At 44.7% G+C, this 72,089-nt stretch overlaps 1 protein-coding gene across 5 annotated transcripts; it reads left to right on the top strand.

Annotated features, from left to right (window-relative positions):
• Positions 1-29,929: 29,929 nt before the first annotated feature.
• On the top strand, positions 29,930-69,453 carry LOC100705113 (tenascin). 5 transcript variants are annotated; one of them, XM_025902022.1, is made up of 20 exons: positions 30,055-30,227; positions 31,196-31,253; positions 31,380-31,598; positions 37,399-38,107; positions 38,201-38,952; positions 44,394-44,509; positions 55,917-56,070; positions 56,855-57,124; positions 58,679-61,672; positions 63,531-63,653; positions 64,014-64,157; positions 64,927-65,046; positions 65,225-65,374; positions 65,448-65,590; positions 66,494-66,626; positions 66,707-66,858; positions 67,140-67,236; positions 67,486-67,641; positions 68,181-68,344; positions 68,486-69,453. In XM_025902022.1, exons 1-20 carry the CDS (start codon positions 30,093-30,095, stop codon positions 68,582-68,584), a joined length of 6,888 nt encoding a protein of 2,295 aa, XP_025757807.1. In that variant the 5' UTR covers positions 30,055-30,092; the 3' UTR covers positions 68,585-69,453. The 5 variants fall into 5 exon arrangements, with proteins under 5 accessions (XP_019206015.1, XP_025757807.1, XP_025757808.1 ...); XM_025902023.1 differs by having other exon boundaries at positions 37,399-38,239; positions 38,333-38,952; XM_019350470.2 differs by having other exon boundaries at positions 29,930-30,227; positions 37,399-38,952.
• Positions 69,454-72,089: the final 2,636 nt, after the last annotated feature.

The raw sequence follows: 72,089 nt of genomic DNA, 5'->3' as shown, positions 1-72,089 counted from the left end.
ACTCGAAACGGCTGAAGGTTCAGAGCTCCGAGGAAACAGGAAGACACTCTGACCCCTCGCTCACTGACCTTTCACATCACAGACTCACACGGGACTTTTTTTTTTTTTTTTTAACCCTTTTGATTATTTTTTATATTTGGCTGATTGGGACCTGATTAATGTAGAAACAGAATTACCTGATTTTTGTTTCTGAGGAAAATGAGATCCACATATGAGGACATAGGAGGTTACGTTTAGTTTCATATGTCAGAGAAAGAAAAGTGTTAAGGATGAAAGAAAGCAGGGAGATGTTTGTCCATCCAGCAGAGGGCGCCAGAGCGCTGCAGACTGAGACCTGACTGAGAGTTGATGATGGAGGCTTTACCTGTGCAGGTGAAGAAGCTCAAACTGAGCACATGACCTGATTCACAGAAGTGTAAACTTGACTAATCTCCACTCTGGAAGTCTGACACTGTGCTTCAATTCAAAATGTGGCTAACAGCTGACTGCACATGGAGACGATTAGCTTTACATTACAGGACAAACGCAGTAAGTTCTGTGATGTGTGCCATCCTTTTTTAGATCATTTATTAAAGCAAAGTTCTCTTTGATCGATCACAAATAACTCAGTCTACCACCCAAGCGTTCTACTTCTGTTTATTGCCAGTGTTGAAGTTGTTTTTGCCTTATTTGTGTGTTTTTGCGCTTGCTGTTGTGTGTTTTACTTTCCCTTCATATCAAAAGGATCAGTGGACACGGAGCAGCGAGCGTTCTTATTTTGGACCTTGGAGCTCCCTGAGGTGGAGAACGTTCACGTGCAGCTACACTGAGCTCACCGCGGAGAGGAGGCGGAGTCTGTCACAGGGCGAGAAGCTCAGTGAAGAGAAGAGATGATCTTTTAGCTAACACGAGGACGTGGGTCTGAGATCCAGCTTCATTCATTTATATATTTTTTTTTTTTAATCCCTTTGAGGGCGGGGTCGTTTTTTTAAACACAGCGAGGGCCACACCCACATGCTCCACGGGTCAGCTCCAGCCTTTAAGACCCATTTTGTCCATGTGTGGCATGAACACACGTGTAGTGAAGGGCGGGGCCGCCTCACCTGAAACGTGTGAAGTGTGCCTGCTTACCTGCCTGCTTAGATTACAAAAACAATCAAACGGTTTGAGTCACCTGTCGTAAGAGACTTTTGTGACTGAAGCCAGCAGCATGAGGACATCACTCAGTAATATATGGAGATTCTGTTGTTTCTTTTTCTTTTTTTGGCCATTTTTCACATGACAGGGCCACTCAGTCACATGACCTGCTGTGACTTTAGTTAAGCTTCAGTTTCACAGATCATAATTTGTAATGATGTGTCAATTTGAGCTTCCATTCATGTAAAAAACTACAGATGGAAGAATCTGAGTCAGCTCAGCCAGCGAGACTCATCACTGAGGTGTGTGTGTGTGTGTGTGTGTGTGTGAGTGATGATGTCATGGCGTGCACTGCCCTGTCTGTATTAATGATGGGTTTTTTTCTCCTCGGAGACTCGACAGCCTTTAAATCCTCTGACAGCAGACGCTGCAGAGATGCGAGTCAGTGACGACGTCTAGCTCCACTTTTTATTGGCGGTCATTAAAATCAAATCTGTCAGGCCAGCGATTTATTTTTAAACTTATTCTGAAGTTCAGGCAGCAGATTTTTATCCATCGGAGGTGACACGCGAGTGTTGCCAACGGGTCTTATTCATATTTCAAACGCGTGACTGCCGTGCTCCTCTGGAACTTTTTCTTTTAGAGATCAAAAGCAACTAAAATCTAAAACTGTTTTGCAAATGTCCCACGAGTACACCAAGTGTCATTAACAATAAGTGAATACAGTAAAATGAGGTAATGCTGAATGAGGTACATTAAATGGATAAAATGCCAAATGATAGAATAAAATTACAATAATCAATAAGCTGTAATTAAATTGAAACTCGTGTCTGTTTAAGTAAGAATTAAAAGCCAAGACATCAAGATAAAATGGTTTATTTAGGCTTCCCTCCAAATTTAAGTCTAATACCTGTGGGCCTGTTTGAGCTCACTGTGGTTTACTTTACAGCTGAAGAGGAAGAAGTGACGAACACAGAGCCGTATTCTCCCTGCATATTTCCTCATGACGGTCGTTTCGTGCAGACTGATGACGGTCCGAGTCTGTGAAGTGGAATAGATGCTGAACACTTCAGCGTGCTGATACTTCAGGGTTAGCTGGCTCGCAGCCCCAGCGTGGATGTTTATTTGCTCGTTCAGTGAAACTCCCATCAACGCTGTGTTTATAATGGAAAATCCATCCACGTGCTGCGTTCGCATATACAGCTCCCTGTTATGAGTAATCGGGACAAACGAATTCTTTATTCTTTAAGACATTTCCTGAATGGCTGTTCGTAAACAGATAATACTCGTAATTACCAGCCTGTTAAAAAATAAACAGCAATTAAAGGAGTAAAAGGAGAATTTACTGGCTCAGTCAGGAGCCGGCCTCCTGTTTGCACGTAGTGTTTGTGTGGGAGAGTTATGTGACGGGGTAGTCGTACACAGCTGAAGGAGAATTGATCTGTTTTGGTGGAACTCGCTGCGTGAGGTCCCGGGTTTGGGCCGGCCGTCCACACGGCAACAGCTTCATGCAAACAGGTCTTCACAAAACATCATCCAATCCTGAGCGACGCTGGCATCAGTGGTCGCGCTGTGACTGAGCATAAAGCCAAAGCAAAGAATCAAACTCGCAGCAATCCGAGGAACAGCTGATGAACATCGAGCCATGAACCAAACATGTTTCAGTTCAGTCTCGTTTATATCCATATTTTCAAAGACGTGTTTCTACAAGACTGAGACTCAGCAAACTGAGTGAATGCTGTTGGTGATGTCGCAGAGCTCTGTGTGTGCGCTGCTGTTAAACAGCTGTTTAATGCCGTTTCTCACGTTTGGGGCGAGAGCTCGGTGAAGAACCGAAGCTTTAGCACCACGTTCACAACGCAAATAAACAACTACCAGAGCCACGGGCACAAAGTACGACTCGTTACACCAGCACAGCTGCTGCAACCTTCATGTAACAGCTTTCCTCTCCAAATGTCTGAGGGGGAAACGCCTGCATACACATCACGCACCTGTGGTCACATCTGTGGTCACACCTGTGGGGCAGCAGTTTATACGTTCGGCCTGAGTGCTGCCAGCTCTGGACTCGTGTTTCCGACCCTCAAACAGAAGCTGTCTGTAGCTGGGATGTGCTGGTGTGTGTAGACTGGGAGAAAGAGCAGTCTAAATTATATCAGGCTGCAAAAATCATTAAGGCCAAAAACACATTTAGACTGTAAAGTTTTGAAGATGAACACTAATCATTCAAAGTGCTCTTCCTTTGTGTTTTAGAGCAGAACGTTTATAAAAGCAGAAATCTGTGCACCAAATTTCATTCAGAGTCCGGATCCTCAGTCTGTCTCTGCGATCACGAGTCTACATCCCATCATAGATGCTGGCCTCAGACGGAGCAGGTTAACAGTCGCTCGTATAAACCGCAGAGCACAGTTTGTCTCTTCCTGAGTGAAAGTCTTTTATAGACGGAGCGAGGCCGGAGACGCGAGGACAGGCGTGTTTTTGTGTCAGCGTGAGTGACGTCTTTGTCCATCTCCGAGGCTTCAGATGAAAAACTCATCAGGCTTCCAGAAGCAAGACGACAGTTCGGTGTCCTGAGTTTCCGAGTCCATCCCAACTGTTTCCAACAAGTAATAATGTGAAGGTCAGCGAGAGGAACGAAGCAAGGAGGGAATGAAAACACACACGGCAGTTTGTTTTATGAGGGACTCCTGCAAACCTCAAGGACGTGCACACAGTGTCACGTGAATAATAATGTTGGATTTGTAAAAACTGAAATAAAGTGAGTCTTTTGTTTTTAGCCGTCCAGCTCAGAAACCCAAGGACCATCCCTGCTGCATCCCTCACACTAGGGCTGCCACAAACGATTATTTTGATAGTCGACTAATCAGATCATGCATCCATTGGACGTAAATTGTACAGCTTATTGCACCAGCAGCATCTGCTCTTATCTTACAGCTTTAAGTGTTTAAGGTGCTAACTAAAAATAAAGACAAGATGATAGTTTATTAAATTTAAATGAAATTTGCAGATTGTTTCGGTGGACTTTAATAAACTCAGCCGTCTGCTCCTTGCTATCTAAAATATAACAGCATACCGGAGTAAATTCTCGAGCATCTCCCACTTCTGATAATTAGTTGTCTGATTGACGTTTATTCAGCTGTGTAAAAAACTATAACTTTATTTCTCAGCCAAACCGATTTACTCAGGAACAAATAAAATACTAAAAAAAGCCAAACAATATCATTTTAAGTTATCTAAGTGACTTATATATGTTTAACCTGAGTAGTGAAAGACGGCGGTGGGTTTGAAAACGATTTGCCGGGAGTCCGGTGTTCTCACCGGCTCTAGCGAGCCTTGCCCCCGGCTAGCTATCGAGCTGGTGGGTAACAGACGTCTCCGAAAACGTCGGAGCGCTTTTGAAAATATGTGATGTCTTGATAAACTGAGCAGATATTTGAGGTTTACACAGCTACATTCTCACCTGAAAATATGTTAAACGTTTATTTTGTGACCCAGAAAGATTAATAAGAGTAATATTAAAACTAACTAGCTGCCGCCATTGTTGGAAACTGAGCAGGGCTATCAAGAGGGGCTATGCGCTTACCTGCTGCTCTGGCAGGTAGCTCCATGCCCTCCTGGGTTTTAAATGCACCTTAGAACACACATACATCAACACTACATATGAGCGGGTGGAGGGAGGTTTGGAGTCTTCACACACCCCCGTTCTCTGCGGCCTGCTGGAGCGGGGGGGCTAGGAGGAGGAGTTGGCCGTCTGACTGGGGTCTGGAATGTGGGGCCTCCCTGCTGCTGCGGAGTCGGGGCGGTCTGCTTCTCCCCACCGCAGGGAAAAGGGTAACATCACCTGGGTCTGGGTGCAGTTTCCCCCTCCAGGGGCAAGGGTACCCAGACCCGGTTCTTAGAGTACGCTTGGGGAGTGTGATTGTGTGTACAGTGTCTCTCTATGTTTGTCTCCATGTTGGGTGAGTGTTGAGAGCATGAGGGTGGGAATAGATGTTTGTATCTGTGTGTGCCTGTATGTCTGTGTCTATATGTCAGGTTGGGTATCAGACGCCACCTCTCTGGGGACATCTCAGGCCCTCCAAGGTTTGGAGGCCCATCTCCCCCCACCACTCCCCTGCCGGTGGCGGACACCCTCAGACATCGGTGCATTGGTGGTTCTTTGTGTCCGGGGATGGGGGTCCAGGTACACACCGGCTCACTCCTTGGTGGCTGCTTGTCGGGGCCTGGAGCCTGGGGCTCGCTCGGGCCCCTTCGGGGTGGGGTGCCCTCAGCCTCTCAGCCTGGGCTCGGTCACTCTGTCACAGCTGGCTGCCGGCGGAGCTCACGGGCACGTCACTGCAACCCCCCCTGGCTTCTGCTCCGCGGCTGCTGAGTGACCCCTCATCTGGGACTCTCCTCAGCTCTTTCTGGGATAGTGGCGCGGCTGCCCCTCTGTTGGTCTTCCTTGGTCTCTTGTGTTCTGGGGGCCTCTGGATGTCTGGAGTTTTGATCTCCTCCATACCTGCTTCATGCCCTGGAGGACGGGGCAGTGGCCCCCCCACACCCTCTAGCAGATCATTACATGAAGGAACCTTTTAAAAACAAGCGCGTCCATGCTCACAGGTGTACACACGGGAGATCACACACACAAACTACACCCTTTTTGGCTCCTACCTCAAAGCCCACTGTGCGCTGTCGATCTCACGTGCTGCACCATAATGTTTAATATGTAGTATTTACTGTCATATTCCCATAGATCATTGTGATGATGTTTATTCTATTGTTCTCATTTTCTTCTGCTTGTTTTCTTTTTTCTTTCTCAACAGGTGATCCAGGTGATTAATATATGGATTTTTTCTCTGCTTATTTTGTTGGTTTTTGTTTTTTGCCCTTTATCCCCGTCCCTCTTCCCCGCTGTTTTTCTTTCCCTCTTTCTTTCTCCCCTTTCTTTTCCTCCATGCTCACTGTCTCTGGCTGCTGTGGAATATCAGTGTCCCAGCATTAAAGGAGGGGAGGAAAGAGAAGTGCAGTGGAAACAAGGCAGCGAGTGTCGGGCAGCTGACGCGTGTAAATCGGTGCTAATCTGGTCCTGCAGCTTTAAAGAGGAAATGAAGTCGTATTTTCTTTTTTCCTGCCCTGCAGAACAAAATCGTCAGAGTTCGTCTGCAGGAGGCTGAATGTAACTGCACAGTAACCCAGACCAGACCTGGAAAAGTGTGCAGAAGCATCAGCATCGACACAAACACCAACCAATTCACATAAAACACCATCAGATTTTAATAATAATAATTTAGGATACGTGGGGAGTCTTTTAAAGTTTCATGGGCTTTGATGCTTCCTGCGTCATGTCATGGTTCAGTTATCATGTTTCTCTGAACCTCACAAAGTGCGTTTTGTTGCCTAAACCTTTATACAACCGCTGGGATCTCTGGAGTGTTTCTCCAGGTGGGGCCGGTTCTCCTCCCGTCGGGGTGCCGGGCACACCTGTGCTCCATCAGCTCACAATCAAAGCCAGTATTTAAGGAACAGCTGGAGCAGCCTCTCCTCACCAGACTGCCTGCTGCTTTCTGATGCTAACGTCTGTGCTCCGTGTTGTTATCTCAGTGTTTTGACTCTCCTGTGTTGACTTTGTTGTCTCCCTGTCTCCAGGTTACCTTTGCCTGGGCTCAGAATCCACTACGTTACCTGTTTCCCCCTCCCGTTCCTCGATGCCGTCTTTTTCCCTACGTCGTGGCTCGTGTCTGAACCTTACCTTCAGTCCTGCCCTCCTGGACTCTCAGAGCCTGGAAAGCGTCAAACTGGACTGATTCACTCCAAACATCTCCGCCTGGCATCCTTCCCTCTGACACGACCAGTGCTCCCCGTTCCCCAGTAAGTTATCACCTTTCACTCCCACTGATACACCTGCTCAAATTATCAGCCGACTCTCGTGCATCCACAGAGGTGACCGTGTTCTCCTCTCCCTGTGATTACCTGCTGCTCCACGTTTGTGTTCAGTAAAGTTTCGAGTCTGCGTCTGAGTCCAGGTTTCACTGTGGACCTCGATATTTTTAGCTGGTGGTCACGTCGGCCCACGCGTGCATCCATGTGGGCAAACGTCACCGATGATTTCACAGCTTCTGTTTCCTGCCAGCAGTGACGACACTATGAAATCATCCAGCTGTTGTTGTTTTCTTGGTAATCTGAAGTCTGGGCTGGAACTGGAAGCTCTGTCATTGTTTTGATCACTCGGTTTAATCAATGTGGAAGTAACTCGAGCTAATTTTCACCCACAGTGGACGTAAATCCAGATGTGGTTTGGTTTTCAGATGATGATGATGATGATGATGATGATGAAGGAGCAGCTCTGGCAGTTCGAGCTGCAGTGGAAAAATAAAAAAGGAGACGAGGATTTTATGTGGCTGTAATCTGCAGAGCCGCACGCTCATCGTTTGGAAACGTCCTCCCAATTCTGGTGGTGATGCGTGAGGCGGGAGGGCGCTGCTGGTGATTGGAGCGTTTAATACGAGCAGATGAAAAGACAGGAATCGTAACGGGATGGATTCAATTTAGCCCGGAGCCGGGCCCACGGGATGGAGGCGTTTATTCCAGCCTGAAATACGGCGTCATGATGGAAACGAGCAGCTTCTACACGATGACTCAGAGTGAAAGTCACAGTGAATCAGGGATTCTGGGAGAAGCTGGCAAGCATTTGTCCTAAAGTAGAGACATCTGAGACATACTGGGAATACAAAGAAGTCACTACTTTGTTTTCTTCAGTTCATAAATGAATCTGTGACATCAGCTTCCTCTCTGCGTTTCCCTGTTAGAGCCGACACGACACATAAAACATTGAATGATAAATTTGTTAACTTCAAGATTTCAATTTAAACACTAAACAGAACTGAATAATTCATTTCCCAGTCTGAATGTTTTCCTCCTCATACCAACACATCTCTGCTTAGGACCCTGACTCTGTGCGCACACTGTTCACTGTCATAGTCTGATCAGACTTCCCTTGTCTGTATATAATCTGCTCTTTGCACTTCTGATTGGATGCAAACTGTATCTGTATCTATACATGTGGAATAATGATACAGCTGAAAGTCTCCTCCCCTCAGTTTGTTGGCGTCAGCCTCCAAAGCTAAAACTAAACCAAGTCTCACACCTGGTGACTCGCTGGTCAGTGACAAACCTCACGGGAACGTCGGCACGTTTAGCTGAATAACTTTCACCTTGTGCATGCAGGGAGCAAAGCAATCCCAGCAGTCCCAGTGCTTCTTCCACTCAGGACGGCCTCACTGCATCCATCTCTTCACACAGGTTACAATAAGACTGCATGAGTTTATGTGCTGGTGACGGATCCACTGTGGGATCTGTAAGTATGCACATCTCTACATTCGTAGTTAATATGAATAATTAGACTGGGACTTAGTGTCTCAGTGTTACGGTAAACAGAGTCCAGATGCTGTCCCTTCAGTTAGACCGATACAAGATGGTGTGATGAGGCTGGTGGAGCCTGCGCCCGTGTGGGACTAGTTTGTGTTACCGCCCACTGTGGACCGAATGGTTCTTCGGGGTAAACCAACTGTGACAGGATTAAGTGTTAACATCTACGTGATGTGTGTGTGTGTGTGTGTGTGTGTGTGTGTGTGTGTGTGGGCTCTTTAATGATAACCGCGGCCTCGTGCGTCCGTCGCTGAATTCCCGCTGCTCGGCTTTGATCAGCGTCGATTCGAATCTCTCATCTGGCTCCAAATGTGCTCGCCAGCATCGTTTTAAAGATGAGCTCCAAATTTATAAAAACCGAGTTGTTTAAACTGTTTGTTCCACCGTAAAACATGCAGACAGAGTTTGAAACAGAGTTGGTAAATTATACAACATTTATTTTTCCACCTTTTTGCTGCTTTACCTGCTTCTCCACAGTCTCACCTGTACCTGTGTGTCATCTGGTGGTCACAGCTGTGCTGTGTTTTTAAGGGAACAGTGGGCTCTGATGGGCTCAGAGGAACCAGGGGAACCCTTCACCTGGGAACCGTTAACAGCTGTGTTTCCTGTGGAGGTGGCAGGGAGCTTTAGCTCAGCCAGATGTTTAGGTTGCACTGATGGCTTTTACAGCTGTGAGGGAAATATGCATAGCTAATGTAACCCAGCGTCCTGCTGACTGCTGCGTGTTTCTGACTCTTTAGTTTAACATAACTCTGCTTTTTTCCTGTCACACAACAGCGCAGCTCTTTTCTGTTTCATGCTCTCGAGCATCAAGTGAAGCTGTTTGAGTTTCTGTGTCTGTGAAATTCAAACTAGCCCCTCCAGCTGGAGGCTTGTTGGTTTATTTTTTCTTCTTTGTTTTTTTTTTATATAAATATACAAGAAATCTGAAGATTTGTGGAAGTTGGCGTTCCTTCATCATAGGCATGAATTTCACTGTAATTCCTGGTTCCAGTTCCCTCTGCTGCACCTGTGATTCCCCAGCTGTGTCCACTCCCACTAATCAGCCCTGTGTGTATTTATAGTGATGTCTTCACTGAGATGACTGTAGAGCATCTGTTTGTCTCGCTTACATTTGAGCCATGCTTCAGTTTGAAGACTCTTCATGTAGTTGTCTTTGGATTTTTGGACTTCAGGTCAGATTTGAGACTTTTCGCTGCCAAACGGGTCCACAGCATGACGCTGCCTCACTCCTCCAAACGTAGCTCTTCTCGTTGTGTCCAAACATCTAAATCTTTGTCTGACCATCAAACTCTCTAGAAGGCTTTTGGCTTGTTCATGTGGACAGCTTCAAAGTTCAGACGAGCTTGAAGGCGCCGATTTTGGAGCAGGGTTTGGGTTCTTGGTTGGCACCTCCTCGGTCCATGGTGATGTCAAACTGTGGACAGTGATCTGGTCTTCCACCAGAGCCGCGGTGGGTCCCTGCTTGGTTATCAGACTTTGACAAAGCTTTGAAATGGCTCACAGAGACCTTCCTAACTTGTGTTTTCTGGACTTTCCCATTACCCTGGTTATTGTTCAGTGAGTGCTGTCAATCAGAAACTCCCAGCTGTGGTCGATCATTGTCACTAACCAGGAGTTTAAAGGCTAATTAAAAGGTCTGAGTAAGTGTACGTGAGAATCTCCTAATAAGCTCAGGTTTGTGCACAGAGTTGTTGTTTCTGCTGCACAGTCGTTACACTCTGGAAACACTTCATAGAAACCATTAAAGCTCCAGATTACACTGACATTCATGCCCATGATGAGTGGATGTAAACATCTGACCACAGCTGTATCACGATGCATTTCATTAGTTTAACTAACATGAAGTCATCTAATAAAGCCAAACAGCTGCATGTTTTACTACAGACTAAAGCACCAACTTTATTATTTTAAGTAATTTCAGTAAACTGGCCGAACACCTTATCATTTACATCCTGGGTACTGGGTTAGACCCACTGTGGACTGGGATGTGGTGACCGTGGAGGTCGTTTGATTACAGTGATGGTTGTGATGTGGTGTGTGATCCTGTTGAGGGGCTGGGCGTGGTCAGTAACTGCGCTCAGGCTGTGGTGTTTAAACAATGCTCGGCTGGTGCTGATGATGCAAAGTGTGCCAACATAGCATCTCCACAGCACCAGCCTGCTGACACAAAGCTGGTGTGGTTTTGTCCCACCTGCTTCACAGTCGACCCGCTGCATGGTCAGACGTGTCCGTCTGCATACCTCGACGGTAACCGTGATTATCTGAGTTACTTTTACCTTCACAGCCTGAATTTTTCCCTGTCAGCATATTTGGCAGCATCATAATGCGCTGTTTCTATAACACGATTGAAAACCATTAAATGTTCTTCTTGCTGGATGTAAATATTTGATCTTAGCACAGAGCACAAGGTGCTCTCTCAGAGTCTTACCTGGGGATCTCGGTCAGCCGGAGAAAGCAGAGCGCCGTGCTCTGTTTGACTGGAAGCAGCAGAAGAATTTATCACATCATAAATCCATGTTTATGAAATTGTCCAGGCAGGATGGAGAGCCAGTTGGCCGGCAGTCAACGTGTCTCAGAGCAGGAAGCAGATTCAGGAGTTGCAGCTGCAGAGCTGGAGCTTTGATTTAGTTCCACTGGGTCGACCCTCCAAACCACACAACGGGGAAACCGAGTAAATACACAAAAACAAACAGCTATATGTGTTAATCTGTCCACAGTACATTGATCCAAAACAGCAGATTTCAGGTCCCACGTACAGTTTTTCTACTTGTAAACTCATGTAATATGATACCATCTGAGATTTTACATGAAATTACTGAGAGACAAAACATAAAGTCAAGTATTAACTGGACCATTTGTGTTTGTCAGCTACCAGAAGGAACGATGGGACATACGCAGCTCCCAGCACCTCTGACTGTTTAATATACTGACGATGTCAGAGGAATGATGCAGTCTGTATATAAGGTGGGAATACTCACTGTGATTCCATCCACTGTGATTCCACCCACTGTGATTCCACCCACTGTGATTCCACCCACTGATTCCGGACTCTGGAATTTTGTCTCTTTATTTAAAGCCAGATGTGAGGATATGAGGACAACAGAGTGGGTTTATATGCTAATGTTAGCATGCTGCATCAATAAACTGTATGGAAAAACCCACAGAGACACACATATGCTAACGCATGCTAACATACTCTCACTACATTGTTATAATCGTATTATTACCTCATGTGACTCTGTGGGTCCATGGATCTCTGGATCAGGGTATAACAGCTTAGCATGACCTCGCTTCACACAGCACGCATAAATGAGAAAAACTCCAGGCTGAAAATAATAAAATATTCTTGAAACAACAACAAAGCTTTTTTGAGCCTAAAGATCTTTTTAGTTTTGACTGCATGGAGCTGTTTCCTCCTCACAGGCTGTTTAATGTTGTCTGCAGGTTCTTCATCATTCTGTCCAACAGATGAAGTAAATATTAGTCATCAGGCTGTTTCCTTTTCAACATGTACTCAGCCTAAAGTTTGTTCCCCTTCAGAGTCAGCAGAGGTTCTGCTGTTTGCTGTCACCTTTGGATCAGGCTGCAGGTACAGCAGCACAGAGACTCACTGTGATGAATGAATGAAGCTGAGTTTGTCTAACGGCCACCTGAGACTGGCTCCTGAAACCAGATCCCACAGACTCCCATGTTAACCTGTGAAAGTAAGATGTTCACAGCCCGGAGCAGAAACGGGCTTCTCTATATGTGCAGATGCTGACAGGTGACAGGTGACTGACAGTTTATGGAAGCAGCGTCCTAAGTGAGCCAGACCGGGTTACCTGACAGCTCAGCGCTCCATCGTCTGACTCCAGCTCATCAACATGGAAGCAAACAGAGTGACAACGCTGAGGGTTCAGAAACAGCTGCTTCATGGTTCTGACTTAATGACGTTAAATACTTTTAAACACTCAACAACAAACAAACCAGAATCAGAGAAAAGGAAGGAAGGAAGGAAGGAAGGGCGTGACTTCCAGAGACATGAATACCTTCAAAGATGGGAACTGTTATCAGCTGATTGGTGATGGATCAGCGCCTGAGTCTTGTGGTCGCGTGTATATTTTAAAATAAGCAAATCTTTTGTGTCATCTTTGACAAATCTGAGGAAAGTTTACTTTGGTGTTTGATACACGAGTCCACAAACAGAAATGTGACTCCAGACGCTATAACTGAATTATTCCCATAACAAACATTAATATGAAACATCCTGTTTGGATTCAAACGAGTGGCTTCACTGTAAATGTGAAGTAAAGGGTGAGAGAGGAAGTGTGGAGCGAGGTGTCTCTGTTTAAACTGACAAGATGTTTACCTAACCGACAGAAAAGACTGACCCCAGAAAGAACGTGAGCTCCTCGACATTTTAGAAACCCCTGCAGTCTGGAGCTCATATGAAACCATATTTGTACTCTGAGATTAAATCGAACCACATGGACCTGCCGGGACTGAGACACGAAGCCAGAGACGTCAGGATCAGACGCTGAGTGTCGGGTTAATGATGTTTGCTTAGCTCGTGGCTGCTGTTTGTTTTGGGCACTGTGCGATGTGTTCGTGTGCATCATCCGACGGGTGGGGGTCAAATCTGATTCAGCACATACGTTGGTCTAAACACAAACAGGAAGTCCTTAGATCAGACAGGATTACTGTGAGTGCTCAGGTTCATCGGTCTGTTCTTGGGTTATGTTACAAATGAGACACTAATAACTAATTAAACGACTCTAACTGATCCTCTTTGACACAAAGTGGGGACATTTATAATAAAACTGGATATCAGAGCAGGACTCGTTACACTAATGACCCTCACAGGATGAAGCTCTGCTTTAGTTTCTTTCCATCATCATATTCGTTCCACCACAGGCTCAAACATGTATTCATGTATTTCCATCACCACACACAGCTGATAACATCCTGGAGAAAGAAAAGCTCGGCTCCAGATGGGATTTCGTTTACAGGTGTAATTATTACTGTGGAGGACATAAGCCTGTGAACGTGCCTGGGACTAGATTACAGTCACAGCGCCGGGCAGATGAAGTTCAAACTCCTCTGCTGTTCTTACACATTCGAACGCTGCTAAACAGGCCGAGAGGAGAGAAACCAGGAAATGCTTTTGCCAGAATGCAATCTTGAAACCATCGGCTGACATCTGCTGATGATTTAGCTCTTTATGACCTTCTTTTAAAATCTGCATCAGCAAACAGTAACCAGCAAACACTAAAGGATTAAAGTCGGCCTTGGCCTGGACGTCCCCTGACTCTGGCTAAAACCTGCTCGCTGTCCTCAGAGCCTAACTCAGCAGTGATTTGCTGAAACAAATGCAGCCTTTGGTGGACCCAACAGAGCAGAACAACTCCCCAAAGCACAGAAAGGCTAACATACAAGATGGTCCAGCTTCAGGTGGATCACCACTGTCAGCCTCCCAGTAAAGATCCAGGGTGTACTGGTGAGCAGAACACTGGACCAAATGTTCAGCACTGAGAGAGTCCTGGATGGTCTGTGAGCGTTTGGACCGTCTGCAGGTGCTCAGGGCGTCTCCAACTGTAGGGCAGATCATGGACCTCGGTCCATGCTGCAGACGATATGTTAGAATAGCTGTTAGTGAACTCTGATCTCTGCACAACGACATCAGCTCTTCATAATTTATATGGAATGAATGTTGAGAGTTTCTTTGATGATGCAGTCCTCTTTCCTTCATCGAACAGTGACTGAGGCTGGTTTACACCCAAACAGGAAGCAGCTAAAATGACATTAAACACCTGGAGGCCTGAACTCAGCTGGAACAGGGTGGAGCTTAAGTCTGACAGGTGAGTTGGTGCAGCATCTGTGGTGATGCTGATGCTGAAGCAGCTTGTAGGCTGAGCTGTCGATGCAGTTTCCTGCCTTCACCTCTGGTCACCAGCCGTGAGCAGTGACTGAGTGAATAAGATCACCAGTAAACCAAATGATGTCTGAGCTCTTCATTAAGCTACCAGCAGTGCAGCTGTGTGGGTCCACTGTGGAAGTATATAAAGGTGATGAAGATGGATGCACGTACAATCTTTGTCAGCTTTTTGTTTGTTTGTCACAGGTCACTGTTTTCTTGAGAAATGACGAAGAAGAAACGATGACATGGTGAGAAGCAGTTTCTACACATAAATGATGTTTGAACCATAACAAACATCTGCAGCAGACTGAACAGAGGGTCGGGTGTTTGTGGAGCAGCAAAGCGTTTATAGTGAACCATAAAATGAAGTTTTACTTTTCCAAACACAGAGCATCAGTGTTTCCATGCAGACGGAGAGTATGGTGCTACTTACTGCTCACTCCTTTATTAAAAGAGTGTGCAGTGTTTCAGGCTCACAGGCGCCTGCAGCACATCTGTATACTCCTGATGTTTGACCTCAAACAGGACCAGAGCAAACGTAAAGTGTCCCTGCAGGTTTCTGCACAGTATCCCACAGAGAGGAGCCGAGTCCTGGGTGATGGTGAGGATGATGAAGGTGCCGCTGGACCTGCATGACATCACTTCTCTCTACAGCGTCCCTCCAGTTAAATATTTAGTTACCGAATCCCCCGACGATAAACTAAACTCACATCACAGATGTGACTTGAGGAGCTGCTGATCTGGAGCTGCACCCGCCGGCTCGAGCAAACAGAAGCACCGTTGTGCTTTTAACGAGCGCTCCTCACATGACGGGCTGCGTTTCACGTTTGGATCTCACACTGGAAGCATTTGGGAAGTCCGGCATCACCCTCACATGTTTTTGTCCTTTTCCTTGCTGAGTCCGTCTCATAGTCAGAACGATTGAACCTTGTTTTGGACTCTAACTTGGTAACATCAGCTTCATAAATCAGGAACCGCCCACAGCGACGTTTTTCCATATCAGCGTGGAAAATTTTGATGTTCCTCACATAAATTTAGCAAAGCGTGAAAGATTGAAGTTTCGGTTTGCATGAACGTAGTGGTGCAAACGACTGCAGGCTTTTGTTGTTTGCATGTTGGAGCTAATTTTTATTTTCTTAACATAATTTTGAGTTTAGTTATTATTTTTATTATGTAGGTATTTCATTGTTCAGGTAAAATGTTTAATAATAAATATCAAATGTAAAAACTTCTTGATCACAGGAACACTGCACGCGTGTTCAAACATCCTGTTATCGTAATAAATCCCTCTCTACATGCAGCGTGCTGTCAAACAGAAACATGCTTTATAATAACTCCATATAATAGTATTTCACTTTGAGTGTAGGAGAGGTCAGAGGTCAAACATGCATATATAGGCTTTGATCAGTTTTCGACCGTTGACCTTGGCGAGCTCGGTGGAAGTGAGCCAGATATTATTGGATGGTTGCCATGACTCCTCGCTGCACCGCTGCCAAACACATAATGTTATTACAGATGATAAGAAGCTATGTTATTACTTTGTTATTACAAAGACGTGCGTGATGATGCGTTTGTCTCTGTCACTCCTCGCTGCTCGGATGTTTGCGACTCTCTGCATAATTCAGATTCTCCTTCTCATTTACGTCAGAATATTTGGGATTTCATGGAGGAAAGTCCTCCTCCACGCAGGCACAAAGGCTGCTTTCAGCTTCCATGGGAACACGGAGGACTCTGTCTCCGAGCCACTGACCCACTCCAGGACCTGACTTTTCATTTTTCCTGACAGTGACGTGTAAGGAACTTTTTTTACTAGTAATATTTAAATATGCAAACACTTTAAACACCAGATGAAACTTGTTTAGAGTCTAACGTCTGTCTTTGGATGCTCTTACATGTATTTGTGTTCATTTTGTGTCCTTTTTTGATGCTTCCAGCATTTAATGGTCGGGTTTGTCATGGTTTGCCTCGCTGTAGTCTTTTTGTGTCTGTGCTCATTTGATTGAGTTTTTATAGTGATGTGTTTAAACCCTGTTTAATGGAGGCGGGGGGCGGGCGGGGGGGGTCTGGTGCCTGTAGAGCTGTAGTCGCCTGGATCGAGGTGTGAGGAGAATCGAACACTGCGTCACTGGCTTCGGACCAGACGGGGGTGAAACGTGTTGATGCTGCAGACGGCTGACAGCGCTCTGTGTGTCTGTGACATATGAGCAAGCTCGCAGGCATCTGTGTCGGCCTACAGCGAGGCTTTTCCCACGGCGCTACTCGGCCCAAACAAACCACCGACGCTGGAGCGCGTCCAGCTCCACCATCTAACCTCATATTTCTGGGACACATTTAACCTTTCACAATGAAATATTTCCTCCACAGCAGGATGACAGGCGGGTGAAGGCAGACGGGAAACCCTGAGCCTTTGAAACACCCGCCTGTCTGCTTTTCAATTATTTTAAGATAACAGCAAAGATTTTTCATATAGACATGAATGAAACTGTGGTTTTAAATAGAGATGGACCGATCCGATATTACGTATCGGTATCGGTCTGATACTGACCTAAATTACTGGATCGGATATCGGCGAGAAATAAAAAATGTAATCGATCCATTAAATATCAAAAAAGCACCTCACAAAACTTGCAACACGGTGTAACTGGGCTCATAACCGTAGCACGTCGGAGCAGTGTGCGCGGCTGTGTGTATTTGTAGCCTCGCTACCAAACCAGCATTTCATCTCCGAGGAAGTTATCCCAGAGAGAAGTAAAGCAAGTGTGTAAGTTCATCTCTGAATGTTTGTAAAGCGTTCCCATGTTAAGCTTAACAACCGATATATGGAGCGACTGCCTCTCTCTCTCTCCCTCTCCTGCTGCTACTTCAATCATGAAACTGATCAATGATCAGCTGATCGGCTTTTCTGTCGCGAGTCCGTCTCTCTTCTTTGTTTTTGGCCCACTTTGCACCAGAAAGAGGAAACCAGCGGCGGAACAACAGCAGCACGTTTAAGCTTGATAAGCTGTTGTTAGAATTTATTTAATATTATTTTCTAGACCAGGATCCTTTTCTACGTAGCTGACTGCTGGTAACTGTGCAGGGGCGGATCTAGCAAAGTGTAGCCAGGGGGGCCGACAGGGCATGAACAGGGAAAAGGGGGGCACAAAGACATACTTTTCTTTCTTATTCTCATTTAAAATGTCGAGCTTTTAATAAATAATTATCTGAATCTTACACCCAAAGTTTTAATCTGATGTAAAATGTATAGAAGTCCATTACTGTTAAGTCTAATATACCCTAGTAAGCTATAGTACTTTTTCCTTTGGGAAGGTACCATCTGTGCAGTCTGCAATTCTGTTGAAGAAAGATGTTGAATCTATTTAATTATTCTTGAAAAATAATTTATTTCTGTGCATTTTTTTTTCACACTGCATCAAATTAAAGTTGATTACGTCGATTAAGCATCATGAGGTGGAGGGTGGGGGGTGGTTCCCTATTTTTTTTTGCTGGGAGTTTGCAACCCTATTAGTTAGGTTGCTTAATATTTCTGCTAAGTACTCTTTAAAATACCAGAATAGGAAGGATGGAGCAGGTTTAAGTTTATTAGATTGATCAGTGTTGCTGAACTATGAAATATTTTGGGTGCAGTGTATTTTTTACATACAGGTATAACAGAATAGCTTTAGTGTTGTTGTTTATTTAAACTTGAGTATGAACTTATACAAAATGCAGCAAGATATTAAAAAAACAGTTTTATTGATTAAAAAACACACTATATCGGATTCATATCGGTATCGGCAGATATTCAGATTTATGATATCGGTATCGGACATAAAAAAGTGGTATCGTGCCATCTCTAGTTTTAAAGCTCCATCTGTCTGTCAGAGGTGGAGGTTTCCTCCACGTCTCTGTCCTTCAGCCTTTTATGAGATGGGATGACCAGGAGCTGCACGTGCTGAAGGAAAGATGGAGGGGAACCCAGCCTGATGTTGGAGAAACAGAGCAAATGAGACAAAGGGAGGCAGAAGTTCTGGTCTTATAAAATCTGCCCCCACGCTCCCCTCTCCGCCTCTCAGAGGGGCGATCGCTGCGACGTGTCTTGATGTTCTTCCAGCATCGCTCTGAGATGGAGAAACCAGAGTTCGGTGGAGAACACACAGAGTAACAGCCCAACCGAAGAAAACACATCAACAAGCAGAAGAAAAGCCGAAAACTGATATTAGCGACGCCTCGTTGTGACCTGTGCTGCTGCATGTGTCGCACATGTGCACGCGTGTAGATCATTCTAAAGAACGCGCACATTACGATGGCTTCATGATAACCTGACCTGTCGTCACTCACTACCAAACTGAAGAAAGCTCACCTCAGACCTGCTTTGCTCACGTCATTTATTGTTCCTGCTAAGCTGCTCAGCACAAACCAAACGCAGCACAGAAGCTGTTCACAGCTGCAAATGAAGGATTTCAGTTCATGTCAGTATTTCAGAAGTGTTTGGAAGTATTTTGGATCACATGTGCAGATTTAATAAACCTCACTGGTTACAGGCTTAACCAATAAGACTTACTGGATCCTTCAGAAACACTTTGCAGGAAACAGAACCAAAGAGAAATACTTTGAAGGTGGTTCCTCTTTGAGTTTGCAATCCTGTCATGCAAGTTTTTCTAACCCTGGATCTTTGTGATGTCATAAAGATGGGCTAACCCTAATATGGTCGTCTTTACAAGACTCAGAAGAAATTTGTCTTCAGCAGCTTGGATGAACTGAGCAAGCAGCAGAGGTCCGCTCGTTCCCTCCGAGTCACCACAGCAGGTTGTTTTTGTTCTGGAGATTTTTGATTCATGTTTGGTTTTCTGTGCACCAGTTCTGTAACTAGTCTTGGATATTTTTGCATTGATTCTTTATTATTGGCCATCACTGCACATATTTATAAACTGGGCCTCCACATCTGCCCGGCTGACAGGCAGCTGATTGGTGGAGACGCTTCTCTGGGTTTGTGCGTGTGACTCGAGCTGAGGTGCTGAAGCTACTTCGAGTGGAAACTGTGAGTCAGCGCTCGCACCGGCACATGCGCCCGTCTTTTACCCGGCGTGTGTTGGCCTCCGTCACAGTCATGCACTGCACAGGCTGCGTTTCTGCTATGCTCATCTGCTGCGACGGGAGCTTGAAACCTGCAGCCTTTGAGGACTGGAGTCAAATACAAAGGATTGTCACATAAATCTTAAAGGAGCAAATTTAAAGCAAATTTAAACGTCCTGCTGTGTTTCTGTAAGTATAAGTGATATTATAGAACCCCTGTTGTTAAACGCTGCAGGACATCAAACATTAACTCATTAACAGTTCCTACATCAAAATGTTGAATCATCAGGACGTCTGATGAGTGGCGCTCTCTGAATTCACACCTTCCTCTTCTTTAAAGCAGAGCGTGTGCACACGCGTGTAACTGTGACCTCATTAAACTGTGAAGCAAACACGGATTACAAGACGAAGCGGGAACGTCGGGAAACACACAGGAACGTACCAACGATCAGCTGGAAGTCTGGAAAATTCAAACCTTCAGTTGGGATTCTTCAACCTTGAAGCTCCGAATAGTTTTTATTTTGAAGCTGTTAAATAAAAACCTCTCTCACTCTTTTTCATATCCAGTGTGTATGTGAGGTTGGGAGGCTTTAATACTTAAAGATATGTTCTTGTCTCAGGTTTAGCCCAACACCAGTCACTGAGGGGACCTGCAAAGATTATTGAGCCTAATTATTTGGCAGGCAGCACTTTGTTCCACATCAGCCACCACAGGGCAGCTCCGGGTTTTTAACCTCTGCACGCCTCCAGCTTGTGGGCAACATGTGTGAGACGGAGCTGCTGGTTTAAAGACTTCATTCATGTTAAACCGGCCGTGTTTATTTTGGGCAGATGTTTAAATGCATGACCCTTAAATGTGACACGAGTCTGCTCCCTCTGGTTGTCAAACTGACGGTTTTACAGCGAGGCGACGGTTAATGACCCGTCAATGCAGGGATCGCTTCCTTCCCGCGCTGCAGACCCGTGTCAGATAGAGAGGACGTGTTTGAGCTTCACACTCAACCGCCGCCCGTCCCAACATGCTGATTTTTCTTCAGCTCAACTTTGTGCTTCTTGTCCGTGTTTGTTTTGCAGAGCAGAATCAGAGTTGGCAGGTTTTACTTTCAGTTTCTCACAACTGCTGCTTTGTTTGCCAGAAGTTGTGCAGCTGTGTTGTAGTTCAGGACGTTTGTGCTTCAAAAATAATAAAACTGTGGTCAGAACACAGGTACCAGTGGCTACCATGAACATCCCTGATGACGTCTTGCTCTCTTACGCTCAGTCCTCGGGGTCAGGATGAACCCGGGTACGATCAACCATGCGTCAAAAACAAGCTGACTTCCTGGTCAGCTGACTGTCTGTGTTCAGGGGTTCCCCACAAAGTCCAAATGTATGTAAGACTAGTTATAACTCATCTGTGTGTGTGTGTGTGTGTGTGTGTGTGTGTGTGTGTGTGTGTGTGTGTGTGAGTGTGTCTCTGTTTCAGCTCTGTGAGGCACAGCTGAGAAAAGCTCCGGCACGATCAAAGCTACAAAAACCATCATGCAGCTGAGCCTCGGGCAAACCGAGCTCTTTACACCAAACTTCCAGAGAAACTCTTCAATAAAGCAAAGTCGAATCCAGGATAATGTCGAGATATTAACAAATAAATTAAATGAGTCCTCAGAGTCGCACAAGACGTACCTTCATACCTGCTGCTGTGAAACACCAGTAAAACCAGAGGCTCCGTGGGTGACGTGGGGCTCAGTGCCTGCTGGTGGCTGCAGCATGACATCAGCACGGGTCAGATTTTCATTGGCGTGCACGGCTCGCGTTCAAACAGGCCCATCAGGACCCGGCTGCTTCCTGCTCCGCTCGCCGTAACACGCAGAGGGAAAACCTGCACAAAGAAATACTCATAACTCATCCGTTTAACTCGCCAAGCGTCTCTTACCTAACGGAGCGCTGATCTACGCTGCGAGGGTCCCGCTCTGACGTTACAGGACACCAGGGGAAAGTCGCACAGCGAAACAACCAGGCGACAAATGCACTTTGGTTTTTGTTCAGCTAATTCAACCCAGGCGGACGATTTATGACATAAATTATGTTACAACTTTCAACAGACTGTTTATGGATGAAGGATTTCTCAAAGTGCCGTCTGGATGTGGCAGCATCATCATTCTTCTTGCTGCCCGCTGAGGCCGGATGATGGGAAACACCCACAGCTCCTGTGAACGATGTCTGCACGTCGGAGCAGGAAACACTGACGTCTGTTAGCTGCTCGGTCACAGTGCTGAAGCTCCTCACTCACCTGTACTGGGTTCTCACCAGTTTAGCACCAGTTTGAGAACTACAGGATAATCTCCCCTGTGGGTTTGTTGGTAGAGACTCATGCAGAACATGTGCAGCCGTGGGCGTCCTTGTTGCACCGCTGTGCCATGTTCGACACGTCGCCAAAATCATCTCCAGAGACGATTATTAGGCAAGCGAGCATCTTCATCATATCATCGCTCATCTGCATATGTTCCAACTCCAAGCTGTAAACACTTCAGTGCTTAAGTGTTTACTCTGATTTTGTGGAAACTCAGCTTTTCTCTGAAACACAAAGAAACTGAGTTTTGAAACAAAGTCACATCTGCCCGTCGCAGCTGCTCGCGTGTGGTTTCGTGGTGGAGGTGAGAGCAGGAAGTCATCAGAGCACAAACGGTTAGCACGGTGGAAGCTCCGAGTGAGGCAGGAAGTCAGTGATGAGGTGGACCGCAGAGCGGATTTTCACTTCCATATGAGTCAAGTTCAAAGCGCCGTCACGTTCTGTCTGACTCGGGTCTCTGTCATCGTCACACATCCAACAACAGAACGTCAGCCTGATGCTGAGCTGCAGACGTCTGTTAGGACGCCTCTTTCAGACCTGTCACATGATTATTGTGGTGATTCTCAGAGTTAAGAGGAAGTTCTGCACCGTAAAATGTTTGAGTCTTTCATTTCTCTTTTATCTTCTTGATTTATTTATTTATTTTTAATGGTTGAAACATTCAGAGTGATTCACTGTTAAGTTATTTTAAACTGACCCACTGAGCGAGGGCGAGGGCAGTTTCTGAAGGCGTCCAGTTTCAGACGCCGTACACGGGCCTCCATCAGTATCGATGGATTATTGATTATTTGTTTAGTCCTTTTAGATGAAGATGTGAAATGTGTTCCAAACTTGCACCAGTGCAGATGAAGAAAAGCTCGTTCCTCCTCGTTGTCGTCTCGTTATGTTCAGAAACTTTGGAGGAAACTGTATTTCCAGGCTGCTCCTTGTTTCCTCTATGAGCGTCTTCTTCCTGCTCCTCTTCCTCTTCCTTACTTTTGGTTTCTTGCTTGTTTCGTTCTCATAATCGTCGCCTCTGTGTCAGCCTGTGATGTCCTGGCTGTCAGACAGACTCTTTTCCCTGCTAATGAGCCTCTGCTGTCATTATGACTTCACCTCCTCTCAGACTTAAATGGCTTCTTTCCTCATTTCTTCCTGCGACTTTCCCCTGAGGGAGCGACCTGTTTCCACTAAACTCAAACTAAGTTAAACATCAGGAGCATCGAATCCGTCAATCAAAGAACAGGATATGAAACATATGCAGCAGCGGGAAAACCTCAGCGTCCGTCTGTTTCCTCACGTTAGGACTGAAGTGTGACAGCAGCAGCTCCCTGACAGCAGCAGCCTCCCTCTGAGGAGAGGACAGCCGTTAGCTCCGCTCACCACAGCGCTAACCTCTGTCTCCGCCCACTTTAACCACCGGCTGCTTCATCAGCATGAAGAGCCTCAGCTTCTGAGCAGCTGATCAACAGTTTTTAACTTCATTTGTCATAATTAATAACCTTCAGTTACTGTGGTTTGGACTTGGCTCACTGATAGATTCTCATGTTAAATATTAAGGTCAGACTGCTCTAACTACACTTTCATACATATGTATGATGTCACTGAATGGGTGTGGCATATGGGCATCTCCACCCCCACCTGCTGCTTGTAGGTGAAAGCCAGTTAGAAAAGGCTGAAGTAGGTGTTTTCACACAGGAAGGCCCAGGGTGGAGCTGGAGCAGGTCAGGCGGGTCACTGTGTTCAGCATCTTCACACATTTCTCCACATCGTCATGATTTGTCTTTGATGAGTGCTTGTTGGAAGTTTGCTCCGACAGTAAACAGGCCTTAGCTTTGCACTGCTGCTCACAGAGCCCAGCCCTGCACAACAGCTCACAGAAATGAACACAAGCAGCGGCGACGCCGTCATTCACGAGTGTGACAAACCGCCAGTAACACTGGCTGCGTCGTGCACGACGGCATGACTGCAATGTGTCTGTGAGGGAAGCTTCAGTGTGTTTAACCCCAGCAAAACACGGTGAGTGATCCTTTACTGGGGACTGGAGCTCTGTGAACACCCTGTTGTGTGAATGCTGCACATATCTGGATCCCTGCAGCCAAAGATTCTAACTCAGGAGGTGTTCACGCATCACTTCCTGTTTGGGCAACACATCTGGACACCGTCACAAAGAGCTGTAGTTTTTAGACTGAGCTGTGGTAGGACAGCAGCACTCAGAGCTCCACAGTCTCTGCAGGACTTTATTTCCACTTTTTTAATTTTCATGTGTATAAAATTCACCAATTACGTTCTAACAAATATGGATCAGGTGGACAGAAACTCTGGACTCCATCACAGTGAGGTCGATGCTCAGGCTGAGCTTTGACACAAACCAGAGTGGTTTTGGTCATTAGTGGGTCAGAAAGTGCCAGAAACCTCCATGGAAACCAAATAAATCAGCGACCCGCACCGACTGTTTCCTCAGACTCGATCTGTCACAGTTATTGACGGGACAATCAAGACGCGGGTGTCAGCTTCAATCGCTCGTCTCCCACTTTTACGAGCTCCAGCTCCGGTTGCTCGCTGGCAGCCTCCCACTCCCACAGCTCGGCTTGGCTCGGCCCGCCGCACATGTGGTACAATTAGCCTTCGCTTCATCGCACATGTGTTCCTGGTTTCTGTGGTATTTCAGTCATTTCTGAGCTCCCACGGGAACCGCAAAAGCCCCGCCGACGAGCCGCGGGGGCAAACCGAAGACTTCTGAGGTCTGCAGTTAAAGGTGGCAGTAAAGATGATGAGCTCTGTGAAGCACACACGAGGGAACACAACGGTGAATGGATGTGTGTTCACACTGACGCCCACCATCTTACACAAATATACATCCTTACATCCATAAACTGATGTGGAAGCAGCAGTGAGGAGATTATTACTCATGTAAGAGCTTTTCAGATGCTTTATTTACACAGAACAATCAAATATTAATACTCAGGTAAATAAACTGTTTTGGTTTGTTTGCTTTTTAGAATTAGGATCATTCATTTGTAATAATTATAATTATACAATAATGAGTTTGGTATTATGTCAGAGTGAGTTTCCTGAGATTCACTGAACTGTCATATTTACATCATTTCAGTGTGAAGCTGCATCAGCTGACTGATCTGCTTCTTCTGTAGCTTAAACTCAAGTTTAACTCGTCCCTGTTTGAGGGTGTATGAAGGTAAATATCTGCATGGTTTCATCAGAAGCCTGGAAGTATTGTCCCAAAAATAAAATCTTATTTTGAAGGACTCACTGAGAACTTACTGACTGATCTTAGCTGCAGTAAACTTGTGTCGGTAGAACTGTGAGGTTTTCAGACTCTTTATGATCTGAGCAGGATTTAAAATTCAGACGTTTTGTGTTTGGCTCAGTGAGAGTGAGGAGGTCGCAGCCCGAGCGCACCGTGCTGTGCAGGCTGCGCTGCTGCTCTCTTCATGCACAAAGTGCAAATATTGCAGCAAAATCCTCAAACAAAAGCACGCCAGAAAGTCACGGAGCAACATGGTGATACAAACCGGGGCTCGTGGTGAGAGGGTGGAGGTCAGTCGGAGGTTGGAGGTCATCGGGTCATGAAGCTGGTGATAAATTTAGACCATAAAGTCCTGAGCGTGCCTTCAGGCGTCGTCTCACACGTCTTTGAGCTGAACAGAAAAACTAAAGACAGTGTGTGTGTGTGTGTGTGTGTGTGTGTGTGTGTGTGTGTGTGTGTGTGTGTGTGTGTGTGTGTGTCACTGAGATGTGCAACATCACTAAGGTCTGAAGTGAGGAGTGTGGGCAGGTGGCTGCAGGTGTGCAGTCGGGGCCGAGCAGGTATCTACCAACAAGGCTTGCAAACGTCATCCAAACACATTCTCGCAGCAATAAAACAACACGAGGGACTAAAAATGTCTCCCAAACCCAGGAGTCCTCCCTCCATCTTTACTTTACAGCAGGGGTCCCCAATCTCAGTCCACGAGGGCCGGTGTCCCTGCAGGTTTTAGATCTCACCCTGTGTCAACACACCTGAATCACATGATTAGTTCATTACCAGGCCTCTGGAGAACTTCAAGACATGTTGAGGAGGTAATTTATCCATTTAAATCAGCTGTGATGGATCAAGGACACATCTAAAACCTGCAGGGACACCGGCCCTCGTGGACTGAGATTGGGGACCCCTGCTTTACAGTCTATGCTGTGAATCAGCTCTGGTTTCCTTCCTGAGCTGTTTAAATCAGCACACATGTAACTCTGTCCAAACCTGCAGTCACACATCAATGAAAAGCTTGTCACGCACTTATTTTACTCTCTCTCAGCACAAAAGAGCCCCGAGTGAGGTCAGCTGGAGCAGGTCAATCAGCGCCCGCTAACCAACAGAGCATCCTGCAGCGGGGGACCCAGACCCCTCTGAAACACATGAGAGCCCCTGCGTTCCCCTGAAAACATCTAAAAATCAGATGTTTTCCATCTCCAGCCCTCCGCCCAGCGGGGACCTGTAAAGCCCACAGAATTACATCAGAGGGAAACAGAGGAGGAAGAGAGGAGAGAGGGAGGAAAAATTCTTCAAGTATGAGAAAATTTTACTGCACTCCTCCTCCCCTCCCCTCCTCTTTCTCTCTCCGTCCATCACCCTCCTCGTCCTCCTCCTGCCGGTCAGTCAGTGAGAGAGCCGGACTGAGACCAGACTTCGGCACCGCCGAGAGAAACTCCTCACCTCTCTGAGCAGGTAGGATGCTGCTGCAGGAACAAACTCTGATGGTTTTACACCTGAGAGCGAGGTGATTCATGCACATTTAATATTAATGTAACGTAGAGGAGGAATGTAATTTGAAAATTCATCATCTAAACAGAAAAACTGTGCAGCCATGATTGTTGCTTTTCGTTATTCGAGGACGAGGGTGAAACGAGCAGCTGCTGTTTCACATTCAGTGCTGACGTCTTTCATGAAAATGTTCCAAAAGGTTTCAGCTTCATGTCTCGTTTATTTTAAAATACAAGGATATTTATTTCTTTATTTTTCATGAGCTTTGCAAAAATACGTTTCATATGAATTTTTATGACTTTTACAAATAAACTGAAAACATTTGATGTTTTTTATTTGTTGGTTGATAAAAAACAAACAGATTTAATTGTTGGACTTTTGAACGTTTGTCTGTTTTCTGTCAGTTTAACAACCAAATTAATTTGATCTTATCAGCTGTAGCTTCACACGGGAGGAGTGAAGCTCCTAATTGACAGCAAATTATTAATTAGATTAATTTGTCTAAATTGTGCATACAGAAAAATATTTTTTCATCATGATTTTTTTATATGATCCAACAGTGTGAAACGTGCTGCCTGCTGCAGAACTGTGAAGGAAATCATACAACAAATATCCTAATCAAGATTTTACAGCGAACCAGACAGTGAACCTATCATGCATAAATACAGACAAAATAAAAATGTTTCAGTTTTATGTATAAAGCCATAGAGTGTAATAACACATCCTGCAGCAGATGAGATGCAGGTTTATGTTTGGACGTCGTCTCTGTGACACTGATGTGTAAAAGTCTCCGTCCTCTTCTGTGATGGACTCTCTGCTTTGTTTCAAAAAACATCTGCTATTTCAGTCACCAACAAGTCAATCAGCAACCTGCAAGACTAAAAACCTTTTCATGACTGCCAATAACTGCAGTTCTTCTAATGACCACTAGAGGCTCCAGTCAGAGTCATTCCCAAAGGCCTGCCATGTTAAAACATGCGACTTCACAGCAGAATAAAACATTTACCAAATCCTACCAATAGCACGGCTGCTGTGAGGGTACCCACACAGACCTTCCTAACATTTCATCACTTTGTTGCTTGGCACGCATTAGCAGGAATCTCTATGACATCATGGATGTGATGCACCCAGTTCATGGAAGCAGCTTGCTAACTGGGCTAGCTAGTATTAGCATTTACCTTAGCGCTCCACCTGTTGTCCATATAACTGGGTTGTGTCACAGTAACTGCTTCCATGTTTTATACACAGTCTGTGTTGTTGACCCACAGCTGCCAGGATTTCCACACTGGACTCTTGCTGCTGTGATCCTCTGTGGTCTCGGGGAAGTTTTTGGCCAAAGCATGTAAATGTGCTTCCTGATGTTCCTGATCTTTCATCATTCTGTTAGCACAAATGTTAAAGTTTCACAAAGTCAAACCTGTTTCCTGTTTCTGAGACCAGAGATTCACTCATGTATGTCTGAAGGTTACGGCTGTATCGGTTACTGTATATTAACAAGGCAATAATAGTTTCTGGAGTTGCACCCCTGCTTGTTGGTTTGAAGTCTGACTCTTTTAATCTGGAATCTGCAGAAGAACATTTAAAGGGTTTATAAAGGTAAGCTCTCCATAGACATTTCATAAAACCCCTCCTGGTCATTACAGTCCTGTCAAATGATTAACCTGAGTGTGGGCGTGGAGCCACAGGTTTGTCACATATTCTGGAAGCAGTGAGCAGAGGGAACAGCCTCCAGCAGCACTGAGAGTAAAGCTGAAGAGCACAGGAGGAGCCTTCATGGTGTATTTTGAGAATTTGTATTGCCCTCCTGAGGTTTTCCCGTAGCAGCTGGAACAGCTGTCACAGGCAGGTATTTACAAGGTAATCGTTCTCACTTAGATCCACGGAGCAGAAACTGGCCGAGGTCCAGATGGAGATCTAAATCACACCGCACATGCAGAAGCCTCTGTGTGTCGGTCGAGGTAGCAGCAGAGAAACATGTGGACAGGCGGAGAGGAAAGTTAGAAGGGTCGGGTTCAGTTCCAGAGCTGAGCTGAAGCAGAGACATGTGGACAAGCGGCACTCAGAGAGTGCTGAGGAGATCTGCATCACACGCAAAGACCAAAATATAACGTCTAGAGGAAAAGAAAATTAAATGTCAGCGCATGTGCTCGTGATAACAGGTCCAAGAGTTAAATGAAAGTTAAATTACTCTTATAGGAGGCTTTAAAAGATGCACCAGCCTGACAGAAGTCAGAAGTCAGGCTGGTGCAAACTGATCACAGCTTCACTGCAGACATGCTTGTTTCACTCCAGTGGACTTGGTCATGAACGTCCTGAGAGGACACACGGGTGGTTACTGAGACCAGCAGCAGAGTGGGCGCTCCACTGTGCAGCTCTCGGCCCAGCACGACTCGGGGATGTGGTAGAGTCGGAGATTTGGAGCATTTACCTGAAATAAAAACTGAACTATGACCAGGTGTAAATAAAATGATCCATAAATTGCTAGGTACCAAGTTCTACATTCAGACCTGCTGGATCGGGGCTGTCAGGTGTTACCCGGCACACGGGCGGTTAGACTCAGATCTGTGGCTGAGCTCAGCTTCTGTCTCTGATGTGATTATAATCTGTGTGCTTCTACTGCTCTGGATGAGTTTCTTAAAACAGTTTCATTTGGAATGCATTAAGTCAGTCATGATGTTTAAGTGCATATGTGGGAGGAAGCTGGAGAAGCAGCGTTAGCTGCTGTGAATCACTGTTTCCTGTAATTTTGTCTCAGTCTCAGATGCACTGTGAAAAAAAGACAGATGCTACTGTCCTCTGGGACTGGCCAGACCATCCACAGAGCTACTTGTTGCTCATAAATATGCTAACAATGCAGAAATGTAAAGTAAAAGTTATGTAACCAGGAGGAGTTTGCAGTATTTCCTCCTGCACATGAACAGGATTCACATGTTAGATTTAAGATGTAAGCATCTAAAGAAAGCTTAAAAACCTTCACAGAGCTTCAATTTTGCCTCTTTTTTAAGTAAAGAAACTCTAAACTGGGATCTGTTTCCTCAGATGCTCCACACGTAATCGGCCGTTTGGGGCCAAATTGCACTTTAAGTAATATTCCGCGTTGCCAGGCCCGGCCTGATCCGCATGTCAGAAAATCGGCTGCAGGATAACAAGCTACTCTTTCAGACCAAGTTACTTTTTCCATCGGGTTTTTATTGGCCGCCATGCTCCACTGACGGGCCCATAAACAGCTAATGGCCCCCTATTCCCGCTAATTGTGGCCAAAGTGGAGTCTGCTGCGCTAACATGAAATTTAAGGTGAGCTTAAATGTGTAATTCTGTGTCTCTTCCAGTGGGAAAATCCATGGAGTGCAAAGGCGAGAGGAAAAAATCCATCACCTCTGTGACTGAAGCGAAGTGAGAGCAGGTCCAGATTTGCAGATTCATTCCAATTAAGGACTGGAAGCAACCGGCTCCGGTATTACCGGGCAAACGTCCGTCAGCATCAATTTCCCGAGCGGTCCGGCGTCTTTCTCCTAAAACGCCCAGGGAAGTCTTCTCCTGGTGCCACCCTGGCGATGCTTCCATTCATCCCCCGCCTCCTCCTCTTCCTCCTACTGGCCGGCCCAGCCCTCCTGACCCCGTCGACCTCCACAGAGCTACAGTTAGGGGGTCAAAGGACACCAAGGGACACCAAGCAGGACTCCTTCAAGGTGATTAAGTGGTTAGCTGAGATAAATGGGCCGACTGACGGCAGGTCAAGTGATCATCTGGGTTAAACGAGGGTCAGGTGTGGTTGAAAGGTTCAGGAAATTCTTCTTTATCTGCTTTTATTTGATGGCCTGTAACACCTGACTCCTCACTCACAGGAGTTTAAAGTTTTCATATCTGTCTGCAGATGATTCCTTATTGCAGGAAGAAGCCAGTGAAGGCCAGTAATGAACATACAGGCATCTCATTGTTAGGACGTTTGAATCCAGAAATCTGCTCAGGAGATGATGCAAAAGCCAACTGCACAGTCAGAGTTCAGTTCCAAGCCGTCTGCAGTCCAAACAAAGAATAAATTGCACAGACCTATCATCAACAAAATCTCGATGTGTTTTAACTGATGACTGACGTCTTTGCTGCTCTGTGCTCCAGCACATTTTAATGTTGGAAAAAGCAGAAAGTTAAGGCCATAAGCCTCCTGCGCCTTCTGTAATATATCTACCCCGGCATCGCCGGACTAATGTGCAAATGCAAATTTGTCTGGAACCTTTCTGTTGAGCTCCAGTTTCCAGCGGGCACAGAGCAAGCTCAACTGGATAGACGAACAGCCAATCAGAGGAGCTGCGATGAAGGATAACGCTAATGGACTCTTTCAGAAATGACTCTTTGTGCTCCAGTCCTCTTCTGAGAGCAGCAGCGATTATTTCACCCCGAGCTCAGTAACATGAAGGTGGTGCAGATGTGCTGCAAGAAATCCACAGTCCAAAACCTGAAAAAGTCCAAACAGAGTCAGGAAGACGACTCAAAGGTTTAGACTCAAACACGCTGATGGGAAGAACTCAATCAGGGCAACAGGAACATAGAAACACAGGAAGCCATATATGAAACCGACCTGCAGAACACAGCAGGAAGAAAAGTGAAAGCATAACAACATGAAACAAAGTGCAATGATTGGTGTTTTCTGCTGTTGCAGGTGGTCATCTCAGAGGGCTGTGCCACTCAGGATGATGCATCTGATGGGAGTAAAGGAGGTAAAGAGTCTGACATGAAACGAACATCCAGAAACTGTAGTTTTTCTCCCCGTCACAGCCGTGCAGGGGGTTGGAGCTCAGCTCCTACTGCAGAATATAATCACAACCAAATGTCCTTGTTTGCAGGTAAAGAAATTGACCTGGTACCTGGTTCTCCTCTGGTTCTGACCCATAAGATCAAACTGGTTCCCTCAGATTCAGCGTCTGGATCTGCATCATGTGGGTGCGACGCCGACTTTGCGCCGCTGCGGGAGCGTCTGGAGAGGCTGGAGAGGGAGGTGTCAGCCCTCCGGGAGACGTGTGGAGGGGCTGAAGGAAACTGCTGCAGCTCCAACGAAAGCAAAGGTAAAACTGGATATTTCTATTTGGTCGACCTTGTTTCTTACATTAAATATTTATCTGTAGAGCAGAAGGACCCGACTTTATCTGCGTTAAAGAGTTAAAGAGGGCACACTTTTATGCCAACAGCACTCTTACAGAGAGCTAACAAACCTCCGTTACAGATTCCCCTCAGGAGGTGGAGGAGACCAAAGAAGGAGATAAAAACCTGGTTCAGTGGGTGGTGACAAACTCTCTGTAACTGCTGCAGGTTTAACACGCTGACAGATCAGCTTAAAAGGTGGTAAAAGATCAACATGTGACTCATCTTTTGTAAAATTAGACTTATATTTTACATATTCCACCAAATCAAAATAACAGTCACTAACAGGCACTTTATATTGCCAGCTAAAGTCATACAATAATACAACAATCATATGATCCCCTATTAGCATGCACTTGGCAACAGTGGGACGAAAAAACTCACTTTTAACAAGAAAGCTCCAGCAGAAGCAGGCTGAGGGAGGGGCCATCATGTGTTGTGAGCGGTTGGAGGTCCAAGTTACTAACATCAAGGTGTTCTCCGGAGCACCCATCAGACCATGGATGTGTGTGAATGTTAGACACAAAGAACAGAAACAGAGCTTTAATGGGTGAAAGTTGTATAAAGAGCTTGGAGTGAGTAAGAACTGCCGTCACCTGATCACCTGATCGAGCCCTACGATGAGCTTTCACCGCTTTATGAACTCTCAAACTCACTGAAGCCAGTGAGGAGCTGATCTGATGCTTCATGGACTTTTATATTTTTAGCATCTTCATTATGAATATCCTTAAAGTTCATTACATGCCAAAGATTTAAGTGACCGGCTGTGTTTCTCTCATTTTTATATAGAACAACCACATTTTCCTGTCACGTCCTTCACATTTAACATTAAATGAAACATGAACAGTTTTTCATTCACATGCAAAAATATAAAAATTCAAACTGAATTTGAGACAGTGATCAAAATCATTCTTCATGCATGAACTAATTCTTTATACCAGGCTGGAAAAAATGACATTTTTTCATACAAGAGGACTCAAAAGACTTAAAACAGCTGGAGGTGCAGGACGTTCATACAAACCTTTAACAGACACAAAGTCGAGGTCGTGTTTTTTCCACCTCAGTGCCAAAAATCCGAAAATAATAAATGAAATAATCAAATGTTTTCAAACTTTATCAGAAAGACGTGCAGCAGATCGTGAGTCATGTTTTCAAGGCCTCGAAGCTTTGAGAAGAAATAAGTTCTGGAGAGCTTTAGGAAAGCCGAGGTTTTCCATCACATGGCTCCAAAGTCACTCACAGCTGATTTCATCAGTGTGGAGCTGATGGTGTCCTGCGGCAGCTCCACAGTATGAACCCCAAACAGCCAAAAGTCCACTCTAAAAGCACCTGAAGCATGTTGGTGTGGTTAGCAAACAGAAAATCAGGACCAAATGGAGCAATCAGCTCACGCGAGGATGAAAAAGTAAATACAAACCAAATTTGGGACAACGAGCAATAATCTCATTTATGAAAATAAACACTCGGGATGTTTGGGAGGATTCTGTGGCTGCTGATCACAGAGACACAAGCACACAAACAGAAAACCATGGCAACGAGAGAAGGAAGCACGAGAGGCGATTAATACGAGTCTGCATCAGCAGGCGCTAACCTCCTCGCCACGCAGCACGAAGCATACAGAGCAGCAGTCGAGGGTCTTACGGCGGCGAATCTTTAGCTCGTGATTACAGTGAAAAGTGACCCGAGATGTTGTTGGTCTGCAGCACAGTGAGTCTTCATAGCAACATATGTTTAGCAAACATACGTTCCCTGTGTGCGCTCCAGTTTTTCTTTACTGCTGAATTCTTGTTTTGTGAGGGCATCGCTCTGCAGCGTGCTCTGTGACAGCAGCGTCACTCCAAACATCGACAACAGCTGCCAGTAAACGTGTACCGGATGCCAACAATGCAGGAGGCTCGGCGATGATAACAGCCGCTCCCTTGTTTCCCAGGATGTCATTTTTCAATCTGTGCATCACGATGACACTCAAACTTATAAAGCGTGCTCTCAGCAAGCGAGCGCTTCCTTTTCACTCATATTTATCACATTTCCATTAGACACAACCAGAGTGTCAACAGCTGAACAGCAGCAGAGGATCCAGTGACGGCATTATTGTGTGAGTCTGCCTCACAGACATTCGCCGTGACCTCGAGCCACAGACTTCTCTCTGCTGAAGATTAGCTCTCTGAGCAGGTGGTTTCTATTCTGTAGGTCCTGTTGTTGTATTTGTTTGTTTTTTAAGTTAATTTCTTGAAAATGTTTTTCATAATTTCACATAAAAGTATACAAACATTTATCTGCATGCACAATGAAGGTCTTCTGCAGTTTGGTAATGATTACAAGCGAAACACAGGAAGTGTCGTCTGTGAAGCTTCTCAGTCATCCCATCATAGTCTAAGGAGCTCGGAAAGGAAAGAGACTGGACTTCTTTAAGTTTCTTGAAGACGTTTCACCTGAGAAACTTCTTCAGTTCTGAGACGAAATGATGGAGAGTCCCAGATTTTTAAGGTCATGGACCCCCTGATGATCCTCTACCTAATCACATGAGCCAAGGTGTGAAAGCGGGTGTGGGACCTAATCAGCCAGGGTTTCGGGTGAGCCCATTGTGAAACCTGGCCCCACCTTGTCATGTGAATTCCTGAGGTCAGATGGCCCAGGATGTGAGTGGGCGTTAAGGCGTCTGGGGAGGGAACTCAAAACTGGATTATAGATGGCAGACAGTTGGTGTCGTAAACCACCGCCTCTGTTCAAAGATGGTCGCTCACAGTGGATATAGATGGCCTCTTTCACTCCTCTTTCAAACCATCTGTCCTCTCTGTCCAAAATGTGAACATTGGCATCCTCAAAGAGTGACCTTTGACCTTTAGATGCAGGTGGACTGCTGAGTCTTGTCCCGTGGAGGTGGCTCTTCTATGTTGTGCCATGCGCTTGTGAAGTGGCTGTTTGGTCTCTCCGATGTAGAGGTCTGGGCATTCCTCGCTGCACTGTACAGCATACACCACGTTGTTCAGTCTGTGTTTAGGAGTTTTGTCTTTCGGGTGAACCAGTTTGTGTCTGAGTGTGTTGCTGGGTCTGAAGTACACTGGGATGTCGTGCTTGGAGAAAATTCTCCTGAGTGTCTGTGATACACCGGCTACATAGGGGATGTTGTTCTGTTTGTCCTTCTGATCCTCCCTCGCTGCTGTCTGATCTTCTTTTCTGTGCATCTTTGCTGACTTGATGAAAGCCCAGTTAGGATAACCACATGTTTCAAGAGCTTACTTCACATGTGTGTAAAGACAAAGTGTTAGCTGCTGCAGTTGTTCAATAGCTTCTCGTTACAGTTGAGCAAAGATGTTTGACTGAAGTGAAAAAATCCTGCGTCAGAATCTATCTGGGTGTCCTAAAAGGAGTGAGAGCTGTTATTTACCGTGTCCAGTCTGAGGAGGTGAGAGTGCTGTGAGCTGTAACCGCAGAGACGGTAAAGCATTATAAAGCAGTGAGCTTCACTCACTGACAACATTAAACAGGAAATTCCACTGCAGCTGAAAAACACAAACACAATTCACTTTAAATTACATGAAACATCAATAACATTAATCTTTACTGATGACTGTGAGGTTTTTATATTATTGATCTTACCAGAAAACTCAGTGCTATGAAAAAGTCTGCTGCTTTCTTCTTTTTGCATATTTCTCACACTGATGTTTCAGATCCTCCAACAAATTTTAATATCAGACAAAAACAAAATTCAGTCTTTAAATGAGGATTTAAATCTCTCTTCATGTGTGGAAAACAATGTTTTTGGAAAGCTGACCTGACAGCTGAGAAGTCTCTGACAGCGTTACAGGGACATTTCTCAGGCTTTGGGACTCAGTGACCCACGGTGAGAGTTGTTATCCACACGTGGAGGAAACCGGGAACACTGATGAACGTTCCCACTGTGAATGAATCAAACATCTAATACAGACCAAAGTTATGTGGAAATTAAAATGAAAGGTTTTTGAAACTACCTTTCACACATTACTGGGCCGTTACCTGCTGTTTCCTACATCCTCCTTTATGTTCTCTCAGAAATACATCAGACTGCTGAATATTTCACCACCATCTGTTATTATGTGTTCTAATGCTTTTATGTAAAGTAGACTAAAGCTGTATTCTACTAATAGAATATGTGTTGTTGTTTGAGTCTGACTGTGTGATTGGATTATTTTCAGAGTGCTAACACTGTGTGTGTACTTGTATTACCTGAAACATGGGGACCCATAGATTGTGAGGATATGGGGAGGATATGATTTGTGTTTGGGGAATAAAAGCAAGTGATTATGGAGACTCATTAGGAAATGAATTAAAGTGATTGTAATTTACTCCAAAATCATTACAGAACACCCGGATGATGTGAGTGTGATTGTATTACTGCAACTGTGTGGACGTAGATCCCATGGTGATAAATCACTCCACTTTAGTGAAAAAGTTAATGTCCTGTTTTTAGTTTAGCTTCAGGAAAGTGAATGTTTTGTCTTCTGAAGTGATGGAAACGGGAGAGGACTGTTTGTGTGTCTCTGTCTTCAGCTCTGTGCCCAGTGTGATCTCAGCCTCCATCTCCGCCCAGTCCACCCTCTGCACAGCAACAACACACACACACACACACACACACACACACACACATATACACACACACACACACACACACACATACACACAGGGGATAATCAGTCACAACAAGGCTGTGTTACACTCTATTTAGAGAGGATTAGACGTCCCCCCTTCACTCTACCCCCAAAACTGAGGCAGTGCAACAAAGGAAAAGTATCTGGTTCTAACTCATTCAAGACGCTTCATTCATCCACCAACAAACCACATTTATGACTGAACTGATGCTGATGGCCAGCCTTGTGTTTTGGATATCTAAGAATGTATTTGATCAAGTCAATACTACAATGTAGGATATCTGCATACCATTAATTAATGCTTCGATCTTAAATATGATCAACCTATCTCTAATAATCGGCTATGTACCACAGGCCTTCAAGCTGGCTGTAGTTAAACCTTTACTTAAAAAGCCATCTCTAGACCCAGCTGTCTTAGCTAATTATAGGCCAATCTCCAACCTTCCTTTCATATCAAACATCCTTGAAAGAGTAGTTGTCAAACAGCTAACAGATCATCTGCAGAGGAATGGCTTATTTGAAGAGTTTCAGTCAGGTTTCAGAGCTCATCACAGCACAGAAACAGCTTTAGTGAAGGTTACAAATGATCTTCTTATGGCCTCTGACAGTGGACTCATCTCTGTGCTTGTCCTGCTAGACCTCAGTGCTGCGTTCAATACTGTTGACCATAATATCCTATTAGAGCGATTAGAACATGCTGTAGGTATTACAGGTACTGCACTGCAGTGGTTTGTATCATATCTATCTAACAGACTCCAATTTGTACATGTAAATGGAGAGTCCTCTTCAGACACTAAGGTCAATTATGGTGTTCCACAGGGTTCAGTGCTAGGACCAATTCTATTTACATTATACATGCTTCCCCTAGGCAGCATCATTAGAAGGCATAGCATAAATTTCCACTGCTATGCAGATGACACGCAGCTCTATCTGTCCATGAAGCCAGGTAACACTCACTCCTAAAAGTCAGAATTTCTTTTAGGATCTCTGAACTGATGTCACAGATGTTGTAGCATTGTTCAAAATGGTTTAAACTGAATTTAGTGTGTTGCTGTGGTGATTGTGACCCTGTTCTTGACCTCTTCCTGTCCATCAGGTGCAGCATGCTCCATCAAACCAGAGACCAAGGAGTGCCCCAATGAGTGCAGTGATCAGGGTCGCTGTGAGGATGGCAAGTGTGCCTGCTTTCCTGGATTCACCGGGCCGGACTGCAACCAATCCAACTGTCCCGGGGACTGCAGCAACAACGGGAAGTGTGTGAATGGACAGTGCGTGTGCGATCCTGGTTTCACCGGTCCTGACTGCTCCCTGAAAGCCTGCCCTGATAACTGCAACAATCACGGCAGGTGCGTGAATGGCAAGTGTGTGTGCAACAGTGGCTTTACAGGTCCCAGCTGCTCCGATAAATCCTGTCCCGGAAATTGCAAAAAAAGGGGGCTCTGCGTTAACGGACAGTGTGTGTGCAATCCCGGTTTCACCGGTCATGACTGCTCCCTGAGATCCTGCCCCGATAACTGCAACAATCAAGGCAGGTGTGTGAACGGCAAGTGTGTGTGCAACAGTGGCTTCACTGGTCCTAGCTGCTTAAACAAATCCTGCCCCAGCAACTGCAACAGGAGGGGGCGCTGCAATAACGGACAGTGTGTGTGTAATCCTGGATTCGCTGGGCCAGACTGTTTAAAGAGGACATGCCCAGACAACTGCAATGACCATGGGAGGTGTGTTAACGGTAAATGTGTATGCAACAGTGGCTTTACCGGTGCAGATTGCTCTGAGGCAGTCTGTCCTGAAAACTGCAACAACAGGGGGCGCTGTGTGAATGGACAGTGTGTTTGTGATGATGGATTCACTGGTGCAGACTGCAGTGCTAAAGGCTGCCCCAACAACTGCAACAACAGGGGGCGCTGTGTGAATGGACAGTGTGTTTGTGATGATGGATTCACTGGTGCAGACTGCAGTGCTAAAGGCTGCCCCAACAACTGCGACAACAGGGGGCGCTGTGTAGATGGACAGTGTGTTTGTGATGATAGATTTACTGGCGAGGATTGCTCTGAAAGAACATGCCCAAATGACTGCAATGACCGTGGCAGGTGTGTTAACGGTAAATGCATATGTGACAGCGGCTTCACAGGTGACGACTGCTCTGAAAACACCTGCCCCAACAACTGCAACAACAGGGGGCGCTGTGTGAATGGACAGTGTGTTTGTGAGGATGGATTCACAGGACCAGACTGCTCTGAAAAAACCTGTCTTAACAGCTGTAACAACAGGGGGCGCTGTGTAGATGGACAGTGTGTTTGTGATGATAGATTTACTGGCGAGGATTGCTCTGAAAGAACATGCCCAAATGACTGCAACGACCGTGGCAGGTGTGTTAACGGTAAATGCATATGTGACAGCGGCTTCACAGGTGACGACTGCTCTGAAAACACCTGCCCCAACAACTGCAACAACAGGGGGCGCTGTGTGAATGGACAGTGTGTTTGTGAGGATGGATTCACTGGTGCAGACTGCAGTGCTAAAGGCTGCCCCAACAGCTGCAACAACAGGGGGCGCTGCTTCAGAGGGAACTGCGTGTGTCGTCGGGGATTCACAGGACCAGACTGCAGCCAGTGTCAGGAGGGGATGACTGGGCCCAACTGTGATGTTGGTGAGTCAAACCTTCCATTTATCTTCTCCTATCTATCTATCTATCTATCTATCTATCTATCTATCTATCTATCTATCTATCTATATATATATATATCTATATAAATATATATATTTATAAATATATATATATATCTTTCTATCTATCTATGGTTCGTACACACATATCGATAGATATGGACGAACCGCATACTGTTAGTGAGCCAAAGGAGCAAAGTTGCTCCCAGTGTAAATGCTATAATTCACTATTTTAAGAAAGACAGCTTGTTTATTTCCCCACCAAACCTGTTTTAATTTGACTTGGTAGGCTTGGCTATTTAGCCACAAATAGCCAAAAGTTGGTTACACTTATGATGGGGCAGGGACTGAACCAGAAGCTGAAGAGTAACGTGGAAAATGAAGCCAAAGCACCAAAACTGCACTTCCTGTAATGTCCAGTTGAGTCAGTCCTGACAGATTACTTTTCCCAACATTACAGCAGGAAAAAATGTCAACAGTCTGGTAGACAAACATCTTGATGCATGCTCAATCATCCAGGTAAGTAAATCCCCAAGGTTTGATTCTGTTCATCTGGACGTTTTCAGTGGGAGAAACATTTCGTCACTCATCCAAGTGGACTGCAGAAGTCACCTGGATGACCGATGAAACGTTTCTCCTACATCTACGTCCAGATGAACAGAATCAAACATTGAGGATCTGGTAGACAAACATATGTTTTGTCCCTGTAGATAATAATCTCTTAACACCAACTACAGCCAGGGTGAATTTCTTAAAAGTTGAAGTATGTATAGTGGTGTGGGTTAAAGTTAGGGACATGGTTACGTTGGTGTATGTCTTTGCTTTATTTTGTGTAAAATGCATGTTTGTGTCTCATTCTTATCTGAAGAACATTTGTTCAGCATCACATTTAATTGCAGTGGGAATATCTGTGTGCAGCAAATGTGCGAAACCACACATTTCTCCTAAAACTGTCATTCTGGGCTTGTTTTTCCCCATGTGGGTTAGCGGCTCATTACCTCACTGAAAGAACACTTTACATGTTGATATATAAGCAAAGCTCACTATCTCCATCCTGTGCTCTATTGTAGTTCACATTTTGATGGGTCACATGACAGCAAGCACCTTTTGGCCGGGTGAACACTTGTTTGGAGGATTATTTGTTTGAGCAAAAATTGTTTTATCATATTGAGAAAACTTACTGTGATACAGTTTTGCAGCATCAGTCAAGCTGCGTACTTCTTTCAGCCATGTTTTCTTCTTGTTGTTGTTGTCATTGTTGTTGCCAGGGTGTGGTAGCCTATTAGCACGCCTGTTTGGAGGTTGTTCACGCTGCAGTGATCCGAGTGACGGAGCAGTTTCATTACCAGAGCGGTAGGGTCCAGACCCCGTGCCCATAAAAACTCCCTCAGACAGCTGCACAGGACAGACATGTGTGTGAGAGAGTGTTAAGTGTTTTCCCAAATGCAACTGACCGCTTAATGGAGTCGAGGGAGGGATGTCCCACAGCCTGACGGCCCACTGAGTAAAGACAGAGTGGGCAGCAGAAAGTGTGAGGTATGTTTCCATCCACCTGCTGTGGAGACCCCAGTAATGACATAATCAGGAGAAACTGTTGCCATATTTAAATGATGCAAAAAAGTTTGATTGGAAACAGATTTTTTGTGAATGTTACACTGATGTTCTTTCCTGAACATAGCTACAGATGCAAATACAACACAGTAAGGCAATATCCAAATATTATGATTTCCTTTAGTAAAACGTTGCATTTTCACATTATTTTGGACAGTTGTCATTTCAATATTTATTTTTTAAAAACATGAGAGAGATGATGGTTGGTTTCCCAATATCAATGCATCATGGGAATCCCCGGCAGCCTACGTCTATTGCAGCATAACTAAGGGAGGATTCAGGGTCACCTGGTCCAGCCCTAACTATATGCTTTAGCAAAAAGGAAAGTTTGAAGCCTAATCTTAAAAGTAGAGATAGTGTCTGTCTCCCGAATCCAAACTGGAAGCTGGTTCCACAGAAGAGGGGCCTGAAAACTGAAGGCTCTGCCTCCCATTCTACTTTTAAATACTCTAGGAACAACAAGTAGGCCTGCAGTGTGAGAGCGAAGTGCTCTAATAGGGTGATATGGTACTACAAGGTCATTAAGATAAGATGGGGCCTGATTATTTAAGACCTTGTATGTGAGGAGCAGGATTTTGAATCCTGGATTTAACAGGAAGCCAATGAAGGGAAGCCAAAACAGGAGAAATATGCTCTCTCTTTCTAGTCCCTGTCAGGACTCTTGCTGCAGCATGTTGGATTAACTGAAGACTTTTCAGCGAGTTTTTAGGACATCCTGATAATAATGAATTACAGTAGTCCAGCCTGGAAGTAATAAATGCATGAACTAGTTTTTCAGCATCACTCTGAGACAGGATATTTCTAACTTTAGAGATGTTGCGCAAATGGAAGAAAGCAGTCTTACATATTTGTTTAATATGTGCGTTGAAGGACATGTCCTGGTCAAAAATGACTCCAAGGTTCCTCACAGTGTTACTGGAGGCCAAGGTAATGCCATCCAGAGTAAGAATCTGCTTAGATACCATATTTCTAAGATTTTCAGGGCCGAGTACAATAACCTCAGTTTGATCTGAATTAAGAAGCAGAAAGTTAGCGGCCATCCAGGTCTTTATGTCTTTAAGACATTCCTGCAGTTTAACTAATTGGTGTGTGTTACCTGGCTTCATGGACAGATAGAGCTGCGTGTCATCTGCATAGCAGTGAAAATGTATGCTATGTCTTCTAATGATGCTGCCTAAGGGAAGCATGTATAATGTAAACAGAATTGGTCCTAGCACTGAACCCTGTGGAACACCATAATTGACCTTAGTGTGTGAAGAGGACTCTCCATTTACATGCACAAATTGGAGTCTATTAGATAGATATGATACAAACCACTGCAGTGCAGTACCTGTAATACCTACAGCATGTTCTAATCGCTGTACTGAAATATCACCAGCTGTAAAAACAAAGTGCTGCATTGTTTCCAGCTGAGGTGCTTTGCAGTGCAGGTTCTTTACACTGACTTGTTGCTTCCTCCAAATATCATATACTCATTATTCTCCACTGCTGTTTAGCGGTCATAGCAGTAGGACATGCTAAGTACTGAAAAGAATGTCAGAGCTTCATCATATTGATGCCATTACTGGCCCAGTGTGAGACAAAGTGCTCTCAGTGAAAACAACTGAAATGTCTGCCTCAACATAAAAAAGGCACTTCTAGATTTCTTTAAGTGTTTGATTGAAAACACTCAAATGTGCACATTTTATTCTGATAAATTTTGATTTTAGTTTTTTTTATCTTTAAATGTATGTTTGTGTTGATGTGCATGCCACATGATGGCCCTTGGCTATAAGTTTAATCAGTTATTGACACACAAACCCAACAAACATCAAAAAGTTGTGGCAGCTGAAATCGATAAAGCTTAAAGGAACCATCACGCAAAACAGAACAGTGAGAGTTGACGTAAAGCAGCGATAAAACCACAAAGGACACAGTCTGATAGACACAGACACAAAGCAGATGAGATCAAACAAAGAAACATTCATCAGTCTTATGACTAAAGTATGACATTTTTGTGCAGAAGAAACTGTTTGATGGAATAATGTTGCAGAATGGGGAAGCTTTTATTGTGAAGGCGCTCAGCCAAATAATGTTTCTTTCCATGTATAACATGCACGCTGAACTTCAGTAGCTGCCTTCCAAGAGCGGTGGATTTTTCAGTTTGACTGTTGGAGGCTTTCATGAGCCGTAGGTGTTGGTTTGTTTACTGCGCCTGTGTTTGTGCCGTGCTGCTGTGGTGTGAGGGATTTAAACCATCCCAGAGGAAGTTTGAAATAAAGTCACGACGTTCCCTCTGGAAGGAAATAAAGTTAATCCAGACACAGCAGTGACAGGAGACATGAGGCGGGGTCATTGCTGAGCCCGTCGGGCTGTTTTCATGAGCTGACTAAAGAACAGACTGATGGGAAAGAAGCAGCAGAAGGTTGGATAAGACGAGCTTTTTTTTGTATTGTTACTTTCTTTTCATTAAAGATTTTTTTTACATCTTTGTGAAGGACAAACAACTGAATACAACTGAAGAAACTGAAAATTCAGCTGCTGTATTTTAAATGGAGCCAACACAGCTGTGGTGCAGAGGTTACATACATGTGGGGTCAAACTTTGTGGCCATTTCTTCTCCAAAAGCAACATGTAGAAGTATTCATTTAGGTATTTGATGATTACTTCTATACTGTACTGTAATAGTACAGTAAAAATAGTATGCACCTATAAAGGTAACCCGACATTTTCCAGTGTTACAGTGGACACACAGCACTGTTGTAGATTGCATTAAGCACACAGTAATATTAATGTAAGTTACATTAGAGTGCATGACAAATAAAGAGCATTTCTGATGTGTTATTGCCTCAGTAAACTTATAGTGAATGTGTTGGCAAGCAGCTTCTTTCACTTCCACATCACTGAGTGCTGTTTGTGGTCACCAGAAGATTCCTCTCCTAGCTCTCGATCGGTCTCAGCCAGCTCCTGCTGCTTTTCAATTTTCCCCTCAAAGACTGAAATCAGCCTCTTCTTCCTCATCTGAGCTCACGCTGTGGCTCCGAAATCACGGACCTGGATATGAGCCTTAATGAGAAAACCAGCCCTCATCACTGGAGCAGTATCATTTTCAACCTGCACATCAGATAGAATAGTTTGTCCTGTTGTGGTGGTGCCAGGGAGCTGATGGTTTAAGATTTCATTAAGGCTGGTGCCAAACTCTGATAAATGCATCACTTTGGTTTGGGTAAGATGGATGAGAAAAAAACCTCCTGCTGCAGGACAAACACTTCGCTTGTTCCACTGCATCGATCACAGGAGAGAGAAAACGAGGAGGAAGAAGACCTGCGGGATTATTTGCGAGTGTCGACTGCACAGTCAAACACAGGAAAGTTTGTGATGAGGTGACTAAACTGTGGGGCCGATGATGTTCATCTGTAAAGAAACTTGTGTGTGATCCATCTGCAAGTTACTGATTACAGCCATTATTATTATCCATTGCTCAGTTAATTTTTCTTCAGCTGTCCCAGTAAAACCTCTGCTACACTGCAGGGAGACACTTGTTGTCACCTGATGAGCGGAAGAGCCTGAAACGTCACACCTGGATTTCCACCAAGTCAGGGATGCAGTTAAATACAGCAAATATGCACATGGTGTTGGTGGATGAAGCCAGGTCATCTACCAGGTGAAGAGGTTGCTGTTGTGCTGCTAGCTGCTTCCATCCTATAACATGAGGTCAGCATAGCGCTGCTTCCACTAAAGCAGGAATGTTGCTGAACAGGTGTTTTTGCCACACGGTGGTATTAGCATGCCTGAGTCTCACTGTGCAGCTAAGTCTGTGTTTCTCTCTTTCAGTCATGTCTGGTGTTTCCCGGCTGAGCACTCAGGACATCACAGACACGTCAGTCGCTTTGGTTTGGACTCCGCCTCCTGTCCAGTATGAGACCTACTACATCACCTTCACCAGCCAGGTACGCAGCAGGTTTAACTTTAAAGAGTTTCACTTCTCTGCCTCTTCAGTGGTGCTTTGGCAAACATGCACAGACTGCAACATTAGATCACACAAACTGAATTTATCAGTTTAACTGAAAGCAACAAAAAAGGGAAAAATCAGAAGCTTCATTCTTAAAGAAACGTCTGTTACATGTTCCCAAAGAGGGGCACACGTTCTTGTGTTGTTGATCTGAAACTCTGCCCATGTTAGACAGAAGCATCCACCATTGTAACTGCATATATAATACGTACAGTAATATACATGTTGTGCTATGACTAAGACCAATTCTGTTTCCAATATGGAAAAGCAGAAATGCCCCATTTAAAACTGAATAAGGAAATTTTTAATAACGTGAATAAAATGTGAAGCCAGCTGCTGTTTTTCTCTCACACTGTGGAACCACACCGAGGCAGTCCAGTAAAAATCTGTTCGGCTCACGCACATATTTCCAGACATAATTCACATAACAGATCCACAGTGGAGAGCCAGTCCTCACTGTCCCCTTATCCAGGACCCCAGGGGTCACAACCTTCGCCAGGTCATGTAGAGAGGGTGGAGCAGTGTGGAGGACACACTGTCCAAAGATGGTTTCTTTACAAGATCCTCAGTGAAGTTTCCAAAGAGGTCTGCAGGTAGAAATATCAAACTGTGGTACGTCGTTGTGAGCAACGTTCACAGCCCGAAGCACAAAACTGTGACTGCTGAGCTCAAAATGAACTGAAACTTTTCACACATACCATAAAAATCCTGCTTTATGTGACTGCAATAATAATAACAATCACAGTTTGTCTGCAAATCTTAGAAGATATCCAAAGTGTCAGTGAGGGCGCTGTGTTGGTCTTTTATTTTGAAGGACAATCTGTCACTTCCATGACAAACACCTGTAAGAATGATCTGTGAGGTTGGGCTGCAGTGCCAGAGGAGATCTCTGGGCTCCATAAACACTAAATTACTGCAGATTTTATGACGTTAAACTTTGCAGACTCCGTCCGCTGAGCGCAGGTTTGAGAGCAAAGCACCACTTTCATGTTTCCGTGACTGGAAGTGAAACCCAGGATCTCCAGAAAGTCACAATTTTGAAATTTCAAAGTAAATTAAACAAAGAAATGGGTTTACACATCCGCTCAGTTGCTGGTTCACTTTCCAGCTGGAGACAGCGCGCCGTTTTGGGGTCATGTCAGTAGGTGGATGTGGACCCACTGCAGTGACCCCTCGTGACAGGGGAGCAGGTCTCATCAGGAAGGTGCCAGTAGATTTAGATGCACTTGTTGTGTACGTCTTTTTTCCATTTAATTTGCAAATATTTAATAAACATCAGTAACCATGGTTACTGGCGTGGGTTCAATTTGGAAAGTGATGGGGACATAAATTTGGTGGGAGTCTCAGGATCCTGCCGGGTTTGGACAGATCAGCGCTGTGTGGACTGGTGGTCCCACATCCACCTGTACAGTAACCACTCACTGTCTTTTAAAAAACCTTCATGCATAAACTCATCAGCCTGCTGTACAATACGCACTGTTAACGACTTACAGTGACGAAGACGACTGTATTCAGTATCATTAATACATCACATCATGAAGCAAATACTCAGAGTTTTGTGAAGTTTTATTATTTAAAAAAATCACCACAGTGTTGCTAAGCAACTAATTTTACATGTTTGAACTTCATAAGTTGCTAATATTTCTTAGAGGTGCCTTTGAATGGCTTTAATAAAAGCTGCTCGCCCCTCCCTCATCCTGGTTCTGTTGGAGTTCTTCCTTCCCACTGTCTCCAAATCATGGCTCAAAGGACTTGATTTTGGGGGGTTTCTCTCTAAAACCTCAAAAATCAGTTGTGAATTGGTCAGACTGAGTTAGTCTGAGCTGGGACACGACACAGAGATGTGTGATTTCAGATCAGAGCAACAAAACATCTGCACTTTCTCTTTAAACCTCGGGCATTACAGAGGCACGAAGAGTCATCTAAAAATTAATTTGGTTCAAAAAACATCCTCATGGATCCAGATGGCTTTAATTATGACAGGACAGTTTGACAGTAGAAAAGAAAGATGGAGGAGACACGTAACAAATGGCCTGGGGCAGAATCAAACCTGGAGTCGCCCCTGAGTGGCTGCTCAGCCCACCACCGACACCACCGACCCTCCAGGCAGGGCAGGGATTTTCACCAACCTTCATTCTGTTGACTTTAAAAACCATTCACTAAATATAGAAACAACCCATCTGTCTCTCCTGTGAAAAGAATAATAGTAATTATGTATCAGTTAATGTCGGGCTGATGTTTGCAGCAGAGCAGCTGCAGGAGGACGGCCGGCTGATGGATTTCCTTTTTCATTTCGTCTGCTTTCCCTCCGTTCAATTCATTTTGGCTTTTCGTTTAAAGCCAAACTCGTTCCATCTCAGCCGGATGCGCTTGGCAGTCGGAGCCCATGTGGAAGACACTAACACCTCATCTCCTGCTTTAATCATGTGTTGCATTTCCTGCTGATTCTCCTCAAACCACATTTGAGCACTTTTATTTGCTTCCCTCGCAGGAACCTTAAAGCGCTGACCGTGAGTGTCGTTAGTGACAGTGTTAGCAACACAAACACAATCATATCATCCTGCGCCGCTCTGAAAGCGTTGGACAAAAATAAACTGCAACATAGCAACAACGTCCTCGGCCCACTCCTCTGATGTAACCGCCTGTAGGGGGCGCAGTAGCGTAGCTTTGTCTTTGGTGATGAAGCTGTACATCATTTGCTCGCTTGTAACAGCCAAGTGTGCAAATTTGTGCAAATGAGTTCAAGGTGTTTCAGTTTGAAGCAAATCAGCTGCGTTAGCCAAGACGGTTGGAGGACAGAGACACAACAGGACGTGCAAAAATGTAAAAGTGAACAACATTTTAGAAACAGTTTGACACTTTAATGCTTCGACCATGAATGTGCGTTTGGAGCCAGAAATAAGGATGTGATTGTTTCTGAGAGGACGTCATGCACAGTGACCTGCTGTGGGTCAGTGAGAAAAACACTGAGTGGGTGTGGCTTATTTGGCAGCACAGATTAGCTTTTGAAAGCTGGATTAATGTCCTTTGGACAGACGAGACCAAAGTGGAGATGATGTCCATAATGCAGAGCAGCACCTCATACCAGCACTCAGCACGGTGGAGGAAGGATAATCATTTGGGCCATTTGAGCAGACCTCTGTTCACCAAAGTACTCTGGAGTCAAATGTGAGGCCGTCTGTCCCACAGCCAAAGCTTGGACAGGGTCACCAACAGGACAACGATCCAAGCACGGCAGCAAATCTCCAACAGACGAACTGAAAAAGGAAAGAATCGAGCTGCTGTCAGAGTGCAGAGGTCAACCTGACTGAGATGCTGTGCATGAATGAGTGAAGTGGCCAAAGTTCCTCAGCAACGACGTCAGAGACCAAAGAAGCCACACAGGAAATCACCACTTTAGTTCCTGCTGCGACAGGAGGTTCTGCTGCTGCTGATGCAGTGTTGAGTTATGGTGCAGTTAGTTTTGCACAGGACTGCAGAGTCTGTTCTCTGTGCTCGCTGTGAGGTCGGCTAACAGGATAATCATGTTTGTGAAAAACTAACTTCATTCAGCAGCCTTTAAGCCCGTGTCCATGTTGGACGTGGTCTTTTTTTAACGTGTTTGTTTCTATGCAAATTTCCTGGAAACCGTTTGACAAACTGAGTCAGGGCTACAGCAGGCTGCATTCATGTGGTTTTGATGTGTTTTTCATGTTGTTTTAACTGAATTATTACCTGAAAATAACAGGTAACAATTCAATCACATATGTAAAATATAGTGACTTATTCTGGCTCATACAGGATTTCATAATCTAATAAGTGTAAACTTTCCTCTGTTTCCATCTGGCACTAAACACTGAAATGGGAGAACATCATAATTTTCATGAAATTACCAGTTTTTCTGGAATTATATGGAAACTGTTTGCAGGAAACCAGGAGTTCAAACTCTGTGTGCCAAACATGATAGAAAACAGCTTCCCTCCATCTGTCTCAGAGTGTGTGGGTGGTGGGATGTCTGATGCCCTGCAGCCAGGCCTTCCATGTATGATCATTAGCTACATGATGCATGATGGGTATCACGGGTTTGACGGGGGTCTGATCATTTAAAACACTAAATTGTCCTTTTAATCACAGAAGTATCGAGATGCTTTGTAACCTGGGCTTCACATGTTCATCAGTCTGTTCACAAACATGTGCGATCAATCGGCTGCAGAGGGCCTAACAGAAGGGAAAATTACTAATTGCGTTGGTATTTGTGAGTTTAGGAGCGGCAGGAGAGAGGGGGAGGTGGGGGGGCAAAACCAAAATACTCTTTCTTTCTACATCACTTAAAATCAAAACTGTCACTGAGATGAAAGAAGTCGCTGCTTTACATTAAACACACACACACACACACACACACACGTCCTGGCCTCCCCTCAGACATGTTTCCCACACACACAGTTACAGTGATCGCCTCATACTGTAATTTTTCTTCCCGCTCTGACATCATCGAGGGATTAAGACTTAGTAATGACTTTGTTTGGAACGACTAACAGCACCAGAGAGACAAAAGGAAGGATGGATTGATGGATGGATGGAGAGAGGTTAATAGGCGGAGGAAATGATGGAGACTTGGCCAAAGAGGGAACAAAACTGGAGCTGAACTTCAGATCGACATGTGTTCGTCTTTACGAACCCACAGAGGGGAGACGTTATCCTGAAGGAGTCCAAACACAGACGGAAAACAAAGAGAGACAAACGAACGAGGAAAAGGGGAAGGAAGAGAAAACAGGAGTGGAATAGAAGGAGAGAGGAAAGACATCAGGGCAAAGTGCACGTTAAAGGCAAAGCTCAGTTGACCTTTATCGAAATATCAATCCAATAAAAGTCCAAGTGAACTCGATGTCAGTGATTTCTGCATAAATTTAAGCAAAACCAGTAAACCACCTGCTGCTGTTCCACGTTTTGTTGATGTGAATCAGGTGGTAAAAAACCTTTTCCTTGTGTCATTATCACACAAAGAAAGCATCGGTGCTGATATGTGCAGTTACATGTGCTGTTTCTGGCACATTTCACTCGTCGTGTCTCCAAAGTTTGCATCATTTTATGGTGTTGGTGAAATGTTAGCCTCAGAGTCAGAGCTGTCCTCAGTAAGATGGCATCAGGCAGCTTAAAGTTCTCTCTGCTTTTTTTTCTTGTGAAAAAATGTAAAATATTTACAGGAGGTTTCATTTATTCATCGTTCAGAGGAAATGAAACTGATTAAAAATGACCAGAATCCTAAAAATGAGCAGAAGTGTTTTGTAGCTCACCTGTTTTAAATCAATGAAGGATGCGGTGCTTCTTTGCCTGCTACGCTTCATTTGAGCTAATTCGAGTCACTGGACCTCCTAACTCTGTCTGTCCTGTTAAAGAAGGTAAAGCATTTTAAAGAAGTCCCCTGAAAAATAATAGAGCTCATTGTGCTAGCATAATGTTCATAAAGCCTGCTATCTCCCTCTGTGTTGATACAGCTTGCTAACAAGCTTGTTGCTATTAGCGTTTTGACTCAGTTTAAGGCTTTCTTCTTCCTGAGTATGAAGAAATAAATGAATAAATGTTGTGCACAGCAGGACAGTACCACTTTCACCACTTTGATGGGGGGGTTAGGTTAATGCACTAGCTTATATGCTGCCTAACAGGAATCATGGCGCTAGCTAGCATTAGCCGCTAATTAGCACTTCAGCCTCTCATCCAAACATAGCTCCAAAACAACAATGTGAAGGCAGTGAGATGGTGGCTGATTTATTAAAGTTCAAGCTATGAAAAAGAGGACTTACATTTTTTATATACAGTCTATGTGGCAAACATGTTCACCAACAAAGAAACCATCGAAGGGTCAGAGGTCAAGGTTAGCTTGTTTTCTTGTTTTCTTGAGTCTTAGAGGGCTGTCTCCAGATATCTGACTGTTTGAAAGTCACATGTAAAACTCCCAGCAATAATTAAAAGAGTCTTTTTTGTGATGGTCAGGCCCATTAAGTCATTTGCTGGTTTGGGAATCTGATCAGAAAATGATCAGATGTGTCATTTTTGGAAAGGCAAAGAAAAGGTTTGGATGGCTCGCTGCCGCAGTCGCACTGTGAGAATTTGGCTCCAGCTTTCCGACTCTGGAGGTTTTCTGTACGTGTCACGGCCGTCAGCTTTAAAGCGTTAAAGTCAGAGAAGCAGCGAGAAGTAGACAACAAGCCGAGTGAGCAGAGTGGACTGACAGAGGAGTGGTGAACTCCTGGAGGTCCAGAGAAAAAGATGCAGATGTGGGATGCTTGTTGCTGCAGAAACACGTAAACACTGTCAAAAACATGGCAACTGCCAGAGGGATGACATCACCGTGGACCCACAGCTGTGACACAGAGAGCGAGGGAGACGACATCCGTCAGCGGCCGTTCACCAGAAGGATAAACACGAGATAAACATCACGTAAATAACGGCGTGTCACAACAAGCAGCGGCAGCAGCAGCGAGAACATCAGGAAACACAGAGATCAGTGTCCGTCTGACGGCTGCTTGGCTCGTTATTGTTTCCAGTTAAACGCACAGAAACAGCAGCGATGTGGACGTCTCAGCGCTGTTTTCTCTGGAACCGTTTCTCCAGTAGGAAGAAATGAAAACTGAAAGCACGCTGCTGTGTGGGAGGTGTGGATGATGCATGAAGTCTGGAGTGATGTTTGCAAGGAAGCGTGGTTCCAAAGCTCGTCTCTAAACAGAGAAGTGACTGAACGGTCATACGGGTGCAAGTGCAGGTCAAAGAGCAGAGCGAGGGTCCTTTGTTTGGGACAAACACCGCTGGGGCAGCCACGTCTGAATCACTGAATTTTACTTGATTTGAAAGTTTAGTTTGAGATTGTTTAGTTTTCCCCTCAAAGAAAAAGCTGAGACAGCGAGGGTATGTGATCTCACCGCAGACCGTGATGTTCAGGTGCCTCGGCCAACATGAGCTGACGTTCAGCGTGTCTGCACGAGCCAACCTTTGATCCTCGCTGAAGCAGAGCAGGGGGGCCGAAGGAGGACCGGGAAACTGGTGCTGGGGAAGGTTCTGGTCTGGGTTTGCTTTCTGCCCTCGGGGCTGAGCAGCTCACAGTCATTAATTCTGCATCATAACAGAGTAACTGAGAATAATGTGAGTCCATCTGTGGGAAAGCTGATGTTCAGCTGGAAGATGAGTGCTCGAAAACAACAACAAAAATTTCAGTTTTAATTCAAAAAAATCCTCCAAACTGGGAAATCAAAAGGAACAGACTGGTGTTAATGGATTCACCTGTGCATGAATGAAATTGTTAGGCCGAGTTATGAACTCACTGCTCGCCGTTTACTCAGTCAGTCGATGGAGAACGACATAATCTTGTTTGTAAGGAGGAATAAAAACAGTTGAGCATCTTTCTCCGTCTGCACGTCAGCGAGCAGCAGCGTTAACCACACACTCGACTGTTCGCTTCCACTCATCTTTACGTTGATGAAGGCTGTTTCATGACAGCAGGCGAGTCGGTCGCTGCGTGCCTGAGAACGAGGAAACACTTTCACAGGTTTGAGACTCTGCACACTGCGGGCGGCGGCTCCACCCGGCCCCTCCGTGGTGCTCTCCAGCACCGCTCTGTATGTGGTGAAGCTGTGAGGAACCAGCTGAAGACGGCGTGGTGAAGCGTTACTCGTGGACAGATGTTTCCATTTCTGAGTTTTCCTCCTTTCAAGAAAATGTGATGTTATTACCTCCACCCAGGTCACATGGTTGACTTGGTTGGTTGGTCAGTGAGCTGGATTACTCATGAAATCTGGAACAGTGGTGCTTCTTGGTCCAACTTAGAGGTTATTAAGTTGAAGTGGATTTTTTGGAAGGATTATTTACCAGCAGGTGAGTCAGTCTTCATGAATACATATCAAAGGAAGATAAGCTGTGTTCACAAAGTTCTCACATGGCAGCTTAATCCAGACATGCTCTGGATCCAAGGACCCATCCGTGGTGTAGCTTCTGCCTGCACACCGTCAGGCGGTGTAGCCGCCACATTGAGACTGAACCATCGTCACTGACAGCATTTCCAGAGCGTGAGACAGACATCACTCCTCAGTCTGGATTTTCTCCTTGCTTCATTTCTGACTTCATAAACTCATTTTCACTCATTAATTTCCTCTGTGGCAGCAAAACAAATCTGAACAGGAAAATCCTGCAGCTTACACTGAGCTAACCAAACAGTTTTAGTGCTGAAGACGGACATAAATCCAGGCCGGGGCGAAATGCTTCAAGTTTCCTCCTTTAACTCGTCGTAGGTGCAGCTCAAAGTTAGCAGCAGTGTTTTTTACAGTTTAGATGTGAGACATGCTCAGTAAATAAAGCAAACTCATATTTACTGAATGTGGGCTTGAAGCTTTAATGGTGTCTTTTATGTCGTGAGTCTGTGAGTCCAAGACGACCGTTTAAGTGGCAAGAAGTGACCTCACGTCCGAGGGAAGTATGAGTCAGTCACCAGTACAACCAGCAGTGCTGCCCAGCTGGGATCTCTGACTGCTTATCTGCATGAAGTTCAGTTAGAGCCAAAATGCAGGCTTCTGTTTTTTTAGGTTTCTGTGGATGAATCATAGAAACTGAAACTCAGAATAAATCAGCGGTCGCTGCAGTTCAAGCAGGTCACTCAGTTTCACAGGAACTCCCCAGCCCACAGCTCCAGAGTGTGTGTGTGTGTGTGTGTGTGTGTGTGTGTGTGTGTGTGTGTGCGTGTGTGTGTGTGTGTGTGTGTGTGTGTGTGTGCAGACATGAGTGTGACTTCATGAGAACAGTTTTACTTTATCAAACATGTTAGAAAAATAGAAACAAGGATTGTTTTTAGAGTAGAAACAGAAACGGGCTGTTAGCTGCACAGCAGGCGGCGCTCACACTGAAATCAGCTGATCTGCCAGGCTGAGCTTCCTGCCTGGAATAACGTTTTAATATGTGAGGAAAATATTTCTGACAGTTAGTTTAAAAAACCGCACATGGTTTAACACGAGCTCGCTTTGACCTGCTGACCTGTGGAGATTCTGCTTCCTGACCGATGCTGAGGTTTTTCTTACTCGGGGACTTAAATGGGAATAAAGTTCAGGCTTCGTCGAAACACCCAGGCGGAGAAGAGGACAGAGCAAAGACGTATTTTTATATCGGAGAAAACCATAAAATCGTAAAGAAGCAGAGTCGCTGTGCGGCTGGTTTAGTCATCGTGGAGACGCCACGCAGCCTCGGCCTGGTTTTAGGCGTACCGTGAACTTGTTGGAGCCTCCGTTTTAATGATGTCGTGTTTGGATCGTGGACGCAGATCCAGAATGACCTCTGGAGCTGCGTCGCCAGGAAGTCACCATAGAGACCAGCATGGCAACCAGCTGTGGTCCATTTACTTTACAACACGGTATCCAGGCATTAAAAGTCCAGCAGCCTTTAATTGGAGGGCAGTTTGAGGCTCCCGACACACAAAGAGACGCGATTCTCTCTTAAGAGCCTGAATTAGAAAAGATGAACGACAGAAATTATGGGAATGACTTCTTAATTTGGGGTATTTTCCCTCTCAGCTGTGGACTGATGTCACTTCTTATCACTGCGCCGACGTCGCCTAAAGGGTCGTCTGAAATCCTGCAGCCCGCTGAGACTGAAGTGTCTTTGTTAGACGAGCTTCAGCCAAGCAGGTGAAGCAGAAACAGGAACTTTATCTGCCCCCAGTTACAACTCATATTTACTGCAGTATGATGTTAATGTTGTGATCCATCCTCTCACTTTGAGTAAGAAGGATGAAAAGGCATACGAGGTTTAAAGGTCTGAATCTGTGTGAAAAAAACACGATCATGAATGCTGAGGCCTCACACTGACTCTGCAGGGCGAGGGGCGGGGCAGGTCTGTCACAGGGGTTTATAAAACAGTCCTCAGGACAAAGTTACAAATACATAAAAACGACAACAAATCTAAAGAATTGAGATGAACTCAGTGGAACAACAAAAGCAGCTCCTGTACGCTCGCACACATTAAATCAGAGACGGTTGGATAAAAAAAGACCCTCAGAGAGGAAATATTCATGAATCTCTTTCAAACAATCTGCTCTTTGAATTTCTTCATTTTCTGTAACTCCAAATCATCACAAACCTCATTTTCCTAATACGATAAGGTTACACACGAGTGGGAGGGGCAGATATGTCCACAGGTGACGGACGCCGCTGATCAAAGTGAAACGATGTTTTTCGTGCATCGGAGACTTTACGTTGCGTCCTTCCCACTAGTTTCCCCTGAATGACCCTGACATGTTGCACAAACCAGAAACAGCAGTTTCCAGACGTGCGGCGATGTTGCTGATTTGTTTCCTGATTGTTTCTCATTTGCTTCTGTAAAGTTTGATTTTGGAAGCACGAAAGAAAAAACAATAAAATGTGAATGCCCCACAGACAGAGCGGTGTTTCCACTCAGGCTCTCTCGCCATCATCATCATCGCTCCAACTGGGTGTTTTTGCTAAGCTGGTTAAACTGACGATCAACCTCTGAGGTCGGGGACTTGCTACAATGCAGATCCTCTGCTTTAATTCTTTAAACTGTGATTTTAATGTGCATTTCAAATTAATTAGATTAAAGAAAAAAGAAAAACATTAAATATGTTTGACTGACAGGATTTTCTCTTCAAGAATCATTGATATGATAAATTTATATGAATGATTTTTATTCTGACGTGTTTTTCTTACTTTACACAGCAAAAATAGTTCCTGTAAGAAAGTCTTTGCACACTGTTAGTGTGTGCAGACCCAGAGCAGGGCCTGCTGCAGCGGTTGTTTTCCCAGTCGTAGGATGCTGGAGGATGGACCTCACTGGACCTGCAAATATACTTGATGGTTTCTAAATCTTACCTGTGAAAGCAGCTATGCAGCTGCCCTGCATTACCTTGATAGCAGACACATGTGGGTCTTATCTAGACTGCTTATCCCACTTTGGGTTCAGTCACAGCCGTGGCAAATGTTGTGTGGGCCAGATGCTGTACAGCCTTCCACCTGACAGCAATAACTGAAACACAGCACCGTGGTTCTTTTGTGCTGACCTTCCTTCAGTCAGGGCCACTGTTTTCAAAAGAAGATTATTTCCACTTGCAATATTTGGGTCTTTTCGGGTACCTCCCAGCCTTCCATGTGCTGCAGCAGACCTCAGTGCACAGTGACAAGCGATACGACACAAATTTCATCAAATACAACAAAGATTTTAAAGGATGGAAATGCCCAAAATCCATCTTAGGATGCAAAGCTTTGTTTCTGCAGGAACACGGGGGATGACAGACGAGCACCGTGTTGAAGGGAGACCTTGCTGCAGCGCGTGTTTGTGGAACTTCTGACTGTTCTCTGTCTGTCCTGACCCGACAGAAGGAGAGCGACCAGCAGATAACTGCGCAGGTGGAAGGCAGCCTGACCACCTACACCCAGACGGGCCTGGCGGCCGGTCAGGATTTCAGAGTCAGCATCGTGGGAGAGATCGATGGCAGGAGAGGAGGCGAGAGCACCGCTGAATTCATGACACGTGAGGATTTTTAACTTCTTTGTCAGAAACTCCTCTGCTTTTGTCTTCTTACAAAATCTAAGCCACAATCACTTCCACCCTCCACAGATGGAAATGATTTCAACACTTAGATAACCATTAAAATGAGGAAAGTCATACAGACTACACTGAATTTGAATAGCTTGTATGCTTCTTAGTCACTCTACACTGAATTATCCTCCTTAATAGTGTTAGTTCTTTGGCTGGTTTACAGGAGTTATACTGTGATGGTGTTTAGGAGGTGTGATGGGTGTAGCTACGTTTTATCACGTCAAGTTTTGTGTTGTAACAATTCTGAGAACACTGAGTATTCCCCAAATACACACTCTGTGCAGATGTCCTGACAAAAGCCATGTTCTTCAACTCTGATACCTGAACCAGAAAGAAAATGCGGCGCACGCTTATGCCTGTAACTGTACGCTGGTCCCACAAGAGTCTGAAGTTACAGAAAGGAGCCTCTGACTAGCATACTGGCACTTGAGAGCAGCTCAAATCACCAAACTGGCAGCGAGACTTTAAACATTTCACTCTCGCTGCCCTTCCTGTGAGAGATGTAATCTGTGGCAGCTGCAGAGAAGCTGCCTGGTGGCTGGCGAGGAAGAGGACGATTCAGTCTGCAGGAGTTTAGAAAAGGCAAAAACCGAGTGGAAATGTATTGGTCCAAGTCAGGGAGGTAAACAGGAAAAGAGAGACAGCTTCATGTTACCTGGAAGAAAACAGTCACCTGAGTGTGCTGGACTTTCTTCTCTGTTTTCTTCACCTTCAGTCATTTCTGGTCCCACCGACCTCAAAGTTGTCAAGATGTCGTCCTCGTCTGCGGTAGTCCAATGGGAGCCGACAGTGGGGGAGATTGACAGGTACCGTCTCACCATAACACCCAATGATGGAGCAGGGAGGCGTCAAGAAATGACCATCCCAGCTGACCAGAACTCCGCACAGATCCAGCAGCTGGAGGCGGGGCGTTTGTATGACATCCTGCTCGTGGCAGAGAAAGGCGCGAGCCGGAGCGCTCCGGAGACCACCCAGGTAGCCCCTGGTGAGTAGAACCAATCACAGCTGGCTTCCACTCAGGTTAACGTCCTGGAAGTCACTTTTCTTAGCGCACACCATTGACTGTATGTAGAAAATGGAGATAGCCTCAACTTTGACCTTATTTAAATCACATTTAGCTAATGCTCACTAGCTTTGTTTGTAAGCTGCATCCATAAACTGTCAGATACTTGCTAATTAGTGCTAAGGAGCTAAATAATAACATAAAAGGAATTAAATTCTTGGCTGGTCGGCTACTACATTTAATAGCAATTACAATGTTTAGTACAGTCTCACAATAAGCCAAACATATTTATCAGATAATTACATTAAAAATGCTCCACAAGTCTCCAACAGCATTCGAGAGGTCCAGTTCAGTGGCTCCATTTAGCCGCACTGCAGCCGAGCAGAAAGCTAACAGCTAGCAGCTTCTTGTCGGAATGAAATAAACTATCTATAGAGATCAAACCTAATTTTTGTATTGTGCTATAAACATGTTTACTTCTGTTGTAAATTTGGGCATTTTAGTGTCAGAGCAAGAATCAAATGGATGTTGGGGGAACTCTGCTTTTACTGGCACTGAAGGTTACCGCTTGTTAAGCACTTTCTATGAAATATGTGGTCAACAATGTTAGTTAGAACTATGAAGTGTATATATCAGGTTCCTGGTCTGAACAGTAAAGTCCATGCAGAGCTACCTTACAGCTTTCTAAAGGACAAAAGGAGGATTCTCTTATAGTTTAAGGAAAATAAGTCAGGTTAAAGTCTCAGAAAATGATACTTGGCCTGATTGGATTCTACTCTTAATTTAATAAAGTACAGTATGATGTTTGATGTTTGCAACTTTACAGTCAAAAAACAAGCTAAAGCAGGGCATGCATGACCACATGTGACTCTGTGCAACCATACGAGTGTTCACCGTTTCTGTTGTGCTGTCTGTTTACAAAAAGCCAAGATAAAATCCTCAGCTTCAGGCTTCACTAACCTTTGTTATGTCTGACTTTAATAAGAGCCTCTGGTTACTTATCACCCCAAAGTTAGTCTAAAATAACTCACTGCTGAGTAAAAAGTTAGAAATTTGATAAGAGAGAGAAATAAAAGGAAAAGAATCCAGGTCGGAGTTGTTCAAACATTTCTTTTCCAGGCTATGCTCGGGCCATAACAGCTTTTGTTCGGCTAAGTGAGCCTTTGTGTCCCGACACCTCATCATTCAATGAATTACGTCATATAAAACACGTTAGTCGATGTCCTCCCCCGACCCTCAAGAAGAAAACATTCTTTTATCTGCCTCTAACCTCAGTCGATATATTTCTTTCTCAACAGTGATACAAACACCAGGTTTGTCCAAGGAAAACAATAATGACATTATGATTATCTCCTTGCAGGTTGAACATGGATGCTGCTGAGTTGAGTTATTTGTTTGCTCTGGCTGGCAAACTGTTGTAAATCAGGTTTCAACCCTGCTTTTCTTTCTTTGTTAGGTGTGACCTCTTCAGTATTAAGGGCATATTATGATGATCTTAACACTTAATCCAAATACTCACTCCCTTTACATCCTTAGGAAGGATATTACCAAGATTTCCCACGCCAGCTTCCCCTCCATATATTTCCAAAGAGTCCACTTTGACCATCCAGGCTTCCCTAGCACCTACCCAAGATGTTAGCAGCATACACCAAGACTTGAACCCATCAGCTCAGGGACAAATATTTGACCAGCGTGAGAAGACAGAAGATGTGAGCAAGGCTAACTCTGATGTCCAGGACAAAGACTCCTCAGCTCCTATAATAATTGCCAGAACTAAACCTGTGGTCAATAAAATGTTTTCAATAAATGGCACCAGCTCCAAACCCATTGGAAAGTCCATATTGCCAAGGAAGCAATTGCATTTCAATGCAACAAGAGTTGTGCCCAGAAGGAGACCTTTTAAAAAAGTCATGGAGAAGAAAAACCTTAAACCAGGTGTCCCCATCATCAGACAGTCTGTGTCAGACCCAAGCATAGAGGCATCCAGCTCTGACAGAGTTGATAAAAATAAAGCTATGCTGCCTGGAACACATTCAGAAACAAAGATCCAAAGTAGCTCCAAGGAATCAACGGCTGCTGTTGACTTAAAAGGGCCACCACATGTTGGCATTGCAGTCCATGGAAGTGACACTGGGACCGTTCAAAGCCAAGAGAAGAAATGTATAAATAAAATCAAAGTGACACATTTGAGACTCCCCTTAAAAGATAGAGGCAATGGGTGTAGAGGGGCTGAGGCTGGCATGGTAGAGAAAACATTAAGTCCAGATCTGGGTTCACCACTTTCTGCAAAGCCAGACCTTGATTATAAACCAGATCCTTTACATAAACTCTTGAAAGACACTTTTGAAAGTATGAACATCTCAACATTTTCTGTTCACCTGTCAAAACCATCAAACCTCTCCGTCAATGCAGACATAATAGGGAAACAGATTTTAAGAGGACTGAAGCCACTGCCATCGCTCTCATCCTCTCCAACATCCTCAGAGTCACAATCATCATCGCATTCATCAGCCTCAAAGACATCACACTCTCCAGCTGCATCACCATCACCATTACCTTTATCCTCACCATCCCCACCTTCACCTGGTTTGGATGCATCAACAGCAGGATCATCATCCTCGCAAATGTATTTAATTATATCATCACCTTCATCATTACCATCACCACCTCCATCCACATCATTGTCCCTTCCAACAACATCATCATCCCCTTCCAGAGCTGATAAATTTGATTCACATTCAACCAATGAGCTAAGTGAAAGCAGCAGAAGTATCTCTGAGCCTGCACCACCCACAGACAGAAAACCACCACCCTTCAGAGAAGGTGGGGTACCACGAATCAACACTCCTAAATATGGAATCAGACGCCGTCCATACACAAAGTTTGGACCTTTTCAGAACAAAACCCATATAAATTCTAGATTTCGTCTCCCCTCCCATCGTATAAACCTTAGTCCTGAAATGACAGCAGAGAACAAACATCGGCCCACGAGCGAACTGTTGTCTTTACCATCTATTTCTACTTCTGAGGAATCATCCTCTGTTAAGGCAAGTGTACCAGTGAAGGATACAAGTGGGTTGAAAAATGGGACAGCTACACCTGACTTATCTGAAATTGAGCAAAACCAAAAAAATGTGCAAATAGAAAGACAAAGAATAGCAAATCGCTGTCCTCCATTCAAGAAATGCCGTTTTCTAAAAGGGGGACCTTTTCAGAATCAAACTCGTCGTATTGGACCTTTGAACCGTGAAACAGAGCCACGCAAAGAGCAGGTGGTTTCCAATGATTTAACAGCTACGTCAGCCCCTCTTCTTCCCAAAGGGCCTGTGAGAGATGCAGATGATGGTGGAATTGGGACAAGAATCTCCTCCACAAGCTCAGCCACTGAGTTTAATCGGACACTCAGAGGAAGAGGAATGCCCACCTCCCATCGCCCAAATACCAAACTGGGCTATATCCCTCGCCAAGTATATCACAGACGTTTAAAAAACGGAACCCAAAGATTACCTCAACGTCCGTATAACTATCCTCCTCGCAAGTATTTCCCAAACAAAGAGGTAAATGCAGGCAGCACTGGAAATCAAACTGGCCAGCTGAGAAGCATATTAACACGCCAGAATGTCCAACACCCTACGCATCAAATTCCAATTAGAGAAGGAGATCAAGATACTGCAGCTGACCAGATAGATGGTCAAACCAATGTCCGATCACAGACTGAGAATCTAGGAACTGGAGACAGAGCTGTGGCAAGAGAAGAAGATATTAGCGGTACTGATTCACAGCTGCAAGAAATAAATGAGAGAGGAAATCCTGGCAAAAGCAATGAGACTAGAATTCAAGACAGACCAACAAAACAACTTTTCCCAAATTCAAGACCCTCCAGCTCAGTCACATTTCCAACAAGACAACCAGCAGCAAAAACTATTCCAGCACAGCATCACACCCACATTAGACACTACACCGGGGGTAGCCAAAAGAGTGAGAACCCAAAAACATTTGAAAGTAAAACTAAGCAGACAAATCCTACGTCAGATCTTTCTTCGTCTGGAGTCTTAAGGGAACCTTTGGACTTTGTGGGAGTCACAAACCAGACCACTGATGGATTCACATTGATATGGGACTCACCTGAAGGCAAGTACAAAAACTTTGTTGTGACGAGAAAAGAAGCCAGAAAAGAGGAGGACATGGAGCCAAAAGAAAAAGTACATGATTACCAAGATTCTGGCAAAGAGGGAGGCAGGGAAGAAGAGAAGGAGAATCGTACGCCTAACAGGGACACCATTTCCAAAAATGTAGGTACTGAAGATGAGAACAGAGTGCCTGAAAGCCTTGTAACTCATGCCCCAAGAATCCAAAGCAAAACAATAATAAAACCAACAGAAAATGAAAAAGCCTTCAAAAAAGTCCTTCCTGGCTCAGCTCGGTCCTTCCGGTTTGAGGATCTGCCCCCACAGACTGAGTACACCTTGACCTTACTGGGAAAGGGCCCTGGCGTTCTGTCCAGACTGCACAAGCTTGTCATCAGTACAGGTACAAGCTATTGTAACAGTAGAAAAAGATGAATTTCTACTGTGCAATGCTTCAAAATTACTGTCAGTGTTGTCAAGTCTCATTCAGACAGCTTGATTCTTACTTTTTGATCTTGTACCCGCGTCAGTCTTGGGTCATTCATAAGACTGTTCATGCAAGTGCTATATCTTTACTGCAATTCATATTGAGCACATCCATTTGTTAACTAATAATCACTCGTCTTAAATGTGACTAGAAATGTGTGCTTACCCACTAAATGCTTCCTCCATTGTGATTTCAAGAGCTCGGATGCTGTGGTGCTCTTGAAGACTGTAAGCTTGTGATTTACAGTTTCAGGTTCATCACTTTGTGTTTGTCATTTAAACAGTGGTTCAGTATAACTCACTTTTGCTGTTTCTTATTAACACTTACCGATTTTGAAAAACAAAACAAAACATGAACTTATGTTTTCTGTTCATATTATATTTGTGCAGTCATTCTTCAGCTCTCATGAATATGAAAAAATACTCATATTCATGACTGGCATTATAAAGATCAACACCCTCCCCACCATAAAAGACACATCCAGTTATTTGATGTCAATCCTCAGATGTGGATTTATAAAGCTGTTTGCTAGATAGTCTTCTTACTTTGTACAGGCCTAACTTGGTTAACAAACAACCTGCAGAACCTATCAGACTGCCACATGCAGAAAATTTACCAATTCTTTACCAAAAAAAAAAAGCAGGGAGAGTCTTTTTTTTCTTTTTTTTCTTTGTACAAACACTATGGAAGATTTTATGTACAAGAAACCAAACGGCACTCTTCCAGCTCTGTTGCCAATGATTAACAGAAGAGGACCCAGGACTGAGCCTAGGGGAACTCCACTGTTGATACAAACTAGTTGATCAACTGAGTCGACATCAAAGACATCAGTAACAACATAACTCTATTCATTCACTGCTACTCTGGTCTTTTCTCACTCAGGGTAAGCTAACAGCCATCTTCACTGACACCCCTTCACCTCTCTCCCAAACCAGGGTAAGACCACGGCTGGTCTCTCTACTTTCGGTCTGTTTTAACCTTTCGCATTTAAAAACGAAAAAGTAAATCAATTAGTTCATCTGTAAATGTGAACGTTTTACAGTTAAATCAGCGCTGTACAGTACTGATGCATACTGTCAGTATTATACAGTACAACATAGACTATTCTTTGTAATAAAATCTAATTCTCTTTTGTAATATACAGTTTAAGTCATGCAAAAAATAAAATAAATATAATTTATTGAGTGAGTCCTTCTGAATTTTGGAAAATTATTTTAACTTCTCCCGATCGTTTCCTGGTTCTTACTTCCAACTCTAAACAGTTAAATTAATATCTTAATGTGTTTGTGTTCATTCACTCTAAATAATCTTGTTGAGTGGTCTCTTTATCTTCCTTTGTTTTAACGTCCTTTATTCCTGCCATGCCTTTTATTTTCAGGTGTGACCGAGCAGCTAACTACTGTATTAAAATGTCGTCACTCCCTACTTTGCCCAGAAGCCATCTGCATTTAATTGTTACTTTATATGTCTGTATATGATTTGTATACTGTATATATGTTTGCATTGTACATATATACACAGAAAACCATTGGAGCACTAATAGCAAACGTGTGGATGAATAAATAATACTGTGCACACTGTTTTCACTCCTGACCCTTTTCACTCTACTTCAGTGTTTTTCACGAACCCAGTTATTATTTTTTCTTTCTCTTTGTGGAGTTTTTGTATTTCTGCTGCTTGTTTTTGTCTTTTATTGATTTTTTCCCTCCACTTCCTTTCCTGCCTTTCGTTTACCCCCCTCTCTCTCTCTCGTTATATTCAATCTGCCCTCTAGGACCCGAGCCTCCCTCTAACATAGTCTTCAGTAAGGTGACGGAAAACTCTGTGACGGTGTCGTGGACCAAACCAAAGAGTAACGTCAGCGGTTTCAAAGTCACATATACCCATGCAGAGGATGGTGAGAGCCTGGATTCCTATTGTGCTTCATTTCTTATTGGCTAGTGAATATTTACGTAAGCAAAGGTCGTGTCCAGTTTCTAGATCAGGGAGCGAGGTCACAGCTGATGAGTAAAGACGTCTGTTTGCTTCAGTTCAATAACATTGTTTTCTCTGTATGATTGTTGGGTCCTTACCGTACAATATGAAGCACCTTGAGGCGACTGATGATTTGGTGCAAGACTTTATGGAAAATAAAAAATATTGAATAATATGACCTTTTATTATATGCAAAAAATATATGAGTTTGAAAACGTCGGTGCAAACTCACGTCTATTAGGATTACATGAATAAATAACTAATCCTGTGTTTCTGCATGCAGGCGAGCCGGTGTCGGTGTCTCTGGACTCAAAGGACTCCACCGTGGGTTTATCCAAGCTCTCACCTGGTTCTTCTTACGAGGTCACCGTCATCTCCACCCTCGGACTGGACGAGAGCGATCCAGTGAAAGACTTTGTCATGGCGCGTGAGTCACGCGCTGTTGTTCACTGTGTTTATCTCAGCCTGAAATGACACACTGTTGTAAAAATTCATAATTGAATCCACACACGGTTTCTTTAAACAGTTTCATGTTTTCCATTTTTTGTGCTTTTTTTTTACACTGAAGAACTAAAAACAATTAATTTTACATGTTTTTCCTTCTATATGAGAACTGGTAGTTTGGTAGTGTTTGCAGCAGGTGCTGGACCTGGAAATGATCTGTACAGTTTTAGGCTTCCTCTGAGGAGACTCGTGCTGGATTTATTCCAGTTGTCTGTGTTATTTCAAAAGAGCAGAGAAGGCAGTTCAGATGATTCCCATCCTAAACACAGAGTCTCACTGGGAAACTGGACTGCTTTTTTCTAATCTTTGCATATTTCACTGGTGATCAGTCTACATGTATTTGGTGATTATCAGACTGGGGCGTGTGTCCTCTGGAGTGGAAGACTGAGAGAAACTTCAGGAGAATTATAGAAGTCTTCATTTCACTTTGACTTTTAGGCTTTTAAATCATGAATATAGAGTAAAAACTTCAGTATTACAATACAGATTTGTACTTGTTAGTTGGTTAACTGGCGTTTTACTTTCTTCACCGTGGTTGTGATGTTTACTGCACTAAGCTTCAAGTTGAACCAATATAGCTGAAATGTTGCTGTTATAATTGTGGAGCGGGAGGTCAAGATGGGAGGTCCTAATGGAAGAAAGGTCATGATGGGAGGATATGATGGGAGGTCGTTCTTTTATGTGTCTCTCAGTCCCCGACCCGCCGACACACCTGCGTGCCGTAAACGTCACCGACTCCACCGCCCTGTTATTGTGGCGTCCAGCACTGGCAGCCGTTGATAAGTATTCCATTGTCTACGGCGCGGGCACAGGTGAGCAGTGAGGCTGTATCATCTCGCTGTTAATGCAAAACACATCATGTCGGCATCAGAAATGTCAGTTTCTCTTGTGTTCTTAAATTCGCCCATGGCTCCTTTGTGCTACTCCTACGTGTTTGATTAAAGCGTCCAGTCTGATCATCGTTTTGAATGAGGCAGTTTGCTTGTGCAGGTTCAGAGGTGAAGGTCACGGTGTCCGGAAACGCAGCAGAGCAGCAGCTCAGCGGTCTGGAGGGATCCACCACCTACACCGTCACTGTAACCAGCCAGCTGGGCAGCCAGGAGAGCTCGCCGGCCACCACCAGCTTCACCACCACTGGCGGTCAGCACCACCTTTGTCTGTAGTTTGGTTTGTGACCTGAACAAACGTGAACCTCATCAGTGTTCCTCTCCAGGTTCGGGGAAAGTTGGGGAAGGCCCGCAAGACCTCCAGGCGAGCAACGTGACTCCACGCACTGCCACGTTGTCATGGAAACCTCCATCAAAGCCTGTTGGTAACTACAGACTGAGCTATCGGGCTAAAGACAAAGAAATGAAGGTGAGCAAGTTTTAAAATGATTTTGTCCCGATTAACTTCTGATAACACAATCGTCCGGCTTGTTAGCATCGCCTCTTTGAATCAGAGAAAATCTAATAACATATTTGTTCCATTTGCTGAGTCCTCTTGTCATCACCGTGTGCACATCTGGACTGTTTCCAGCACAGCTGCTTCTTTTAGGTCACTCCGTGGACGTTCACACTGCTTACACTTGTACATGTGTGATTCATGCTGAAACTTCAGGGCAGGTGTGGAGACGATCGTGTTGGTGTGGTCAAAGAACTGTTGAATCTTCAGTGTGCAGGGAGTCATATCAGGAGCAATCATTAGAAGGAAAACACGAGTTATTGTTGTCCGGATAGACTCAGAATCGCAGCAGTGACAGGGATTAGGGCAGGACCCTGGAGTCTAGACGCTGGTGGTGATGAAGGCAAGATCGTGGCTTGGTTGGAGCTCTGAGTGGTGCCTGGCAGGGTGGAGATGGACATGAGGAGGGTCTACACGGCAGAATGAGACATGAGCAGAGCGGAGGCAGATCAGCTTGAATAAGCCATGGACTAGAGCGATGATGTCAGCAGTGAGTTTTACGTAGGGACGTAGCAGCTGAACACCTGGAAAAGCTCCCAGATGTGTGAACATGGAGCTTCCTTATAGAGTTTAAGCTTAAAGAGATCCAGATGTGTACATGGCGACCACCTTAAAGAGAACCTTAAAGAGAACCTCAGACTCATTTTATTACTTATTTATTCATGAATATCAGCAGATGTTGAATTTGATGGTTGTTTTTCACCAACCGTCAAAGGAAAACGTGGATAAGACGTTCCTATTTATTTTGACCTGACATGTTTGTAATAGCGTGCATATCTCAGACGTTCCTGAGACTTCCGTTTGTACCTGCGGCAGGAGGTCATTGTGGACGGCTCGTTAACGCAGTACAACCTGACTAGACTCCATCCTGGATCCACGTATACGCTGCAGCTCCAGGCCGAAGAAGGAGGACAGTACACATCCGCCATCTCCACAGAATTCACCACCGGTACTTCTTTGAGCCTTCGTCAGTGCTGTTATTGTTCGAGATTTCCTCCCACCCTCACCCTCCATCCTCCTCCTCCTCAGGAACCCTGCGGTACCCGTTCCCCACTGACTGCTCTCAGGAGCTGCTGAACGGCATCATGACTTCAGGCGAGGCAGAGATTTTCCCTCAAGGCAGACACGGGACGCCAGTGACAGTTTCCTGCGACATGGAGACAGACGGTGGCGGCTGGACGGTATAAACTCACACCACAGAGTCATCTTTACTTAAGTGTGTTTGCCTAATTTAATTACTAATAAAACACTTCCAATATAATCCAGCTGTATTTATAAAGCACGTTAAAAATGATCTTTAATGACAGCAGGGAAAAATAAATAACAGTAAAACATGGAAAAATACATAAAAGAAGAAACCTTTTGACAGGACTCGATGGAGACCGGCTCACTTTCAAAGGCAGCCTCGTGTCAGCGCCGCCTGCACTGAGCAGGTCTCAGCTGTTTGGTTTCCTGTGTGCAGGTCTTCCAGCGGAGGAAGGACGGCTCCGAGAATTTCTTCAGACGCTGGAACGAGTACATCGAAGGATTCGGGGACGTGAATGGAGAGTTTTGGCTCGGTGAGAGATGCTTTTTAATATTTGAGTACAAATTTGCACAGGACCAGGCTCAGTGTGGTGAGGAAACATGGGACCTCGATGGCAGATGCAGCTTCCACAGAGTGCAGTTAAAGCAGCAGATTCGAGCACAGCACCAATTTAACTGCAATGAAAGACATTCTCATCCCAGCCTTTTCTAATTTTTCTGTCCAATATGTCTGTTGTTTATTTTGGTTCCTTTAATAAAACCCGATAAACTCGCCCCTTCAGGACTCGCCAGTATCCACAACCTCACAGCGATGAGCAGGATGAGCCTGCGGGTCGACCTGCGAGACGGCGACGAGTCGGTGTTCGCTCAGTACTCGACGTTCGAGGTGGCCAAGAGGAACTACAAACTGACTGTGGGAGGATACAGCGGCACCGCAGGTAACACGGGAACCTGGAACAGGAGCCGTGACCAAAGGTTTTCAGCACCGCTGAGCTTGACTGAGGTTCAGATGTTTGCTCTGAACATCCTGATGTGTCTGAGTCTCATTCAGTCAGAAAAAGCCATCACACCAAAGTCACCTCTGTCCTACTGTAATGTCCAGACTGGGGGGGGCAAGGCCCCTAAAAGCATGCCCCTGCCTGCACCCCTGGCCTCCTTGGTCTGGGACACTGAAAACTGTTGGACAGTCATGTATCATCAGCGGTCAGCCTGACTCACAGCTGGCTGCTGCTTCTCACACGCGTCCATGCCAAGCTGCGTTTGTGCCCAACACAAACCTTTGCGATCGCACCTCCTGGTTACAGTTTCTTATTTTCTCTTGTGGGAAACGAGTTTGAGGCTTTATTTCCACTAAAATTCACAAAGGGTTGAATTAAGTCATGTAAATAAAACTCAAGGATCCTGAGATAATGAATGATTTAAGTAAATAAAATTATATTTGTTAATAAGGAAACTTCCTACCATGCTATCGTTTCAGGTGACTCTCTCAGTTACCACAACAACCGGATCTTTTCCACCAAAGACCGGGACCTGGCGCCCTTCATCACCCGCTGCGCCATGTCTTATCGAGGAGGCTGGTGGTACAAGAACTGCCACGAGGCGAACCTCAACGGCCTCTACGGCGTCAACACCAAACACCAGGTAACGTCATCGAGTCGCTCGGATGGATTTTACTTATTTTCAAGGACCTGCTACAACTTTGAAATGGAGCTGGTTGAAGTATAAAAACAAACGTGTCCGTGTGTGTGTGTGTGTGTGTGTGTGTGTGTGTGTGTGTGTCAGGGTGTGATCTGGACCACCTGGAAAGGAAAAGACTTTTCTGTCCCGTTCACTGAGATGAAGATGAGACCAGCAGCCTTCAGGCCTCCGTCCCGAGGATGAGCGTGAGAGAGGCTGATGATGATGATGATGAACTGCTAAACACACATGCTCAGTGTGTTACATGTGTGAACACACACATTGAAACAGGGAGCTCGAGCTCCTGTTAGAAGATTTGTATAGAGTCAGTTATCATTATGTTACTGCAGATTGTACAGGTTCCTCTTTTTCGCCAGTATTTGAAAGCGGGGCGTCTTCCTCCATATTTAAAGGCTCAGTTCACACAAGTTACATCACAGCTGGGGTCCAGTTAGTTCTGGTTTCACATGCAGATACTCTGATCAAACTAGAGGACCTCGTGGCTCCTGATCCAAAGCAGACTGTGAGCAAACCTTCAGCGAGGCTTTCAGAGCAAATAAAAGTCACACAAGCTAAAAAATAACTCAAAACCCTCTTAGAAAGATTACCGGTACCAGTAAGTGTTCGGCTCAGTCAGATCCGACTGATATGAGTGACACACAGACCAGAAACGCAGCTCACACGTGACTTCCTGGTTTTTCCATCACTGTGTGCCTCAAATTTGAAAAATAAATAAGAATAAAAACTTTTTCAAGGACAAAATGATCCAAAAAACATTTTAGTGTTTCAGATCAGATCACAGTGAAATGTAATCAGGCACAGGTCCTGCTTGTGATTTAAGACCCTTAGAAGCTCGTTTTGCAGCAGCCCCACTTTAAAGCTCAGCAGCGCCCCCCGGTGTTCACTCTCTGTGAGGGTCCTCAGGTGCACCGTGGCCCCGCAGTAAATGGAGACGGGTGAGTGAACGAGAGTCATGTCTGTGCTCTGTCTCCTTCTCGGTCTGTTAACAAATCTGTTTTATTCCATGTATAAAGCCTCCCAATGACTTCAATAATAAAACAAGTGAAACTAAACAGCTGTACGGGTTCATCTGTTGGAATCAAGTGGTTGAATTTTGAGTAAACACTCTCTGTTTGCAGGGATATGAATGAAATCATTCTTTCTTTTGTTTAATCTTGTGGTAAATGTTGAATATATTAAAAAAGAACATGTCAGTGCAGTTTGAGCAGTTTTCATTGACTCTGCTGGGCAGTGAATAATGTCCAACATTCAGTTATTCTCTCTGAAGTGCTGTGATGCACACAAGGTGTCACTGAGTAAATGTCACAGAAACTGCACCTGGATCAGCAGGAGGAAGAGGAGGAAGAGGAGTATCAGCAGTGTTAGGTAGGTCACTTTTAAAATGTATTCCACTACAGATTACAGATTACATGCCCCAAAGTGTATTTTGTAACGTATTTCGTTACGTTACTCAATGAGAGTAATGTATTCTGAATACTTTGGATTACTTAATATATTATCAAGCTTTTACAACTACATGAATGTGATTTATTACTATTACTGAAGGCTACTCGCCATACCAATACCAACTAGCTGTTTCAATCTTAATATAAATGAGTAACAGTAGGTGGACATTAGGTAAGGCTGCACTTTTTGCAGCGATCTTGTATAGAAAACTATTCCACGCGTATATAAAACAGGTCCGCGGCTCCGAACAGTAGTAAAGGGACCTCTGGCTAATACGTCGGGTTCGTGTCGGGCTCGTAGCCGAAAACTAGCTTTACTTTGTTGTCTGGGTCAACTTTGCTAGTGAGAGACAGAGAGAGGCGTTGAAAGGCTGCTCCAACGGAGCTTATTGTTTGGGAGGAAAACACGAACACAGTGTACAGTTGAGTCTTAATAGCTTACTTACATCTGGGCTCGTCAGGCACTCTTCTTGGCTGCAGTGGTTATTATTATATTTACATGCTTCCATCTCTCGTTCCTGCTCGGTGACAACTCATACTTTTCCTTTTTCTCCCTCCCTCGCTCACAGACACATCACGGGTACAGCAGTCCATTCTCCCTGCAGCACGGACTACACTGCCCATGAGGCTACATTCTTTAGAGCTATGCCTGTAACACTTCCTGTTGTATACCACCTTTTTAAATGGCAACAATAATGGAATAAAGTTACTCATATTTTGAATTTTAAATGTAACACTGGTACATGTATCCCATTACTCCCCAACACTGAGTATCAGTACAACCACAACACAGTGTAGCTGTTTAGTGTTAAACTGTATGTGAAGATCTCCAAAAGTTGATTCTGTTCATCTGGACGTAGCGTTTTGTGGGAGAAACGTTTCGTCACTCATCCAAGTGACTTCTTCAGTCTCAGCTGACTGCAGGTTTCCCCAAACCTTATAAACAGTACATTTGCATAATAACTGAAACCAGCCCACTGAAGGAACAATGGGCTGTGAGGTCAGTTCCTTAATCATAATTATGCAAATTCCCATGACCATTGATCAACAATCACTGACCAAAACCCACTGATCAAAGAACACTGATCAATGGCCATGAGTCCCATTCACAGAGAGTTGGGGAATGGCTGCAATCACAGCATTGTAAGATGGTGACAGATGTACCCTTAGGCCCCCTCCTTGATTCAGAGATGGTCTTTCCCTTTTCACGGAAATGGCCTCCTTGACTCCGCCCTCAAACCAGCGTCCCTCCCTGTCCAGGATGTGTACATCCTCATCGTTGAAAGAGTGTCCACTGGCCTTTATGTGTAAATAAACTGCAGAGTCCTGGCCTGATGAGGTTGCTCTTCTGTGTTGTGCCATCCGCTTCGCCAGAGGTTGTTTGGTTTCCCCGATGTATAAATCCTGGCAATCCTCCTGGCACTTAACAGCGTACACTATGTTACTCTGTTTGTGTCGGGGGACCCGATCCTTGGGGTGGACCAGTTTTTGGCGCAGCGTGTTTTGGGGTTTAAAAGCCACAGAGACCCGGTGTTTAGAAAAAATGCGTCTCAGCTGCTCCGATACTCCTGACACATATGGGATCACTACAGGTTTTCACCTGGGCAGCGGTTGTCCTTCTCTCCTGGATCGGCTGGAGCTGTTGTTGGCGTCAGCTGGGGTCCTGTAAGGGTGAGCGTCGTAGTCAAGGTAACCAAGAGGGTCCACCTTCCCATGGTTGTACACACCTGCACCTGGCTGCCCTAAAGTTGATCGGATGGAGATTGGAGTGCGGGCTTACCCTATGGGGGCCCAATCAGCACTGCCCCCCCTCACCCCGAAGCAACCAAGCGCGAGTGAGACTTTCCTTTACTAGTTGATTTCTGTGGAGGAAGTGGAATCCTCGGGGACCTCAACTTTTTTGCAGTGGCTCTGATGTATCCAGGAGGGTCTCTCCGCTATTTTGCAGGCACTTGGTATGGACCCTCCCACCGTGGCGAGCTCCAGTTTTTTCTTTGGAGTACTCGGACAAGGATCCAATCACCTGGCTTCAACCTGCAAGAAATAGGTGAAGAACAGTCTTGCGGCAGTTTACTGTTTGTCAAAATTGTCGGTTTCTAATAAGGACCATTCCTTGGATCACCCCTCCTGATGAGCCATGGCTTAAAACCATGGCTCACTAGAGCGGCTGTTTTGTGTAATGATTTGGGAAGAATGGGCTTTCCTGCTATTTTCAATATGTCATCAGTGTCTAGTACTGCTCC

The sequence above is a fragment of the Oreochromis niloticus genome, linkage group LG22 (assembly GCF_001858045.2).
Source record: "Oreochromis niloticus isolate F11D_XX linkage group LG22, O_niloticus_UMD_NMBU, whole genome shotgun sequence".
Taxonomy (NCBI): Eukaryota; Metazoa; Chordata; class Actinopteri; order Cichliformes; family Cichlidae; genus Oreochromis; species Oreochromis niloticus.
Note: the sequence above shows the minus strand (reverse complement) of the source record. Positions and strands in the feature narration are given on the sequence as shown.

Coding starts and splice junctions, on each gene's coding strand:
- LOC100705113 (XM_019350470.2), top strand. CDS start 30,093: ATGCTTCCATTCATCCCCCGCCTCCTCCTCTTCCTCCTACTGGCCGGC. Junction 65,375..65,447: donor CAGCTTCACCACCACTGGCG/GTCAGCACCACC, acceptor GTTCCTCTCCAG/GTTCGGGGAAAGTTGGGGAA. Junction 67,237..67,485: donor GAATGGAGAGTTTTGGCTCG/GTGAGAGATGCT, acceptor TCGCCCCTTCAG/GACTCGCCAGTATCCACAAC.